Below are 72,089 nucleotides of genomic sequence, written 5' to 3'. Positions count from 1 at the left end.
TTTGTATAGTCATAGGTTCGACAAAGAACAAAACTCAAACAGGAAGGTATCAGGGTCTTTGTTAAAATTGGCAACCAGGGCAAAACTTCATGTGGGTCATCTTATTCATGGCTAATAATATTTTTATTAGATTCCTCTCGTCGAGAGGTGTAGGATTGATATAAATATCATCCAATTCCGATAAGTATTCATGAAGATATGAATTTATTTTGATTATGGAATTATTATCAAGCCGACCTACAACTCATGTAGGCTCAGAAGCCCAACAGTCGCATCTATTCACCCACCAACGTTGTGTATAAATATAAGAGGATTTTTCCTCATTTGCACTCACTCATCTCATCACATCTCTCTCTCTCTACTGCGCAGATATGAGTCTCTTCTCTACTGCGCTGAAATGGGTCTCTCTCTCTCACACATGTGAAGCCGAAAGCTGTTGAATTTGAAGCTGCAACTGCAGAAGTAAAGATTGACTTGCGTGGCCTAGAAGATCTCCTCTTTGGAACTGCGCTGTAGGTTCATCTGAACCTCCTTTGAAAGATGCAACTTTTGGTGGTGGAATGAAGTCAATCCGACGAACGGTTTGCAAGATATCGACTGCCCTAGTTTGAAGCCGGAAACTGCTGAAACTGAAGCTGCAACTATAGAAGTAAAGATTGACTTGCGTGGCCTAGAAGATCTCCTCATCTGAAGTGCGCTGTAGGTTCATCTGAACCTCCTCTGGAAGCTGAAACTTTTGGTGGTGGAATGAAGTCAATCCGACTGTCAGTTTGTGAGATATGGTCTACCCTAGTTTGATAATGAAGCCGCTAATGCTGATGCTACTGATCTAGGGTTTGCTACTGCTGATATGAATCAGATTTATTGTACTATTTCTCTCTGCTGAATTATTGAAGATAAAAGAAGATTTGATCAAAGGGTTTCCCCACACATTGTGGGGTTTGTCCCTAGCTAGCCGCCACATCTTGTGTCTCTTGTCTTGGCTTTTTTCTGTCGATCATTTAATGTTCTATCTGCACTTTACTTTATGTACATGTGATTGCTAATCGGTGGAACATAATAAGAAAAAGAAGTAAACTGTTATAAGCATATAACATACCATAACTTAACATGGTATCCGAGCTGAGGTGAAGACAAAGCCCGAGCAAGAGGAAGAGCAATCATTGAAAAGAAGATTGGCAAGGCTATCCTAAAAGAACTATGGGGTCCTCAACACTCTTTCCTGCCCAAGACAAGCTCCGTGAGAAAGCTGATTATCACGGATGGAAGATGTCTATCGATCTAACCCTTGAAGATCAAGGAGTGCTGGACCATGTAAGAGGCAATATTGTTGAGCCTTCATCAAATGCATCTGCTATTGCCTGGAACAAATGGAAAAATGGAGAAGTCAAAACAAAGAAGATCATCCAGGACTCTATCGACAAGCGCTTGGTGGCCTACATCTCGGATCTAGACACCTCCAAGGAAATCTACGACAGACTGGTGAGTTTATTTAAAGTTAATGATGCAAATCAAGTTTTGTTTCTTAGAAATAAGTTGAGGGAAATCAAGAAGGGTAAAGATGAAAGTATGCAAGCATACTTCTTAAGAATCACCGAGATCAAGAACGATCTCCTATCTATCGGGGAAACCATTACTGACAGAGAAATGGCACTCACAACTCCCGGAGGATTACCATCTGAATGGTATGTGTTCAGGACTACTCTTCTGAACAATAATGTAATTCCTAGTTTCGAGGAATTAATGGCTAGATGCATTCAAGAACAATCAAGGGTAGAAGAGCAGGAAATGCCCTTGCCTAAAGGTCCTCCTGCTGCTTTTTCTTCTCATGCTAAGAAAAGAAATAATTCTGGGTCTAAATCGAAAAGAAAGGTTGGATTTAAGGGTGGAAGAAAAGGACGATGTTTCATTTGCAATAAAGCAGGTCACTATGCAAGGGAATGCCCTGATAGAAAGGACTCTCACCGTGACGATGATCAAAATCCCTCTCATGGTAATCGAAGGAATGTAAAATTCAACAACAAAGGAAAAAGGAATGCGGGAAATCAAGGAAGAGGGCAACCATTCAAGAAGGCTAGAAATTCCAGGTATGAATCTAACACTGTTGACGATAAGCAGGCTGAATATTATCTACCAGCTGCTCTATCTACTTCCGCTCCTTCGGACTCAATGGGAATTTGGCTCATTGATAGTGGTGCCTCAAGACACTTCACTGGTTACAAAGAAGTACTCCATAATCTTGTAGAGAAAGAAACTAACTTGGAAATTGTCCTTGGAGATGACATGAAATACCCAGTGAAAGGTGTAGGCAATGTTTCTCTTAAACTGAATCAAGGTAATACGATTCACTTACAAGATGTATTATATGTACCTGATCTCAAAAAGAGCCTGGTATCCATCTCTGCAATGGAAGACAAAGGCTATAAGGTAACCTTCAGCGATGGTAAGGTACGCATATGGAAAAATAATGTTAAAGATGCTTTCACTCTTGGGTTTCGAGTTGATTCTTTATATCAAGTCGGTGGAAGTCCGCTAGGTGTCATGTCTTGTGACACAACGCTTCAGTCGAACTTTGGCATCGGAGGTTTGCCCACCTTCATTACAAAGCTCTACTCGATGTAAGACAGATGGTAACAGGGATGCCTGAATTCCAAGTAGAGAAAGAAGGTGTATGTCTGGGATGTGCCGAAGGAAAGCTCAAAAGGGGACCATTCCCTTCAAGTCAAAGCAAGACCTCCGATATATTACAACTAGTTCACTTAGACATATCAGGTATGATGCCTGTGAACTCCTTGGGAGGATACTCATGTTATCTCACTTTTACAGATGACCATTCTCGAAATACCTGGATATACTTCTTGAAAAAGAAGGATGAAGTGTTCCCTTGGTTCCGACACTTCAAAGCCCTAATCGAGAATCAAATCGAAAAGAAGATCAAGATCTTAAGAACTGACAATGGGACTGAATATGAATCTAATGAGTTCCATGATTTTTGTAAAGAGGCTGGCATCAAAAGGGAGACTACTACACCATATACTCCTGAACAAAATGGTGTGGCAGAAAGGAAGAACCACACAATTATGGAAGCTGTCCGGGCCATGCTACATGATCAAAGTCTTCCTAAGTTTCTATGGGCTGAAGCTGCAAACACTGCCGTATATGTACAAAATCGATGCCTTCATCAAGCATTGGGTTCCAAGACTCCTGAAGAAAAATTCACCGGTAAGAAACCTGATGTTTCTCATTTTAAAATTTTTGGAAGCCTTGTATACTTTCATGTGCCGAAAGAGAAAAGAAATAAATTGGGAGCATCTGGAAAGAAGGGAATTTTCGTGGGCTATGGTGAAAATTCTAAAGGCTATAGAATCTATGTAGCCAGTCAAAGGGAAGTCATAATTAGTCATGATGTCACCTTTGACGAAGATATGGCTCTCTGCAAGGTGATCAATCTTCCGACTTTGAGGAGCTCTCAAGAAGTCGACACCGGGGAACCGAAAGAAAAGGATGATGAATCAATGCCTGATGTAGAAGAACCCATGGATCCGATTGATCCTCCTCCATATGAGCCTTCCTCTTCGAGGAAGAGGCCTTCATGGCTTAAGGGGTTACTTGCTGATGCTGAAGGACATGCTGCACCCCGAGGAACCTTTCGTGAAAGTAAGAAACCTAATAGGTATCAAGGATACCTGACCATCATGAGCACGATCATACAAAATGAGCCTTCGTCATTCTCAGATGCCGTCAAGCATCAAGTATGGAAGGATGCTATGACCGAAGAATATGAGTCTATCATAAAGAATGATGTTTGGGAAGTAGTTCCCAGACCCCAGGACAAGACTGTTGTTACTTCCAAATGGCTTTACAAGATAAAGCATGCAGCAGATGGAAGCACAGAAAAGTATAAGGCTCGTTTTGTTGCTCGAGGTTTCTCCGAAAAGGAAGGTATAGACTATGATGAGATATTTTCACCTGTTGCCAGATATACGACCATCCGCTCGATCATAGCCCTTGCCGCTTCACAAGGATGGAACCTACATCAGATGGATGTCAAGATTGCGTTCTTGCATGGCTCGATCAAAGAAGAGGTCTACGTGGAGCAACCCGAAGGATTTGAGATTTATGATCGAAAATCTCATGTATGCAGGTTGAAGAAAGCTCTCTATGCGTTGAAGCAAGCACCCCGAGCATGGTATGAGAGGATCGATAGCTACTTGATGAAGCTGGGATTCACTAGAAGTGAAGCCGATCCTAACCTTTACTTTAAGGTTGAAGATGACAAGCCTCTCATACTAGTGTTGTATGTAGATGACCTCTTTCTAACAGGTGCAGATCCTCTCATTCACAAATGTAAGAGGGAGATGGCCTCTGAATTTGAAATGAAAGACCTAGGAATGATGCACTACTTCCTAGGACTTGAAGTGTGGCAAAAGCCAGGAGAAAATTTCCTATCTCAAGGAAAATATGTGGTGAAGATATTGGAAAGATTCGGAATGGTGGACTGCAAGCCTGTAATTACTCCGATGGAGCTTGACTTCAAGAAGTTAAGCGGTAGTGCTGCTGGACCTGTTTTATGAAATGCTACCGAGTATCGGCAACTCGTCGGAGCATTAATGTTCTGAGTGAACTCCCATCCAGATATATGCTTTGCAGTCAACACGTTGAGCCAGCATATGGTTGAACCCCACCACATACACTGGATTGGTGCCAAGAATCTGCTGAGATATCTTCGTGGCAGTGTCACTTATGGGTTAAGATACATTGCCAAAGATGTGAGACTATTTGGATACACAGATGCTGACTGGGCAGGCAATGTGGAGGACCGTAAGAGCACTTCCGGGTGTTGTTTCTCCTTGGGATCTGCTTCGATATCCTAGATGAGCAGGAAACAAAAGTCGGTGGCTTTGAGCACCGCCGAAGCAGAGTATATTGCTGCTAGCATGGCTTCTTGTGAGGTAGTTTGGTTGCGAAAGCTCTTCAGTGAGTTGTTTGGATTCACATTGGATACCACTGTGATCCTTTGTGACAACCAAAGTGGGATTCGTTTGTCAGAGAATCCCGTATTCCATGATCGCTCCAAGCATATTGATATCAGATACCATTATATTCGAGATATGGTGCAAGGGGGAGCTATAAGGCTCCATCATATCGGTACAGATGAATAGGTCGCCGACATTCTGACAAAACCCCTTGGGAAAGTAAAATTTCTGACTTTCCATGAACAACTTGGAGTTGTTCAAAGACCCTCCAATGAGGGTCATGTATGATGCATTGAGCTCTGAGAGCTCCAGGGGGGTGCGGGGTGCTTCTTGGAGCAGCATATGACCACAGGATTATTCACTATCCCCTGGTGGTATACATGTACACCCCGTGGCGACTTTGTAGCAGGATTGATGTGTTCTCCTGTGAGGCCTGGATTGATGTGTTCTCCATGGCAGCCTGGATTGATGTGTTCTCCATGGCAATTGTAGCAGGATTGATGTGTTCTCCTGTGAGGCCTGGATTGATGTGTTCTCCATGGCAATTGTAGTAGGATTGATGTGTTCTCCTGTGAGGACAGGATTGATTAGTTCTCCTGTCGAGGCATCCTACCCATGCAGGTTGGGACTCATGGGAAGTACCTCTCATCTGATCAATGAGCAGGGAAATGAAGTTAGGGACCATAGTAGTACCGATGGACGCATCGTTGTAACTACCGTACTCCCTACGCTAGGATGACCTCCATTGATCTGGGATCAATGATACTGGTCTGGGACCAGTGGTAGGAGTTGTACCATACTATGACACTGACTTCGGGTCGGTTGAGACTGGTTTGGGATCAGTGGTACATACTCTGAGACTGACTTTGAGTCAGTGGAGGATGATATTGGTCTGGGACCATTGGAGTTGTACTCATTATGACGCTGACTTTGGGTTGGTTGATACTGGTCTGGGACCAGTGGTACATACTCTGAGACTGACTTTGAGTCAGTATGATACATCCTCGATCATTTCTTCTTCACAATTCAGACAAAAGCAGAGTAGAACAGAACAATGCAAGAGCAGAGCAGAACAATACAGATCAGTGCAGGGCAGAACAAGACAAAGCAGAACAGGCAAAATAGAGCAGAGCAGGGCAAGGGTCATGCTGTACAAGGCAGTGCATTTGATGGATGAATAGTAATGACTGATAGACAGATTGCAGATGAATTTCTCCATGGTTGAGAGGGAGTGTTAAAATTGGCAACCAGGGCAAAACTTCATGTGGGTCGTCTTATTCATGGCTAATAATATTTTTATTAGATTCCTCTTGTCGAGAGGTGTAGGATTGATATAAAGATCATCCAATTCCGATAAGTATTCATGAAGATATGAATTTATTTTGATTATGGAATTATTATCAAGCCGACCTACAACTCATGTAGGCTCAGAAGCCCAACAGTCGCATCTATTCACCCACCAACGTTGTGTATAAATATAAGAGGATTTTTCCTCATTTGTACTCACTCATCTCATCACATCTCTCTCTCTCTATTGCGCAGATATGAGTCTCTTCTCTACTGCGCTGAAATGGGTCTCTCTCTCTCACACATGTGAAGCCGGAAGCTGTTGAATTTGAAGCTGCAACTGCAGAAGTAAAGATTGACTTGCGTGGCCTAGAAGATCTCCTCTTTGGAACTGCGCTGTAGGTTCATCTGAACCTCCTTTGAAAGCCGCAACTTTTGGTGGTGGAATGAAGTCAATCCGACGAACGGTTTGCAAGATATCGACTGCCCTAGTTTGAAGCCGGAAACTGCTGAAACTGAAGCTGCAACTGCAGAAGTAAAGATTGACTTGCGTGGCCTAGAAGATCTCCTCATCTGAACTGCGCTGTAGGTTCATCTGAACCTCCTCTGGAAGCCAAAACTTTTGGTGGTGGAATGAAGTCAATCTGACTGTCGGTTTGTGAGATATGGTCTGCCCTAGTTTGATAATTAAGCCGCTAATGCTGATGCTACTGATCTAGGGTTTGCTACTACTGATATGAATAAGATTTATTGTACTATTTCTCTCTGCTGAATTATTGAAGATAAAAGAAGATTTGATCAAAGGATTTCCCCACACATTGTGGGGTTTGTCCCTGGCTAGCCGCCACATCTTGTGTCTCTTGTCTTGGCTTTTTTCTGTCGATTGTTTAATGTTCTATCTGCACTTTACTTTATGTACATGTGATTGCTAATCGGTGGAACATAATAAGAAAAAGAAGTAAACTGTTATAAGCATAGAACATACCATAACTTAACAGTCTTAAGTAGTCAATCCATGGAAGTGAGGTAAAGTGGAGGGGCTTATGTTTTTCATTTTCATGTCTCCATTGGTCTCTTGGATTGGAAAGGCACCTTCTATTCTCTCATTTTCTCTTCTACCGTTTCGGTTTTCAGCCATGGCTTCAGATGGAGTGTTCTCTACCTCTTCTTCTGTTATAGGATCATCATATATCTCAGGAGGCTCACCTATAGGTTCTTCTGGATCACTGTCACCAAAGAAGAGAGAAGGGTGACTCAGTGAAGTGGGGTGTTGGGTAAGAATTTGCCGGTTTTATCTCTGTTCCTACGAGGCATGAAATGGAAAGGCTTTTGATTGCTTTTTTTTTTTTTTTTTCTCTGGAACCTACAAAACTAAAAATAGATTGAACTGCAACTAGCTATCTTGCTGAAATGAAAATGTGGAATTGAAATGAAAGCAGGAAAGGACTAAGCTATGTTGCTCAAATGAAATTGTAGGAATGAAATGCTAGTCTACGCTTGCAGAGTTGAAATGCTAATCTACGCTTGCAGAATTGAAATGCTAATATACGCTTGCAGAATTGAAATGCTAATCTACGTTTGCAGAATTGAAATTGCGGAATTGAAATGCTAATCTATGAAAGCAGGAATTATCTACTTTACTTTTGTGGAAATGAAATTGCAGAATGGAAATGAAATAAACTATTTAGCAGAAGGAAAGTGTAGGAAAATAGAAGAAAAACAACAATCACCAATACTCTGACGCTTCCCCGGCAACAGCGCCAAAAAGATGGTGGGCTCCAGTATTGCAGCAATAATGCTGCAACTCTTGGGACTCCCTTCTTTACTTTTATCAACTCGGTAGTTCGTAACAAACTTGGAAGTGACGGTGCTGTATGCACAAGTACTAGCTCTTGCCGCAGCTGTCACTTGGTCAGCTGGCACAAGTCCGCTAGGGGCTTAAGCCAACTTCTATGAGCTCTTAGAAGAAGCTTTTTAACTGATGGAGGGAAGCTAACTCAAAGGAAGATGATCTACTTGCAGAAAGAAACTGAGAGCCAAAAAGTAACATAAACCCTAGCAAACCTTAATTCTACCAACTAGTCCTACTGATGCAAAGGAGAGAATGCAAACTATTAAAAGATATGCCATTACTTCTATGAAGGTAAAATGCACATATCTAGGCTACCTCTATTTGAAGGAAACATCTTTTTGTATTTTTGAATAAGTTATCAGAATTATCATGCATGTGCTTTAACTGGCTTTTTACTGTGCAGGGGTGGATCAAGGAAGAGAAATGTTTGGAAAAGGTTGGGAAGGTTCAGAGAGGTTCTAAGGAGTCCCTAACACTCTTCCAGAGAGTTTCACAAAGTTGGGCTATCCAGCAACCTCATTTGTGAGCTTCTACAGGAAGTTTGCAGGGGTTCTACAGGATGTTTCAGGGATTTCTACAGGATGTTCAGAAATTTCTACAGGATGTTTTAAAATTGGATTTTGGAGGATGGGTGAGTGAGGTAGGGTGCATGCATGGATAGGGAGGTAGGGTAGGGGCCTGAAATGACCCAGGGACTGATGGATGGAGTGATGAGAGGGTGTGGAAAGCTGACTTGACTTAAAGAAGGCTAAGACAATGGAGGAGCCAGAAGGTAGGGTTACGTGAGCAGAAGAACAGTTGTGAGATGAGGAACCTAACTAGGAGATGGAGCAGCTGGCCTGGACGAAGCTTAGGTGGACGAGAGCGAGGTGGAGATGCCCTGCACGGTGTACACTTAACCGAATCAACTAAGTCCTGCACACAATCGAAATCTTAACTAATCTAATCTAACTGTCAATGAAACAAATGAACAACATCTTTATTTATAAAGAGAACCAGGTACAACACTTAAGCAAAGGAACATCTCAAAAGGTCTGAACACATGACTAACTTCTACAAATGAAAACATTACATCAAAGATTGCATGGTCAAGCAAACTAGTGTTTTTGTTGGGTAGCACTGTTTCTGCAATTCCAGCCCCTGATCCAATAAGGGAGAGGTGAAACTGAGAGTGTTGTCAACCCTTTTTCTTGGAGCTTTATCTGTTATTATCCTACCAATCTACTCTACACATCTGAAGCAATTCTATTTATCAACAGTGACCTATTTAACCAACACAACTAAATCTTGTTCAACAGAAACACGTTTCAAATGCATAAAAGGAAAATCACGATGCATAAAGAAAAGATAACAATACAAAGAAGGAGGCCCTAGGCTCTCAGGTTGGGCCCAACCCCGAGAGCTATGGCTCCTATAGAAAACTCAGAGCTGATATCAAATCTGTCTGCTTCTCATTATCAAAAAATAATAATAAGTCAAGAGTTATGCCAACAATGGCTACAAGAGAACAAAATAGAGCTAGCAGCATTGTAGTGCAAAGTATGCAAGAGTTTCCAAAAGTCCCTCACGAAGGCTGAGGCCTTAACATTTATACACCACGAGGCCCTAGCTGGCCTCCTAAATCTATGGGACTTGGCTGCCCAAACTGTGAGTGAACACCTCCTTCCCAAAAATTCGTTTGGCTGCCTTCTAGATCCGGTTTTGGTGGCCTTTGGAGCTCGGAGTTGGGGGTGGAGATCCTGAGGGAGGCTATTTAATGCCATAGACAACCCCCCTACGAATCCTCAACCCAAGCTTGGCTATCTCCTAGCCCATGACTGTTCGGTTTTGCTCCAACATATGTCAAAAAACCTGAAATGAGCACGTGTTAGCCACCTAGGAAGAGTGACTACCCTTATTCGTACAAATGACATAAACATACTAAAAAATAATTCATAAGTTATGAAAAATGAAGGATTGAACAAGGATAATTAGGCCAAATAAGCCCAAAATGTTACCAAATTTGGGGCTCATCAGTGCCTCAAGACAATTCACTGGTTACAAAGAAGTACTTTATAATCTGGTAGAGAAAGAAACTAACCTGGAAATTGTCCTTGGAGATGACATGAAATACCCAGTGAAAGGTGTAGGCAATGTTTCTCTTAAACTGAATCAAGGTAATACGATTCACTTACAAGATGTATTATATGTACCTGATCTCAAAAAGAACCTGGTATCCATCTCGGCAATGGAAGACAAAGGCTATAAGGTAACCTTCAGCGATGGTAAGGTACGCATATGGAAAAATAATGTTAAAGATGCTTTCACTCTTGCGTTTCGAGTTGATTCTTTATATCAAGTCGGTGGAAGTCCGCTATGTGTCATGTCTTGTGACACAACGCTTCAGTCCGAACTTTTGCATCGAAGGTTTGCCCACCGTCATTACAAAGCTCTACCCGATGTAAGACAGATGGTAACAGGGATGCCTGAATTCCAAGTAGAGAAAGAAGGTGTATGTCCGGGATGTGCCGAAGGAAAGCTCAAAAGGGGACCATTCCCTTCAAGTCAAAGCAAGACCTCCGATATATTACAACTAGTTCACTTAGACATATCAGGTATGATGCCTGTGAACTCCTTGGGAGAATACTCATATTATCTCACTTTTACAGATGACCATTCTCGAAAGACCTGGATATACTTCTTGAAAAAGAAGGATGAAGTGTTCCCTTGGTTCCGACACTTCAAAGCCCTAATCGAGAATCAAACCGAAAAGAAGATCAAGATCTTAAGAACTGACAATGGGACTGAATATGAATCTAATGAGTTCCATGATTTTTGTAAGGTGGTGGCATCAAGAGGGAGACTACTACACCATATACTCCTGAACAGAATGGTGTGGCAGAAAGGAAGAACCGCACAATTATGGAAGCTGTTCGAGCCATGCTACATGATCAAAGACTTCTGAAGTTTCTATGGGCTGAAGCTGCAAACGCTGTCGTATATGTAAAAAATCGATGCCCTCATCAAGCATTGGGTTCCAAGACTCCTGAAGAAAAATTCACCGGTAAGAAACCTGATGTTTTTCATTTTAAAATTTTTGGAAGCCCTGTATACTTTCATGTGCCGAAAGAGAAAAGAAATAAATTGGGTGCATCTGGAAAGAAGGGAATTTTTGTGGGCTATGGTGAAAATACTAAAGGCTATAGAATCTCTGTAGCCGGTCAAAGGGAAGTCGTAATTAGTCATGATGTCACCTTTGACGAAGATATGGCTCTCAGCAAGGTGAATGATCTTCCGACTTTGAGGAGCTCTCAAGAAGCCGACACCAGGGAACCGAAAGAAAAGGATGATGAATCATTGCCTGATGTAGAAGAACCCATGGATCCGATTGATCCTCCTCCATATGAGCCTTCCTCTGCTAGGAAGAGGCCTTCATGGCTTAAGGGGTTACTTGATGATGCTGAAGGACATGCTGCACCCTGAGGAACCTTTCGTGAAAGTAAGAAACCTAATAGGTATCAAGGATACCTGACCATCATGAGCACGATCATACAAAATGAGCCTTCGTCATTCTCAGATGCCGTCAAGCATCAAGTATGGAAGGATGCTATGACCGAAGAATATGAGTCTATCATGAAGAATGATGTTTGGGAAGTAGTTCCCAGACCCCAGGACAAGACAGTTGTTACTTCCAAATGGATTTACAAGATAAAGCATGTAGCAGATGGAAGTACGGAAAAGTATAAGGCTCGTTTTTTTGCTCGAGGTTTCTCCCAAAAGGAAGGTATAGACTATGATGAGATATTTGCACCTGTTGCCAGATATACGACCATCCGCTCGATCATAGCCCTTACCGCTTCATAAGGATGGAACCTACATCAGATGGATGTCAAGATTGCGTTCTTGCACGGCTCGATCAAATAAGAGGTCTACGTAGAGGAACCCGAAGGATTTGAGATTTATGATCGAAAATATCATGTATGCAGGTTGAAGAAAGCTCTCTATGGGCTGAAGCAAGCACCCCGAGCATGGTATGAGAGGATCGATAGCTACTTGATGAAGTTGGGATTCACTAGGAGTGAAGCCGATCCTAACCTTTACTTTAAGGTTGAAGATGACAAGCCTCTCATACTGGTGTTGTATGTGGATGACCTCTTTCTAACAGGTGCAGACCCTCTCATTCACAAATGTAAGAGGGAGCTGGCTTCTGAATTTGGAATGAAGGACCTAGGACTCATGCACTATTTCCTAGGACTTGAAGTGTGGCAAAAGCCAGGAGAAACTTTCCTATCTCAAGGAAAATATGTGGTGAAGATATTGGAAAGATTCGTAATGGTGGACTGCAAGCCTGTAACTACCCCGATGGAGCTTGACTTCAAGAAGTTAAGCGGTAGTGCTGCTGGACCTGTTTTACGAAATGCTACCGAGTATCGGCAACTCGTCAGAGCATTAATGTTCTTAGTGAACTCCCGTCTAGATATATGCTTTGCAGTCAACATGTTGAGTCAGCATATGGTTGAACCCCACCACATATATTGGATTGGTGCCAAGAATCTGCTGAGATATCTTCGTGGCACTATCACTTATGGGTTAAGATACATTGCCGGAGATGTGAGAATATTTGGATACACAGATGCTGACTGGGCAGGCAATGCGGAGGACCCTAAGAGCACTTTCGGGTGTTGTTTCTCGTTGGGATCTGCTTCGATATCCTGGATGAGCAGGAAAAAAAAGTCAGTGGCTTTGAGCACCGCCAAAGCAGAGTATATTGCTGCTAGCATGGCTTCTTGTGAGGCAGTTTGGTTGCGAAAGCTCTTCAGTGAGTTGTTTGGATTCACATTGGATACCACTGTGATCCTTTGTCACAACTAGAGTGGGATTCGTTTGTCAGAGAATCCCGTATTCCATGATTGCTCTAAGCATATTGATATCAGATACCATTATATTCGAGATATGGTGCAACGGGGAGCTATAAGGCTCCAACATATCAGTACAGATGAACAGGTCGCCGACATTCTGACAAAACCCCTTGGGAAAGTAAAATTTCTGACTTTCTGTGAACAACTTGGAGTTGTTCAAAGACCCTCCAATGAGGGTCATGTATGATGCATTGAGCTCTGGGAGCTCCAAGGGGGTGCGGGGTGCTTCTTGGAGCAGCATATGACCACAGGATGATTCACTATCCCCTGGTGGTATACATGTACACCCCGTGGCGACATTATAGCAGGATTGATGTGTTCTCCTGTGAGGCCTGGATTGATGTGTTCTCCATGACGATTATAGCAGGATTGATGTGTTCTCCTGTGAGGACAGGTTTGATTAGTTCTTTTGTCGAGTCATCCTACCCATGCAGTCTGAGACTCATGGGAAGTACCTCTCATCTGATCAATGAATAGGGAAATAAAGTTAGGGACCATAGTAGTACCGATGGACGCATCGTTGTATCTACCGTACTCCCTACGCTAGGATGACCTCCATTGATCTGGGATCAATGATACTGGTCTGGGACTAGTGGTAGGAGTTGTACCATACTATGACATTGACTTCGGGTCGGTTAAGACTGGTCTGGGACCAGTGGTACATACTCCGAGACTGACTTCGTGTCAGTGCAGTATTGGTCTGGGACCAGTGAGAGTGGTACATACTATGACTTTGACTTCGCGTTGGTTGAGACTGGTCTGGGACTAGTGGTACACTCTCTGAGACTGCGATACTGGTCTGGGACCAGTGGTAGGAGTGGTACTTACTATGAAGCTGACTTCGGGTCGGCTGAGACTGGTCTGGGACCAGTAGTACGCACTCTGAGACTGACTTTGAGTCAGTGGAGGATGATATTGGTCTGGGACCATTGGAGTTGTACTCATTATGACGCTGACTTTGGGTTGGTTGAGACTGGTCTGGGACCAGTGGTACATACTCTGAGACTGACTTTTGAGTTAGTACGATACATCCTCGATCATTTCTTCTTCTTCATAATTTGGACAAAAGCAGAGTAGAACAGAACAATGCAAGAGCAGAGCAAAACAGTACAGATCAGTGTAGGGCAGAACAAGACAAAGCAGAATAGGCAGAATTGAGTAGAGCAGGGCAAGGGTTAGACTATATAGGGCAGTGCATTTGATGGATGAATAGTAACAACCGATAGACAGATTGCAGATGGAGTTCTCCATGGTTGAGAGGGAGTGTTAAAATTGGCAACCAGGGAAAAACTTCATTTGGGTCATCTTATTCTTGGTTGATAATATTTTTATTAGATTCCTCTCGTCGAGAGGTGTAGGATTGATATAAAGATCATCCGATTCTGATAAGTATTCATGGAGATATGAATTTATTTTTATTATGGAATTATTATCAAGCCGACCTTCAACTCATGTAGCCTCTGAAGCACAACAGTCGCATCTATTCACCCACCAACGTTGTGTATAAATACAAGAGGACTTTTCCTCATTTGAACTCACTCATCTCATCACATCTCTCTCTCTCTCTACTGTGCAGAAATGAGTCTCTTCTCTACTGCGTTGAAATGGGTCTCTCTCACACATGTGAAGCCGGAAGCTGTTGAATTTGAAGCTGTAACTGCAGAAGTAAAGATTGACTTGCGTGGCCTAGAAGATCTCCTCTTTGGAACTGCGCTGTAGGTTCATCTGAACCTCCTCTAAAAGCCGCAACTTTTGGTGGTGGAATGAAGTCAATTCGACGAACGGTTTGCAAGATATCGACTGCCCTAGTTTGTAGCCGAAAACTGCTGAAACTGAAGCTGCAACTGCAGAAGTAAAGATTGACTTGCATGGCCTAGAAGATCTCCTCATCTAAACTGTGCTGGAGGTTCATCTGAACCTCCTCTTGAAGCCGAAACTTTTGGTGGTGGAATGAAGTCAATCCGACGGTTGGTTTGTGAGATATGGTCTGCCCTAGTTTGATAATGAAGCTGCTAATGCTGATGCTGATGATCTAGGGTTTGCTACTGTTGATATGAATCAGATTTATTGTACTATTTCTCTCTGCTGAACTATTGAATATAAAAGAAGATTTAATTAAAGGGTTTCCCCACACATTGTGGGGTTTGTCCCTGGTTAGTCGCCACATCTTGTGTCTCTTGTCTTGGCTTGTTTTCTGTCGATTGTTTAATGTTATATCTGCACTTTACTTTATGTACATGTGATTGCTAAACGGTGGAATATAATAAGAAAAAGAAGTAAACTGTTATAAGCATAGAACATACCATAACTTAACAAATTTGCTTCTCTCTCCATGCGAGGATACCACCTTCACATTATAGGTATGTTGAGAATGGATAGGCCTTAGTTCTGTTGCTCCTTAAACCCATCCGAGGAAACAACTGAACCCTTAGACCTAATCCACCTTACTGCGGATTTGATTGCAACTTCTTGTTCCTTAACTGTGTCTTCCTTACTCCTTGACTGCGGCTCCATTATGCCTTGAAAACGACTCCTTGACTGCGGCTCCCTCATGTGAAGATTTCAGAGGTATATGGATCTTTCTTAATGTAACTACGCTGACCTTTTATGGGTATTTGTAGTGGTCATCCCATATATGCAAGATGATATTACCTTATGAATCGGCATGACATGTATTTATGCATTTAATTCATTTATTTGGAGCCGACATGAACATCTCCTTATCGTTTTGCATGCATACTTTGATAGGCTTGTTTTGAGGCATTGATCTTGGTCTTGGAGGGTTGTTAGACAACTTTGAAGACTTGTACATATTTACATAAACTCATGAAGAGTTTCTATACACATGACATGACTCTTTGACATATAAATAAATCTTAAAGACATCAAGAAGAAGTCTTTCACCTAGTGATACTTCTTACTTATGAAACTCATGTAGCAAGATTACAAAAATAATTTATTTCCTTTTATTACATCAAATACAAAGATCATGTCATTATGAAGATCGAACCTAGTTACTCTTTCTTCAACATTTGCAAGGCATAGCACCACAATAAGGTGTTTGTAGGGTGGTTTAAGGGCTGATATATGCCCAAGGAAACAACATGATAGAGGAGGGGTCTCATAAGTGTGTGCCACAATTTTCTAGAGGGTTGTTCAAGGACTATTGGAGGAGTTTAGGATTGCAGCAGTGTGCCCTAATTCCCTAACTAGAATAATCAAGAACAACAATGTAACAAGTAGATTTGGAGTAGAGTTGGGTCAAGGAAGTTGACTAGAATTGGATCAGAATTGGAGCATCCTATGGGAGCTGTGTATTGGGATTTTCTTGAGTGATAAGTAACCCCAATTAAGAGAAAACGCTGAAGTGGAGGATTGGGAATCATTGGTCTGATGGAGGGCCACGTGTTGATATCCCAAAGTAGCACTAGACGGGCTATCTTGAAGTGACGAAGAGGAGCTAAAGGTTTGTTAAGTTATGGTATGTTCTATGCTTATAAAAGTTACTTATTTTTCTTATTATATTCCACCGATTAGCAATCACATGTACATAAAGTAAAGTGCAGATAGAACATTAAATGATCGACAGAAAACAAGCCAAGACAAGAGACACAAGATGTGGCGGCTAGCCAGGGACAAACCCCACAATGTGTGGGGAAACCCTTTGATCAAATCTTCTTTTATCTTCAATAATTCAGCAGAGAGAAATAGTACAATAAATTTGATTCATGTCAGTAGTAGCAAACCCTAGATCAGTAGCATCAGCATTAGCAGCTTCATTATCAAACTAGGGCAGACCATATCTCACAAACCGACAGTCGGATTGACTTCATTCCACCACCAAGAGTTGCGGCTTTCAAAGGAGGTTCAGATGAACCTACAGCGCAGTTCAGATGAGGAGATCTTCTAAGCCACGCAAGTCATTCTTTACTTCTGCAGTTGCAGCTTCAGTTTCAGCAGTTTCCGGCTTCAAACTAGGGCAGTCGATATCTTGCAAACCGTTCGTCGGATTGACTTCATTCCACCACCAAAAGTTGCGGCTTTCAAAGGAGGTTCAGGTGAACCTACAACATAGTTCAGATGAGGAGATCTTCTAGGCCACGCAAGTCAATCTTTACTTCTGCAGTTGCAACTTCAAATTCAACAGCTTCCAGCTTCACATGTGTGAGAGAGAGAGACCCATTTCAGCGCAGTAGAGAAGAGACTCATATCTGCGTAGTAGAGAGAGAGAGATGTGATGAGACGAGTGAGTCCAAATGAGGAAAAGTCCTCTTATATTTATACACAACGTTGGTGGGTGGATAGATGCGACTGTTGGGCTTCTGAGCCTACATGAGTTGTAGGTCGGCTTGATAATAATTCCATAATCAAAATAAATTCATATCTCCATGAATACTTATCGGAATTGGATGATCTTTATATCAATCCTACACCTCTCGACGAGAGGAATCTAATAAAAATATTATTAGCCATGAATAAGATGACCCACATGAAGTTTTGCCTTGGTTGCCAATTTTAACACTCCCTCTCAACCATGGAGAACTTCATCTGCAATCTGTCTATCGGTCGTTACTATTCATCCATCAAATGCACTGCCTTGTAGAACCTGACCCTTGCCCTGCTCTGCTCTATTTTGCCTTTTCTGCTTTGTCTTGTTCTGCCCTGCACTGATCTGTACTGTTCTGCTCTGCTCTTGCATTGTTCTGTTCTACTCTGCTTTTGTCCGAATTATGAAGAAGAAGAAATGATCGAGGATGTATCATACTGACTCAAAGTCAGTCTCAGAGTATGTACCACTGGTCCCAGACCAGTCTCAACCAACCTAAAGTCAGCGTCATAGTGAGTACAACTCCAATGGTCCCAGACCAATATCATCCTCCACTGACTCAAAGTCAGTCTCAGAGTATGTACCACTGATCCCAGACCAGTCTCAACCGACCCGAAGTCAGCGTCATAGTATAGTACAACTCCTACCACTAGTCCCAGACCAGTATCATTGATCCCAGATCAATGGAGGTCATCCTAGCGTAGGGAGTACGGTAGTTACAATGATGCGTCCATCGGTACTACTATGGTCCCTAACTTCATTTCCCTACTCATTGATCAGATGAGAGGTAGTTCCCATGAGTCCAGACTACATGGGTAGGATGCCTCGACAGGAGAACTAATCAATCCTTTCCTCACAGGAGAACACATCAATCCTGCTACAATCGCTGTGGAGAACACATCAATCCAGGCTGCCATGGAGAACACATCAATCCAGGCCTCACAGGAGAACTAATCATCCTGCTACACAGGAGAGTGAATCATCCTGTTCCACAAGAGAGCGAATCATCTTGTCCCACAAGAGAGCGAATCATCTTGTTCCAGTGTGCACCACCAGGGGAGGGTGAGTCACCCTGTGGTCATATGTTGCTCCAGTAGGAACCGCAAGCCCTCAGAGCTCCCAGTGCTCAATGTATGCAACATGCAGGACCCTTGTACAAAGGTTTCTTGCCGACTCCAAGTCGTTTGGGAAAATCACAGATTAGATCTTTCCTCGGGGCTTTGACAAGGTGTATCAACCTCTACATCATCTTAATGTGATGGAGCTTCCTTGCTCATCGACTTACCATATCCCAGATGATGTCTATCTACTGGAGCAACTGACGAATATGGGATTCCTCAATAATCGAATCCCACCTCTGGTTGTTACAGAGGATCACAGTGGTATCCAATGTAAATCCAAACAGCTCATTGAAGAGCTTTCGCAACCAGACTTCCTCACACGAGGTTATGCTAGTAACAATATATCCTGCTTCGGTAGTGCTCAAAGCCACCAATTTCTGCTTCCTGCTCATCCAGGATATCGAAGCAGATCCCAAGGTGAAACAGTACCTGGAAGTGCTCTTACGGTCCACCACACTGCCTACCCAATCAACATCAGTATATCCAAGTAGTCTCACAACTCCGACAGTGTATCTTAATCCATGAGAGATTGTGTCCTGAAGACATCTCAGAAGATTCCTGGCATCAATCCAGTGAGGCTCAACCAAATATGATCTCAAACAATGCTAACTGCAAAACATATGTTCGGACGGAGGTTCACCAAGAACATCAATGCGAATGAGTTTTTGAAACTCAGAGGCATTTCCCAAGTCTAGTCCGACATCACTACCATATAACTTCTAAAAGTTAAGATCCTCGAGGTAGTCACAGGCTTGCAGTCCATCATACTGAATCTTTCCAATATATTTACCACATATTTTCCTTGAGATAGGAAAATTTCCCTTGGCTTCTGCCACACTTCAAGTCCTTGGTCCTTCATTTCAAATTCAGAAGCCATCTCCCTCTTACATTTGTGAATGAGAGGGTTTGCACCTGTTAGAAAGAGGTCATCCACATACAACACCAGTATGAGAGGCTTGTGATCTTCAACCTTAAAGTAAAGGTTAGGATCAGCTTCACTCCTAGTGAATCCCAACTTCATCAAGTAGCTATCGATCCTCTCATACCATGCTCGGGATGCTTGCTTCAGCCCATAGAGAGCCTTCTTCAACCTGCATACATGAGATTTTCAATCATAAATCTCAAATCCTTCAGGTTGCTCCACATAGACCTCTTCTTTGATAGAACCATGCAAGAACGCAGTCTTAACATCCATTTGATGTAGGTTCCATCCTTGTGAAGCCACAAGGGCTATGATCAAGCGGATGGTCGTATATCTGGCAACAGGTGCAAATATCATAGTCTATACCTCCCTTCTGGGATAAGCCACGAGCAACAAAATGAACCTTATACTTTTCCATACTTCCATTTGCTGCATGCTTTATCTTGTAAAGCCATTTTGAAGTAACAATTGTCTTGTCCAGGGTCTGGGAACTACTTCCCAGACATCATTCTCCATAATAGACTCATATTCTATGGTCATAGCATCCTTCCATAGTTAATGCTTGATGACATCTGAGAATGATGAAGGTTCATTTTGTATGATCGTGCTCATGATGGTCAGGTATCCCTGATACCTGTTAAGTTTCTTACTTTGATGGAAGGTTCCTCAGGGTGCAACATGTCCTTCAACATCATCAAGTATCCCCCTAAGCCATGAAGGCCTCTTCCTAGAAGAGGAAGGTCCATGTGGATGAGGATCAATCAGATCCATGGGTTCTTCTACATCAGGCATTGATTCATCATCCTTTTCTTTCGGTTCCCTGGTGTCGACTTCTTGAGAGCTACTCAAAGTCAGCAGATTGTCCACCTTGCTGAGAGCCATATCTTTGTCAAAGGTGACATCATGACTAATCACGACTTCCCTTTGACCGGTGGTGAACATTTCTTCAGGAGTTTAGGAACCCAATGCTTGATGAGGGCATCGATTTTGTACATATACGGCGGTGATTGTAGTTTCAACCCATAGAAACTTTGGAAGTCTTTGATCATGTAGCATGTCCCGGACATCTTCCATCATCGTGTGGTTCTTCCTTCCCACCACACCATTCTGCTCAGGAGTATGTGGTGTAGTAGTCTCCCTCTTAATGCCAACCTCAGGTATGCCTGAGTAAACCAATTGTAATATATCGGAGGTCTTGCTTTGGCTTGAGGGGAATGGTCCCCTTTTGAGCTTTCCTTTGGCACATCCCGGACATACACCTTCTTTCTCTACTTGGAATTCGGACATCCCTGTTACCATCTGTTTTACATCGGGCAGAGCTTTGTAATGAAGGTGGGTAAACCTCCGATGCCAAAGTTCGGACTGAAGAGATGTGTCATAAGACATGACACCTAGTAGACTTCCATCGACCTGATATAATGAATCAAAACTAAACCCAAGTGTAAAGGCATATTTAACATTATTTTTCCATATACGTACCTTGCCATTGTTGAAGGTTACCTTGTAGCCTTTGTCTTCCGTTGCCGAGATGGACACTAGGTTCTTTTTGAGGTTAGGTGCATTTCATACATCCTGGAATTTCTAGCCTTCTTGAATGCTTGTCCTCTTCCTTGATTCCCAGCTCTCCTCTTACCTTTGCTGTTGAATTTGTCATTCCTTTGATTGCCATCAGAGGGATTTCAAGTTGCACCACTGCATACTGTACCCTGCTTCTCTAATCATGATTATCATCATGCTGCCCATGTCCATGATTTTATCCATCATAATGCTGCTCAAACTAGTGTGCATCATCATCATGCTATCCTATATGTCCATGATCTCATGTTGCCCTTTATGTCCATGATCTCATTTACCATGATGCTCATGACCTCATACATAGTGACTTGCTTTATCGCAAATGTAACATCGTCATTTTCTTCTAGCCTTAGGTCCAGCCTTTCCTTTTGATTTAGTCCGGGAATTATTTCTTTTCTTTGCATGAGAAGAAAAAACAGCAGGAGGACCTTCAGGCAAGGGCATTTCCTGCTCTTCTGCCCTTGTTTGTTCTTGAATGCATCTAGCCATTAATTCCTCGAAACTAGGAATTACATTATTGTTCAGAAGAGTAGTCCTGAACACATACCATTCAGATGGTAATCCTTCGAGAGTTGTGAGTGCCATTTCTCTGTCAGCAATGGTTTCCCCAATAGATAGGAGATCGTTCTTGATCTCGGTGATTATTAAGAAGTATGCTTGCATAATTTCATCTTTACCCTTCTTGATTTCCTTCAACTTATTTCTAAGAAACAAAACTTGATTTGCATCATTAACTTTAAATAAACTCACCAGTCTGTCGTAGATTTCCTTGGAGGTGTCTAGATCAGAGATGTAGGCCACCAAGCGCTTGTCGATAGAGTCCTGGATGATCTTCTTTGTTTTGACTTCTCCATTTTTCCATTTGTTCTAGGCAGCAGCAGATGCATTTGATGAAGGCTCAACAATATTGCCTCTTACATGGTCCAACACTCCTTGATCTTCAAGGGTTAGATCAATAGACATCTTCCATCCGTGATAGTCAGCTTTCTCACGGAGTTTGTCTTCGGCAGGAAAGAGTGTCGAGGACCCCATAGTTCTTTTAGGATAGCCTTGCCAATCTTCTCTTCAATGATTGCTCTTGCTCTTGCTCGGGCTTTGTCTTCACCTCGGCTCCGATACCATGTTAAGTTATGGTATGTTCTATGCTTATAACAGTTTACTTCTTTTTCTTATTATATTCCACCGATTAGCAATCACATGTACATAAAGTAAAGTGCAGATAGAACATTAAACGATCGACAGAAAACAAGCCAAGACAAGAGACACAAGATGTGGCGGCTAGCCAGGGACAAACCCCACAATGTGTGGGGAAACCCTTTGATCAAATCTTCTTTTATCTTCAATAATTCAGCAGAGAGAAATAGTACAATAAATCTGATTCATATCAGTAGTAGCAAACCCTAGATCAGTAGCATCAGCATTAGCGGCTTCATTATCAAACTAGGGCAGACCATATCTCACAAACCGACAGTCGGATTGAATTCATTCCACCACCAAAAGTTGCGGCTTTCAAAGGAGGTTCAGATGAACCTACAACGCAGTTCAAATGAGGAGATCTTCTATGCCACGCAAGTCAATCTTTACTTCTGCAGTTGCAGCTTCAGTTTCAGCAGTTTCCGGCTTCAAACTAGGGCAGTCGATATCTTGCAAACCGTTCGTCGGATTGACTTCATTCCACGACCAAAAGTTGCGGCTTTCAAAGGAGGTTTAGATGAACCTACAACGCAGTTCAGATGAGGAGATATTCTAGGCCACGCAAGTCAATCTTTACTTCTGCAGTTGCAGCTTCAAATTCAACAGCTTCCGGCTTCACATGTGTGAGAGAGAGAGACCCATTTCAACGCAGTAGAGAAGAGACTCATATCTGCGCAGTAGAGAGAGAGAGATGTGATGAGATGAGTGAGTCCAAATGAGGAAAAGTCCTCTTATATTTATACACAACGTTCGTGGGTGGATAGATGCGACTGTTGGGCTTCTGAGCCTACATGAGTTGTAGGTCGGCTTGATAATAATTCCATAATAAAAATAAATTCATATCTCCATGAATACTTATCAGAATTGGATGATCTTTATATCAATCCTACACCTCTCGACGAGAGGATTCTAATAAAAATATTATTAGCCATGAATAAGATGACCCACATGAAGTTTTGCCTTGGTTTCCAATTTTAACAAGGTTGGGTGAAGATTGGTGCCAAAGTGTAGCACCTTGATGGACCAAAGTGACTACTATCCTAGTAGTTTGGAGCTTGGGAATTGACCAACCAAGAGAGTAGGTTGGATTAGCCCGTGTACATGCTACATAAGTGACTTGCAGCAGTGTTAGGTGGCAACCCTTCTGGAGTTTTGATGTGTTGTCCTTTGAAGGAGTAAGGGGTAGCTAGTGAGCAGTACGGGAGCAAAGGACCAATAGGACAAGATATGACATCGAAGCTGCATCGAAGTTTTTCATTGTATCTTATATACCATAAATTGTTGTATTATTCGGATTTGGTTTAATATAATGAAGGTTGGGGTTGTACATATTTTTGATCCACAAGATGACTAGTTGATCTCATTAAATAAGTGCAAGATTGTCATGGAAACTCTCGTCTCCCTAGCTCCCCTTAGAGTTGGCACCATGGCCAAATTATCTATATGCAGGATGGGAACCATTAACTCCTAACCCAAAATATGCTCGTATTCATCCAATGGCACAATGGTAAAACTCACACTTCCACTTTAATCTTAAGGTGTCATCAAAGCATTCATGTTTATGACAACAACCTTCTTCTAATCGAAGTTGAATACCTTGGAAATGAAGTCATGGATTACATATGCAACCTAAGTTCCTTGTTGTATCTTCCTTCATGAATTTATGCATCGAACCATTATCCAACATCACAAGAATTGGCCTGTTGTTGATTTTTTCCTGCAGACAACTCAATTTCATCATATACTCATTTGGTATTCTTCACTTGCTCAATGGAACCCACCCTCTGTATGAACAAACATTTCTTTGCATAATGCTTTTTTACACATCCAAATTGATACCAACTTCTTCTCTTTTGTTGCATCTACAGTCTCACCTGCTCATCACTACCCTTCAATATCTTCATCTTTCCATTACCTTTCCTCTTCTTACTTTGTTGTTGATCACCTTTTCTCTTTTCACTTCCTCTGCTTCCATGCTCGTTATTGTGAGTCTTAAATCCTTGTGTCGACAATTTATCATGTGCCCATGACTCCGGTAATCATAAAGTGGAGGAGTTGGTTCTTATATGATATTCCTTTGGTTTTCAATTTGATTTTTGTCAAATCCTTGATGTATGTTTGGATCTTTCTATTATGGTTTAATGCTAACAATTGATTCCTTCCAATCCATGCTTGGTTTTAAGCCCAAATTTTTCTTTCAAACTTCTGTCATTCGTGCCCAATCGCTAATCCTTTTTGTAATGTTTTGCGTGGCTAAATCCTTAACCTAATCATTACACCAAAGCTTTTCTATCCCTGTTGCTGAAGAGATGCTCACAATTGTGGCCATGTGACAACTCACATTAGTATTTTTCATTTTTTGCAAGAGAGATAAGGCCTCACAATAGTACCACTTATGTGCATATTTGAGATCCTTGCATTCTGAAAAGGCAGAGTTCTCATATGCATTATTCTACATGTGATGTACTTGGTTAACATTCCCCATAGAAACGTCAGATTCAAATATGTTTTTGGAAATGTACTCATGAGTGTCTGCACCAAGTTGTAGAGCTTCCAAATATGTGCATTCAAGGAGCAACAGTGACAGGGTATACTGTGATTTTGGAGGGCATAGTCAATTCAATACATGTGCACAAGCTGTTAGGTTTGACCTGTAAAGTTTATGTAGTTACATATGTATGTCATCAATTCCTTTGCGCTTTCCCTTATCAAATTTGAGGGTGTTGGTCTTCCTTTGTATAGAGTGGTTGGAATGTAATTTCGACCCGTGAATTACTATCCACCATTGAGTAATGGGATGCATCTTTAATGTGAGAAAATATTCCACTGTTCTAGCCAATATCTAATGATTATCAATACATTATATCAATGGTGAATTGCAGTGTCCAAAATCAGAACAATATGCTTTTGAATGTCAAATGCTATTACACTAGTTGCAGATCTAGATTATAGTACAGTCGTAGGTCCAAGTTTTAACAAAAGTTGCATTTTCAAGTGCGAATTGCATCCTTAGGCTTTAGCACAGGTCGCATTTTCAAGTGCAAGTCACATCCTCAGGCTTTAGCACATGTTTCATTTTCAAGTGGCAGTCACATCTTTAGGCTTTAGCGCATGTTCCATTTTCAAGTGGAAACCACATCTTTAGGGTTTAGTGCGGAACACATTTTCAAGTGCAAGTCACATCGTTAGGCTTTAGTGCATGTCACATTTTCAATTGTGAGTCACATTTTTAGGTTTTAGTGCATATCACATTTTAGAATTATAGTGCCATTGATAACTGGAATTGCGATTTGTGATGGGATTACGACGAAGGATAATCACAATTTTAGGCTCCAGTATAAATCAAATTTACCACACAAACTACCAAGCATCTCATAACACCTTTACTAGAAGTGACATCCAAGCCAAGGAAATATCTTCATCGATCCTGATAGTGGATGTCCTATATTTATCGTGCCCTTGAAATTCCAAGTCATGACCAATTTTCCATTGCTTCCCTACCATTAAGTATATCAAATGCGAAAATGATCTTGGGGAATAAAGGGAATAATTGGGCACTCTTAAAAGCTACACCACGATGGTTTTTCCAATTCTCATATAATCTCTAACAAGTTAATATTGCTAGAGGAATTTGCAGCCACCATTATTTTTTATTTCCCTCTCCAACATACACTTGAAACAAAGTGACCACTATCATCTTCCATCTCGACTACAGATAGGGTCGGCAAAACCAAATCTATGTGATCCCATAGGCATAAGTAGAGATTTGTAGTAGGCAAAAATATAATTTGTCTTTGAACGACATGTAGTATATCCATCTATGACAGAAAATCCCACAAAATCTTCTCATTGGTATGACTAGTAAAGGCCAAAGTACAAGCATTATTAGATACACGATTGGCTTTTGTAAGATCCCACAACTTGACTGTGTAATTTGTACATGCAAAAACAATTGGGTTGGAATCTGTGAACTTCACATAACTAAAAAACTTCCCATAGCCTGGCAAAGTGTACCATAGCATTTTTGTATTGCACAAATCATAACAAGGGATCTTGTAATCAACATCACCAAATGTTATCATATTTGCAGAATCAGGTGGAAACTGCACACAACAAACATTGGCCACCATCTTGATTGTACCAATGCTTCTTTGATGATTAATGCTCCAAAGTCTCATAGTGCAATCATTGCTTGCAATTACTAGATTTTTTGGGCCCACTTGTGAAACATCTACAGACCATGCATGTTTCTGATGTTCACTACATTGTGTGAACCTTTGACCTATTCTAGGATCCCTAAAGTTGTACTATACCATCATAATCAATTGATGCAATATAACTTTTAATGTAATTGTTCCAACATACACTATTAAGCTTCACGTTACTGGCCATCTTAACAATAAGATAATGAATGTCTACATTTTCATTCAAAGCTACATCACATCCAAAGACTTTGATATTCTTGGACACTCTCGCTGTTGCAAAGAATTCCTGGTCCCAGTTAAAGCTCACAGAGCATATCATATTTGAATTATTAAGCAAGTATCCATGTTGTAAACTAGCCCATAGTTCAAGCCAACTTTAATGAACATACTTACATATATTAGTAAATAAACAATCAAGACAATCCATACTAACGGTTTCCCTGTCTCAAATTTTATTAGCATCCCTATTCAAAAGATTGATACTAAAGTTTTTATGTGGGATTTTTTAAGCACTCCAAGAATTACTACAATCCTTTTTAGATGGCTCAATATTTCCTCACATAAAAAGTATACTTGTTCTAGATGCTTGAAATTCTTCCTCAACCTTGTCCCTTTCGAGGTAAAAGTGTTTGACTTGTTAGGAATCTCCTCCTGATGGAAGCCACCTTTTCCTGTTTCAGCTATAGATGATTCTCTATTTATTGAATTATTGCTAGACTTCAGGCTTTCCTTGTCTTCATAAATAAACTTTTGGGGCTTGTTTCTTGTATCTCTAGCTCCCTGATTTTTACTAGAAAAGATTTAGTCCCTCTGCTCTATAGTCACGAACCAACACACATCCAGAATAAACATCTTGAGCTAATCTATAGGATCTTTCCTACTTTTGTTTTGCAAACACAACAAAAGATCTAACAACAATTATGTTCTTGCACCTTCTTCATCAACATTCAGTGCAACTTGTCTTTTTTCCAATACATCTCGAACCTCATTAATGAATTAAGATTGATTAATTTCTTGAGCCTTATGTCACGAATTGGGGTCTGGATGTAACAACCAAAGGAAAAAATTCAAATCCTTCTGATGTTTTAAAAGAAACCGAGGAAGAATGTAATGGCGTAGATTTGACATAGCCTTAATTTGTTCCTCCCATGATGTAAATGTACAAACGAGCTTTGAGAATGTGACCTCGTGTAACATCACTAGGTGTGACTCCAAAATGATATTGTAACCAAACGAGATGCCACATAGCACCTACAACTCTGCATAAAATGAAACAAAATCCTTTCCACCATGAAGCAGAACTCTTATGATAATTGATATAGAATGTATTTGTTCACACCATAGTTAAAATAAGCTCAAATATGAATTAAGCCAAGTAGATTCCCGCTGCTAATATGGAGAATATAATGTCTTCCAAATGTAACACTAAGAACAATGGGTAGGCCAATGCTAGTAGTATCATTAAGAGATGCTTCTAATAACAATCAACCTTCTGGTCCAATTGTGGACTTGTCTCAACCTTGGGAATACAACATCACACATAAGCATAGTTTCTAAAGATTCTTAGAAAGCTATTTCCTATATCCTACATAAACATAAATGAAGGGGCAACATTGAAAGATCCTTTGCAAGATGAATGAATGTAAAATTCCGTATAAACCCTAATGTCAAGGATGAAGCAAGACAGGTGAGCATATGTAATGTGCATCATGGGCATACTAGCACTTGTAGCCTCAATGAAAACAATTTTGACCATTACAATTAATAGGGATGTCTGTTAAGACCTTGAAAAGTAGAAGGGGACCCAAAATTTAGATATATAGTCTAAAAATTTTGGTTGGTGTTGTAGCAACTACAGAAAATGGCAAACACTGGTAGAATCCAACAGCTCTGCCTACGCCCCTTCAATAAATTGAGTTTGGCTAATAATACGAGTATTGAACTAGATATTGTGGGTATCACTTGGGTTACTTGACCTTTTACCAATATGTCCTTTCGTTATCTCCTTAGCTAGGTTTTGTTAGTATTTACACTCTAAAATAAGAGCTCACACATGTCAGCCTTCAACAATAATGCAAAGAACATGACAAAGGATTTATTTTATTTAGAAATTTAAAGTGAGTTTTTGGTGTTGCTCCACTGCCAATAGACTCATTCAATACCACGACAGAGTCACTTAAGAAATCACAAGCATTGCTTCATTGCCAACAAGGCTATTCATTACCCTTGTGCAGTTGCTTGCATCACCACTATGCGTAGGAAGCCTTTCTTAATCCTTTCCCCTCTATTTAATTAATTTTCTTTTGCATGCACATTGACATCATTTATTGGGTGTTTATGCACTAGGGCAGTGTTGATCTAGGTTGTCATTGATGTCAATATGGCAATATTCTGGATAGTAAATAATGATGTGAAGCCAAGCAGAGCAGATCCATGAAGAAACAGGAGTAGGAAGAGTTCATCGGAAGCCATCAAAGAAGAGCTAATCGGAAGAAGAGCTATCAGAGCATGTATCAGAAGTCATAATACTAAAGAGAAACCACAAGAGTGAAGAGCCAAGACAATGCAAATCTATCGCACATGCCTAGAGGAAGAGCCATATCGGAGAAAGTAATAAACCATAGGAACCCTTTATCGGCGGTTCTATTATATTAAGTTATTGTTGAGGGCCCTAAAATCGGGTCAACAACAAGGGGGATACCCACCCGGTCCAGAACCTGGTTGGCGGCTCCTTGCCCGTTTGGTGTAGCGGGTCTGACTGGGGATAATGGGACCAGCTTCCCAATCTAAAGGATGTGTGTGTGTAGAGTTTGATTATGCTGATTCTAGAAGTATCTTAGAGCTAACTTAAATCTAACTTGTAAACTGACTCTATGCTATTGTAATCTAATGAAAACAACACATCTAATCTACGCTAACCCAGGATATATATCTTCTATTATGCGTTCTAAAAATATTTCGAACAATAACTGGTAATAAAGATCATTAAGCTATCATAAGAATATAAACCAATTAATATGAACCATTCTGCATAAAAATTTAGGCAAAACAGTTGTGAACAGCATATCGCATAATAAGTTATTCATATGTCAAGCACAAACAAATGATTCCACCGTACAGAAGTGCCAAATGGTAACCCAGACATTCATACATCGACATATAAACAACTAAAACTCCATATCATTCTAAGAATATAAGCAGAAATTCGTCAAGAGATAAAAGTACCATTTATGACTAATTTTCACTCACAAACCTCAAGCAATAATGATTTATCTCTACTTACTTCTAACGCCTACTAAGAGTACAGAAGTGCAACATCAGTAGCAGACATTAAAATGCAAACATAAATAAATCTCGATCCTTCCATTTATCAAAATCTCCTCTGAGGGTGCAGAAGTGCATGTTCTGAGGACAAGTTTTTGACAAATTTCTGGACCCTTCTCCAATGCAATGAGAAGGGTTAAAATACTACTTCCTAATTCTAATAATAATATCATTACAAAATTTTAGGATACGGTTTTCAAATGACCGTCCTTTTTCTAATCTAGTAAAAAGAGAAAAAACAACATTCTAATTGAAATCACTTATGAGCTTGGCCTTTAAAGTTGCAAGTGTCCAACATAGGCTTGAGAAGAGTCGGCTGACTGATTTCTGCACTGAGCTGGGCTGCGAAAACGACATCTACGAGAGCTGGCGCTAACTTCTCGGCTGAGTTTGTAATGCATTTCACCGTCATCCATTGGCTGTGTGGTTTAACCAAATACGTCCAGTAACATTCCCAATTCAGCCTGACCAATGCTTGGATTGCCTTCCCTTTTGCCTGTTCTTTTTGCCTCCATTCTGTTTCCAGTTGCAACTTGTTTGGTAGGTACCCCGGGGTGGTCTCTCCAATTAAATTTGCCCTGTGTAAATTTTCATTTACACAGTCGATAAGAATGCTTGCCTGTGTCGCTGTTGTCTCTGCTGCTTGCTCCGTCCGCGTGATTTGATCGTCCCATTTATTAAAGAGCAAATCTTTATGATTTTCATTAATCCTGGGTGCACCTGCTCTTTTCCCTTCCTCATCATCTTGCCAAGTCAAATATTCTGTCACCCTCTTATCGTTCTGATCATAGTCACTCCGCAAATCCACCACTTGACTGGTGATTTTGTCGCTCAGCGCACAATAGTGATTCCACTGTGATATTTTGCGTCCCAACTCTTCCTGTTGCTGCAGTAGTTGCTCGTTCAAGCCGATAGATTCTGAGATAAACTCTGCCAGCTTAGGCTCATCTTTATGCGTTTCTTGCAAAGTCTGCAATTGTTTTTCTTTTTCTTCGAGACTCCTTTGATAGCCTATCTGCATCCGTTGAAAGTCTTCCTGTAGCTTTTCAAGCTGTCTGGAAGCTTTAGCGTTCGCGTTGGCTTGTTGCAACTGTTGTTGTAGCAGTTGTATATGATTTTCTTGTTCCTTTAATAGTTGCTGAACTTCAAAGGCCTTATCAATAGTTGCAGAAGCATACGCTCCTGCAATCTGAGACAGCTTCGTAAGATTTTCAGTCGGATTATTATTGGGGTCTTTCCATAAGACGTCCAAATGTTCAGCCTCTTGAGACAGTGTATTTTCAAGCTTTCTTTTCTTTCTCTGTCTCCTTACAACTGCTTTGTGTTGGGGACTATAGAATACATCCAGTGGGGGAATTTCTTCTACGTTAAGTAGAAGTTCTGAGGTTGGAGCGATAGGAAGGTGTTCAGCTTCTGTGGCACTACTGACCATGGTCGAAACGACTTCTTGCACCACCTGTGTATTATTCACAGGTGTTTTCGGGACTTGCCCTTCAAGATTGATCAATTCATTGAAGGTTTCCCACTCTTTATCTAGCTTTGTCGTGACAAGTGGTGCTTCGATGACAGGAGGGGGGACATCTCTTGGTGGTGAGGCGATAACTTGCTGCTGAGACATTGCACTTGACTGAGCTGTGTCTTTGGTTGTTTCTTCGTTTTTTCCTTGGTCGTGAACAGACTCTTCAGGATGCTCAGATACTTCTTGCGCGGCGTTGGACTTAGATCTAGAAGTGCTGGAGTTTTCACTGAGGCTGATGCTTGGAGTTGGTTCTCTAGTAGTTAGTCGCAGCCTCTCTAGTGGAATACTGGCTAGCCTTCTTTCTCTGTATAACGTGAATTTTTGGAGGTCATCTGGAGACAACCTCGACTGAGCTTCCCGCAAAATTTCTTTGAGCGAACTTTTACTCTGAAACAGATCATCAAACGGATCTTTCTTTCCAGAGAACACTCTTATCTTGAAGTTCGCTGTGAATTCTTGGGCCACATCATTTGGGTCGAATGGCCTCACTGGGAACTTAAATAATTGAAGACACGTCACATTCTCCACTTCGCCAAAAGCGTGTCCTACATCGAACAAAGAGAAGGCCCCACAAGTTATGGGAAATTGAGGCCATATGGCCTTCTTCTTGTCCTTTAGGTCTTTGGTCAGGCCGCCTTCAGAACAGGTTTGATAAGCGATTTCCCGGGCCAAAAGTTTATCAGGGACATATAGGGGTAGGACATGTGGAGGTACAGTGCTTCCAAAAACTCTAATGTAAGTAAACCATTCTTCCCCAAACCATCTCGCGATGGGGATGATGTCAATTTGGGCCTCGGGAGAGCACCTTGGGGGGTCCTTATCATATATCATTCTATATAGGGGCAAAATAAGCCCATGGAAAATCTGGTAAAAGTGAGGGGTAAACTGGGAATCCCATAAGACCTTATGATAAACATGGATGGGCAATGGGTCTTGGGTAGTCCATTTCCAACCCATAATAGGGAATTCAGATACAAGACAAACAAAATCCATAATATAGGCAAACAGATAAAAAGGAGGATAGACCCTTTGAGACAAGGATCTCTTAGACCGGTAATTGAGAATAGCCGTGTATAGAGTATCAGAAAGGATTTTGGCCCAATCTAGGATGTCGGCGTTAGTGGCAGCATCAATTAATGGCAGCCATTCAGATGAAAACTTGTTGATATCCGGCATCCCAAATAACCTACAGAGCATGGCCGCAGCAAAACAATATGGAGAGGTGAGGGAACCAGTGCTGTACATACCGTTTTTATCCTTTTTTAGCGGTTCGTCTCTTCTAGACCATTCTTTAGTGGTGATAGATCTAGATTCTCCGCTGCGAACTTCTTAACAAATTGTGCATTATAGGTCGCTTGCGGTTCAGGAAGATGATACATAAGCTTCAAATTTTGTGCAGCAAACGATCCCACGAGCCCATGTCCATGAACTTTGAATTGTCTGTTTTTTAATTCTGCATCATCCAGTATCCACTTGATCATATCTGTGTATGGTAGAATTTTGGGTCTTGCCGCTATTCTGTGAAGGAATGAACATGCTAGGTCCTCCAAGGACGCCTCAGAAGAGCGTGGTGCACCCGCGACAACAGTCACCTTCATTATTCTAGGCTTTTCTTCCTCTAACAGCCTGTACATGCCTTCCCATGTTGATATCCCTGCGTCTTTGTTATAGGCTGTGTCTGTGTATAGGGGCGCCATCTCCTTGGTCTTCTCCCTCACTTCAGAGCTTTGAGCTTTATTTTTCTTTCCCATTTCTCTTTGAGTTTCTGTCTGAGTCGTCTTAGCACTTTGTTCCTACAGATTACGAGTGAAATGGAAATGACTGATCCAGAAAGGTGATGGGAGAGTTTTAAATGCAACAGATAAATCAAATATGCCACCTTACGTGAAGCAAATCTCTACCAAGGCACGCGTCTTTAATCCATTTAATAACTGACAACTAATTCATTTACTATCATTAAAAACGCATGATTTCGGGTTAGATTATAGTAAGTGGTTTTTCTTTGAATGGCGCGCCCGAAGGATTCGTACCGAAGTGATTTATGATTTGCTGATGTAACCTCGCATGTCGCGCGATCGCTAATCGCATCATCGCAAGTCGCATGGATGTGGCATCGCAGCGATCGCAATATCGCAGATCGCAGAAATTTGATGTTTACAAAATCTTGCCTGGCTCATTTTTGCGATATGCGATCTAGCGATCGGCGTTATCGCAAATCGGCGAATCTTTAAGTTTTTCTTTATGAGCATTACTATTTTGCGATGCGATGTCATTATTAACACGAGGGTGGTGCGCATAAAAAGGGAGATGAAGGTGTTTCCTATCCTTTTGCAATGCGACCTTAAGGGTTTTCTCTTTATCATAGTCTTAGGCTTAAAAATATCTAAGAGGATTTTTCTAAGCGTATGTTTGTAACTTCAAAAAGAAACTCTTGCTTTTCCTAAAAATTAACTAAGGGTCCCCATTCATTCAGTATCATGGTTGATAATTAATTGAATAAGGGGGGGGTGTTGCTGGCCACAACAATTGGCGATTCACTTGGGAGAACCAGTTATCTCTGCTTTTATATTGACGCTTTCAAACTCCTGAAAAAATTTCTTAAAGAAAAACTTGAACTTTATTATAAAAAGATAAAGCAAATGATACTTTAAACTGTCAATGATGTTTCGTTTCAACCTATTTCTATTTCAATTACTTGCGTCTTCAGCTTGTCTTTGCATTTAAATCAGTCATTACTTGGTCTTGTAAAACATAAAATAAAGTCTTCCCTATGTATCAACTCTTTTTAAATATGCTCCTTTGTCGCAGGTAGAGCCTCTGCTGCCAGTAGGCGTCCATAGCCTCGACAGGGTTACCTATTACCCAATAATGATCCTTTATCCTGCTTAAGGTTATTTACAACTTTTTCAGAGAAAATCCCTTTTTGACACTTTTTCCTTTTTTTATTCTCTAAAGAACAATGTCTTGGTTTGGTGGCCAAATTATGACACAGTCATTCACTTGATTTACACTTTTGCTGAACAAGCTGGCTCGTGATGAGACCCCTTGTCTTTTGATTGCAACAATCTTGAATCAGTGCCCTGTTTTGGTAGACAGTTTTGGCAAAGTCAGCAAGTTATAATATCTGTGATCATGATAAGCCGGCTCGCGATGAGACCTCTTATTCTTTGAGATTTAGTGTCTTTTTGGATTATTCCTCTGAATGCTGCGTTTTCCTTTAGTAGGGAGGAAGTCAAATTTTCTTTCCTTAAGAAAGTTCTGGACGACAATGATAGGGCTGTTTTGGTAATGGCTATTTCTACAGAGAATCTTTATTTTAATATTGATACCTTTCATTGTGCTGACCTAAAACAAATTCTCCACTGAGATAGCTTTCTTTAAACTTTTTGCAGTTGAAACTATCATCATATCTGGGTTAAAGTTCTATTGATAATAAAGATCAAATTCCTAAAAGATTTGTTGTTCATAGAAGCAGAAGTTTCAAAAAAATTTTAACAGAGAAAAGGTGTCTTTAGTAAATGCCAAATGCCGTTAACCAAAGCAAACATTATTATGGAGAAAAATATTTCACGCAATGAGAGGCAAGCATTCCCTAGGGTTATGTACAGAATAACTTTGCCTATCAATTATTAAAAGCAAACCTAACAACCTAGCTAAATTGCTCCTACTCCTATTCTAACTATATACAGAAAATCAACTATGTGAAATGATATTTCCAATGGAACCATCTATTCATTTTTATTCCTAGCCGTATGAAACTTTCAAACATCAGTGTAAAGAACCAAACTTTCCTTGGATCATAAATATTGGCTGTGGAATAAGAACATACAACCTCAATTGGAATTTTGTCTGATTTTCCTTTCTCATGAGAACTTTTTTCCAACTAGATACCTATTGGATCATAAAAATTAGGATGAATTTCTGTTATGAATTGATGATCTAGCAATAGGAAGGATAACAAGTCAGATTGTGAAAATGATTTTTTAGTTTCAATGGCTTGTAACCTGTTTTTTGTTAATGCTGGGCTTTTAGCGATTTCGTTTGAAACGAAAGTTCTCATATATAAATCGCTAAAACATAATCTATCAAAAGCTTGAAAATTTAAAAAGAAATCTGATTTTGTACAAAATGAGTTCAAGTGATAAAGAAATGAATGATTATTTGTACAAATATTGTTACAGCACAACTGGGATTTACTTGTAACATCTTGCTCCTCACAAGTACTGGCCAGGTCTTGTGAATCAGGAAATAAGTTATGATTGCGAACAGGAGTGGAGTTTTCCTCATGATATGAATCATAGATCGGGGTATTGTCTTGGATAGTAAAATCATCCAATTTGAAATGAGGGTCGTTTGATATGATTTCTGATTCAAGATGTTTCTCATTATCTGAACCTAGTTGAGTTACTTGGGATAACTCAACAACATCATCATTGTCAAAGTAACTATCACTAAAGACTCTACAGATTTCCCTAGGTTCCTTTTTTTCATTATATATTTTCAGACAAGGGAGGTCAAGCAGCTCTTGTTTGACATTAATCAAAGGATGTGCTAAAGCTGTCTCTTTATCTTGAAGACCTAATGATGAGTCGTTTGAATAACCCTCTGTGTTCTTTGAGATATCTTTAATGTTGAGAGGGGAAAAATTGTCATCACTAAAAACATCGGGATAAAGAGAAAAATGTGAATCTGGAATAATACATTTGAAAACATCATAAAAAAAACTTTGTTCATCAGATCCATCATAAACATCAGGCTTTAGATCATACCTTTGTGCGCTGATACTTTTTGAAAGAGAAATAGTTCGCTGTTCTAACCTTGGCATCTGCATTCGTTGATTCGTAATGATATTGTCTGACTTTGTATCAGAGTCATCTTCTGGTTCTAAGGTAGTTTCTCTTTCAGTATTTTCGTTTTTGTTCTCCGGCATTAGAGCATGCATGACTCCTAAGCTTTGCAGATTTTCTTCTTTACGGATGATTTGTGTATTTGACTTGAAATGCTCATTCATATTAGACGAAAATGAAACAAAGGTTGAACTAATTTCTGCTTGATCAGGCATAGGAGGTAGGGAATACTCATCATAATCTGAAGATTCTTCATCCGTGAGCTCACTCTCAAGATCATACTTTAGGCATTTAAGATGAAATCGCATATTAAAATCCCTTACTGGTTCATCTTGCTTCCGTAGATAGTCAATTTCATCATATACCTGGTCGTAGTCATAACAATCAAATTCCAAAATGAAAGTCTTGACGAATTGGTCCCAGCTGTGGATTGATGCAACTGGGAGGGTTCTGCACCATCTTCTAGCTTCTGCTGTGAATGTAAGAGTAAAAGTTCTGCACAAAACGCCTTCATCAATTCTCTGAATATCAGAACTTGAAACTTTTTGAATGAACTGAAGGGCATGATTAAATGCAGAAGAATTATTCTTACCCTTGAATTTTACCTGAGACAAGAGCCTTACCACATCTGGTGGAGTGTTGGAAGAGGTAGGAACATGGATGCAACTCCAAATAGGAATTCTATGAGCGGCCATCCTGTTTCAAGCTTTATAATTTGGAAAACATTCCAACAGACACTATTTTCAGGCCCTCCTTCTAGCGCCAAATATGTTGAGGGCCCTAAAATCGGGTCAACAACAAGGGGGATACCCACCCGGTCCGGAACCTAGTTGGCGGCTCCTTGCCCGTTTGGTGTAGCGGGTCCGACTGGGGATAATGGGACCAGCTTCCCAATCTAAAGGATGTGTGTGTGTAGAGTTTGATTATGCTGATTCTAGAAGTATTTTAGAGCTAACTTAAATCTAACTTGTAAACTGACTCTATGCTATTGTAATCTAATGAAAAAAACACATCTAATCTACGCTAACTCGGGATATATCTCTTCTATTATGCGATCTAAAAATATTTCGAACAATAACTGGTAATAAAGATCATTCAGCTATCATAAGAATATAAACCAATTAAGATGAACCATTCTGCATAAAAAGTTAGGCAAAACAGTTGTGAACAGCATATCGCATAATAAGTTATTCATATGTCAAGCACAAACAAATGATTCCACCGTACAGAAGTGCCAAATGGTAACCCAGACATTCATACATCGACATATAAACAACTAAAACTGCATATCACTCTAAGAATATAAGCAGAAATTCGTCAAGAGATAAAAGTACCCTTTATGACTAATTTTCACTCACAAAACTCAAGCAATAATGATTTATCTCTACTTACTTCTAACGCCTACTAAGAGTACAGAAGTGCAACATCAGTAGCAGACATTAAAATGCAAACATAAATAAATCTCGATCCTTCCATTCATCAAAACCTCCTCTGAGGGTGCAGAAGTGCATGTTCCGAGGACAAGTTTTTGACAAATTTCTGGACCCTTCTCCAATGCAATGAGAAGGGTTAAAATACTACTTCCTAATTCTAATAATAGTATCATTACAAAATTTTAGGATACGGTTTTCAAATGACCGTCCTTTTTCTAATCTAGTAAAAAGAGAAAAAACAACATTCTAAATGAAATCACTTATGAGCTTGGTCTTTAAAGTTGCAAGTGTCCAGCATAGGCTTGAGAAGAGTCGGCTGACTGATTTCTGCGCTGAGCTGGGCTGCGAAAACGACATCTACGAGAGCTGGCGCTAACTTCTCGGCTGAGTTTGTAATGCATTTCACCGTCATCCATTGGCTGTGCGGTTTAACCAAATACGTCCAGTAACATTCCCAATTCAGCCTGACCAATGCTTGGATTGCCTTCCCTTTTGCCTGTGCTTTCTGCCTCCATTCTGTTTCCAGTTGCAACTTGTTTGGTAGGTACCCCGGGGTGGTCTCTGCAATTAAATTTTCCCTGTGTAAATTTTCATTTACACAGTCGATAAGAATGCTTGCCTGTGTCGCTGCTGTCTCTGCTGCTTGCTCCGCCCGCGTGATTTGATCGTCCCATTTATTAAAGAGCAACTCTTTATGATTTTCATTAATCCTGGGTGCACCTGCTCTTTTCCCTTCCTCATCATCTTGCCAAGTCAAATATTCTGTCACCCTCTTGTCGTTCTGATCATAGTCACTCTGCAAATCCACCACTTGACTGGTGATTTTGTCGCTCAGCGCACAATAGTGACTCCACTGTGATATTTTGCGTCCCAACTCTTTCTGTTGCTGCAGTAGTTGCTCGTTCAAGCCGATAGATTCTGAGATAAACTCTGCCAGCTTAGGCTCATCTTTATGCGTTTCTTGCAAAGTCTGCAATTGTTTTTCTTTTTCTTCGAGACTCCTTTGATAACCTATCTGCATCCATTGAAAGTCTTCCTGTAGCTTTTCAAGCTGTCTAGAAGCTTCAGTGTTCGCGTTGGCTTGTTGCAACTATTGTTGTAGCAGTTGTATATGATTTTCTTGTTCCTTTAATAGTTGCTGAACTTCAGAGGCCTTATCAATAGTTGCAGAAGCATACGCTCATGCAATCTGAGACAGCTTCGTAAGATTTTCAGTCAGATTATTATTGGGGTCTTTCCATAAGACGTCCAAATGTTCAGCCTCTTGAGACAGTGTATTTTCAAGCTTTCTTTTCTTTCTCTGTCTCCTTACAACTGCTTTGTGTTGGGGATTATAGAATACATCTAGTGGGGGAATTTCTTCTACGTTAAGTAGAAGTTCTGAGGTTGGAGCGATAGGAAGGTGTTCAGCTTCTGTGTCACTACTGACCATGGTCGAAACGACTTCTTGCACCACCTGTGTATTATTCACAGGTGTTTTCGGGACTTGCCCTTCAAGATTGATCAATTCATTGAAGGTTTCCCACTCTTTATCTAGCTCTGTCGTGACAAGTGGTGCTTCGATGACAAGAGGGGGGACATCTCTTGGTGGTGAGGCGATAACTTGCTGCTGAGACATTACACTTGATTGAGCTGTGCCTTTGGTTGTTTCTTCGTTTTTTCCTTGGTCGTGAACAGACTCTTCAGGATGCTCAGATACTTCTTGCGCGACGTTGGACTTAGATCTGGAAGTGTTGGAGTTTTCACTGAGGCTGATGCTTGGAGTTGGTTCTCTAGTAGTTAGTCGCAGCCTCTCTAGTGGAATACTGGCCAGCCTTCTTTCTCTGTATAACGTGAATTTTTGGAGGTCATCTGGAGACAACTTCGACTGAGCTTCCCGCAAAATTTCTTTGAGCGAACTTTTATTCTGAAACAGATCATCAAATGGATCTTTCTTTCCAGAGAACACTCTTATCTTGACGTTCGTTGTGAATTCTTGGGCCACATCATTTGGGTCGAATGGCCTCGCTGGGAACTTAAATAATTGAAGACACGTCACATTCTCCACTTCGCCAAAAGCGTGTCCTACATCGAACAAAGAGAAGGCCCCACAAGTTACGGGAAATTGAGGCCATATGGCCTTCTTCTTGTCCTTTAGGTCTTTGGTCAGGCCGCCTTCAGAACAGGTTTGATAAGCGATTTCCCGGGCCAAAAGTTTATCAGGGACATATAGGGGTAGGACATGTGGAGGTACAGTGCTTCCAAAAACTCGAATGTAAGTAAACCATTCTTCCCCAAACCATCTCGCGATGGGGATGATGTCAATTTGGGCCTCGGGAGAGCACCTTGGGGGGTCCTTATCATATATCATTCTATATAGGGGCAAAATAAGCCCATGGAAAATCTGGTAAAAGTGAGGGGTAAGCTGGGAATCCCATAAGACCTTATGATAAACATGGATGGGCAATGGGTCTTGGGTAGTCCATTTCCAACCCATAATAGGGAATTCAGATACAAGACAAACAGAATCCATAATATAGGCAGACATATAAAAAGGAGGATAGACCCTTTGAGACAAGGATCTCTTAGACCGGTAATTGAGAACAACCGTGTATAGAGTATCAGAAAGGATTTTGGCCCAATCTAGGATGTCGGCTTTAGTGGCAGCATCAATTAATGGCAGCCATTCAGATGAAAACTTGTTGATATCCGGCATCCCAAATAACCTACAGAGCATGGCCGCAGCAAAACAATATGGAGAGGTGAGGGAACCAGTGCTGTACATACCGTTTTTATCCTTTTTTAGCGGCTCGTCTCTTCTAGACCATTCTTTAGTGGTGTCTGATAGATTTGGATTCTCCGTTGTGAACTTCTTAACAAATTCTGCATTATAGGTCGCTTGCGGTTCAGGAAGATGATACATAAGCTTCAAATCTTGCACAGCAAACGATCCCACGAGCCCATGTCCATGAACTTTGAATTGTCTGTTTTTTAATTCTGCATCATCCAGTATCCACTTGATCATATCTGTGTATGGTAGAATTTTGGGTCTTGCCGCTATTCTGTGAAGGAATGTACATGCTAGGTCCTCCAAGGACGCCTCAGAAGAGCGTGGTGCACCCGCGACAGCAGTCACCTTCATTATTCTAGGCTTTTCTTCCTCTAACAGCCTGTACATGCCTTCCCATGTTGATATCCCTGTGTCTTTGTTACAGGCTGTGTCTGTGTACAGGGGCGCCATCTCCTTGGTCTTCTCCCTCGCTTCAGAGCTTTGAGCTTTATTTTTCTTTCCCATTTCTCTTTGAGTTTCTGTCTGAGTCGTCTTAGCACTTTGTTCCTGCAGATTACGAGTGAAATGGAAATGACTGATCCAGAAGGGTGATGGGAGAGTTTTAAATGCAACATATAAATCAAATATGCCACCTTTCGTGAAGCAAATCTCTACCAAGGCACACGTATTTAATCCATTTAATAACTGACAACTAATTCATTTACTATCATTAAAAACGCATGCTTTCGGGTCAGATTATAGTAAGTGGTTTTTCTTTGAATGGCGCGCCCGAAGGATTCGTACCGAAGTGATTTATGATTTGCTGACATAACCTCACATGTCGCGCGATCGCTAATCGCATCATCACAAGTCGCATGGATGTGGCATCGCAGCGATCGCAATATCGCAGATCGCAGAAATTTGATGTTTACCAAATCTTGCCTGGCTCATTTCTGCGATATGCAATCTAGCGATCGGCGTTATCGTAGATCGGCGAATCTTTAAGTTTTTCTTTATGAGAATTACTATTTTGCGATGCGATGTCATTATTAACACGAGGGTGGTGCGCATAAAAAGGGAGATGAAGGTGTTTCCTATCCTTTTGCAATGCGACCTTAAGGGTTTTCTCTTTATCATAGTCTTAGGCTTAAAAATATCTAAGAGGCTTTTTCTAAGCGTATGTTTGTAACTTCAAAAAGAAACTCTTGCTTTTCCTAAAAATTAACTAAGGGTCCCCATTCATTCAGTATCATGGTTGATAATTAATTGAATAAGGGGGGGTGTTGCTGGCCAGAACAGTTATGTAAAAACTGTTCAACCCCTGATTGCGATATGAGTTATAGACTCGATGGTCCCATTACAACATGCCCTAAAGAATATCACATCCGCATTGGAAGTTATGTATCACAAATGAATGGCACTTAAATCCTCCGATTGCGATAATATTACAGACACAATGGTCCCATTACAACACACCTTAAATAATATCGTATTCGCAGTAATCACAAGTTTCAAAGGAATGTCAAAACACTGATTGCGATATAATACGCAGACCTGATAGCTCCATAGAATATACCTTTATGTAATATCGTGTCCAAGTATCGGGGAAGTTATGCAAATCATAAGGGTTGTCACCGCTGGACCGCCGATTGTGATAAGACTTGTGAACTTGATCGCTGATTGCGATAAGTCTTGTGAACCCGACCGCCGATTGCGATAAGTCTTGTGAACCCGACCGCCGATTACGACATTAGTTGTGGACCCGACATATCTATTGACAATGGTTTAATATTATATTGCGTCTGTTTCATAGGCATTATGAATATCAACCATGTTACATCGGTGATGTTAAGAGTTGTGATTGCAGGACCTCCGAAAGTTGCAATTGTGACTGAGGTAGTGACATGGCATGTGGGACCTCCTTGTGGGTATAGCCTCTGTTATATGGTTTCCATGAATAATCAAGTCTATGGATGAAAGACTCTTCAATATGTTTTAATATACAAGTCAGCCTCCTTCCAATAAACGTGTCTTTCTGGTCATTGGTGAAACCCATATAAATATAAGTTAAGACATATCATTTCTAACTATTGATTGTGTGCATCAATCATAGAAAAAAATGACGATTCAAAACTCGTGAACATGAAGGAACAATAGAAATAAATACGAAGGTCAAGTGAGCACAGAGGAAGCCGAAGTTCTAGCGGGAGACGAAGGTAAAAGCATTCTGTTGACTAGGTTAATCATTGAAAGTTCGAACTTATAATGAATACGTAGAAGCACAACCAGCGATCTGTCAAAGAGACTACAAAAGACAGGGTTGTTTTATAATTGTATGCACAACTTGAAGCCATGACAGTGACTCTTCTAAAGAAATTACTCCTGAAGAAATTATCGCGACAATTAGAACAAAGGGCTGAAACAGAGAGTTATGTGTGTGCAAATCATTGAAGATACATTGATGATTGTGTAAAGACTATTGAAGACCATGGTGTGTTAGTCATCATGATGTAACTTGTTGATTTTTTTTGGGAAATATGAAGAGTTGTGAAGACTCCTTCATATGAAGACAGATTGTCATTGATGTAGCAGTGAAGTTGTAGGTTGACATAATTCAGTGAAGAAGATTTTGGGAGAATAGAATTACTATCAAACATATCTAGAAAGTATAGCAGTGGGTTGGAGCCCATAGGGTTGGTGCCTTGAAGGTTGGAGCCTCGAACAAAAAAGGTTGGTGCCTTGAAAAGATAGGGTCAGAGCCCTTGGGGTTGGTGCCTCAGAATTGGAAGGATTTGTGTCCTTGTAGTTGGTGCTCCTAAATCCAAGGTTGATGCCTTGACAAGACAGGGTTGGTGCCCTAGAGGTTGGAGCCTCACAAAATACCAAGTTCGTGCTTGGCAACGGGTTGGAGCCCTATATATATTGTACTTGATTTATCATAAAGATTATATTAATAAAAGTATTTATTCCTATTGTTCATTTTTTGTTCTAAATATAATTGATTTAACTGGTAAAAGTAACAATTGAAAAGAAATATTGATTCACCCTCCTCTCAGTATTTCCAATAGGCAGATGAGGGATCTCAACTTATTTATGGGCAATAGAGGTTGTTTCTTGTTTTCATAAACTAAAAGATTTTTCTGACTTGGGTTTTCCGTCATGCCACATTTCTACACCATATCTTCAACCAACAGGTGGACAATGAAAACATACCACTGAAATATTCAAGAACATGCTTGCCACAGGGTTAAGGTTACAAATATAGGTCATATGAAATGATTAGGGTTACCCATGGGCACCTATTTGTATTTTCCTTAATGATGGGTTAGACTCATAGGAAGTATGTTCAGGATGCAATTTTAATAACATGATTTGAGGGGCTACCTCTTGGAGAAACCATCACAGCCACATGAAACTATTTAATCAAGGTTTTAACATTAGGGTAAAGTGACCAAATAAGCTCTTCTAGGGTTTCACCATGTGCAAAGAAGCATAAAAGATGCTCATCATAACATCAAAGGTTTGTAAGCTGCATGCAGAGAACAATTCTTAAATGAAAGTGCGAAACTAATGTAGTGCCTTGAGGAATAGAGAACAAAGGCAATGTTAGGTAAACATGAAGTGAATGCAATGTAAGGAGAAGATCCAATGAATGCATGATGCAATGTAGTGCGCAAAACTAGGTGTAATATTGGAAAAACAATGTGGTGTAATGTTATGTAATGCAATTTTTTTTAGCTAATTGCAGCTAAAAGAGCCATGCAATGCTTATGTAGACAATTCATAGGTGTGATACATTCAAGAGTAATGCGGGAAAATGAGTACCAAATAAGTGCATAATGTTATGAAATTAACAAAACTACTTGTAGTAAGTAAAATGAAAAAAAACATGTCTAAACTCTAACTAGTCTAAACCTAAAACCATAACAACAAAACCCTAACTAGTCTAAACATAAAACGCTAATTTAACCAGAAAGGAGATTGGTTCATGTCAATTCAATCTTCTAATGCAACCACCGCAACTGTTCCCAACCTACAAAAACAAAGAGGTCAACGATTAAAACCAATATGTAGTACCGTGCCTAAACAAAGATACTTACCTCTAGACATGCAGAAGAGTGAGAAGGTCATGTTCGTTGGCAGGAAAGCGTGCCAAAAAATATTGTTCTAACTAGGTTGCAACTCTATCGTGATAAATTGGATGCTAAACTAGAAAAACCTAAACATTTCTCCATGGTATGCATTCATTTATTCGTAACCTTAAATCAATCATAAGAGAGATGAGATGTCACCTGCTTGTAAAGGAATTCGTCAGATATGACTCTTCTATCCAGTCAACAATCCTATCATGATACTCAAAAAGATCAACTTGAAAACCCTGAAAATCTCTCAAAAATAAGCATTCATCTGGTGAAACTATAATATGAGAAGAATCTAGTGCGGAAACCCTAATCTGAGCATGTTCATGGATCTTGTCCAGGTAATGAGGACTTGACATATTTGTTAGTGAGAGCTAAAGTGCCTCACCTTCCTCAGAAACCTCTGAACTTTTAAATGGTAGATCATCAAATATCAGTGTCTTTGTATGATCAACAGATGAATGCATACAATCACCATCCATTTTGGATTGCAAACCAAAAGAAAGATGGGAAAATTTCTTATTATTTTTCTCTTCTGAAAGTAGGATAGCACTAACTTGTAAATGAGTGCAATTGACACTAGCAAGGCGAGAACCTAAATGATTTAAAACAATTTCTGGTATAATTGATTCAACAAACAAATCATAGTACAAGGAGTAGTGCATAGCATATGATAAGAGATGAAAAGATTCTCCCAAAGAAACATCACTCCAATTATAATCTTTCAAAAACGCTAAAAGGAGAATCTTGTGAGGAAACCCTAATCTCACCTAGTTCATGGATTTCATCAAGATCGTAAGAACTTGACATAATGATCAACATAAGTTGAAGTGCCTCAACTTTATGAAAAGTCCATAAACTTTCAAAAGGTGGATCATCGAATTTCAGTGGCTTAGTGTGGTTAACAAGTGAATATGAACAACTATCAGTAGTTGTATTAGTGAATACCTTGTCAATAGGATGACAACTATTAAAGCCACTAATTTGATCAGATTCAACATATAAGACATGAGACTCTTCAAGGATTAAGAATGAGGATGAATTGATTGGAGGACTTGCTTAAACTATTAGAGATGTAAAATCTTCCCCTTCACCTATTAAGGGTTGCAAATGGAAAACATCATGAACAAGGAATTCAATCTTTTCAACTTCTGATTGTGATACATCACCATCATGTTAGAAATACTGAGACAGGGGGGTGAATCATTATTCCTTAGAAATTAACACTTTTAAATCTTTTCAGAGCATTAGTTAATCTTAAATTATTATTAATGTTTATGCAGTAATAACAGTAAATAAAGGAACACAGTAGACACAAGAATTTTAGGTGGAAAACCCCCTCTGGGTCAAAAACCACCGAACACTTTTCTAATAAATTCTTTAATCTTTAGCCCCAACTGAAATGAAAGCAACAACTTCCTAGAATTCTAGAAAAGCATTCTTCTCCAGCCCCCACTAGAAGGACGCCCCAAGGCCTTGGCCTTGGTTTCTTTAGTAGCCAACTGAATGGATGCCCCAAGATCCTAGACCAACCTACCACCCTAAAGTGTTCACAGGCTCCAACCTGTAGGCGACTTCATGCACCAACCTAGCACCTCCCTGCACCCTATAATGGCTGAAATGAGACAAGAGTGTGGATTCCTGTATCAGGGACAACGATCCACGATACAATATGATTTACAATGATTTTGACCGAACACCCAATCACACTATGACCTACAACCCAACCATGACATCATCTCAACAGAGACTCCTATACCTCCCAATGATGCCTTTTTGACTCTAGGCAGATTGACTCTTTTACAATAATGACTCTTTCAATGATGACACTTTTACAAATGACTCTTTTACAACTTTACAATGATGACTCTTGGCCTTGACACTTCTTCACAATATATGGATGGTTGTCATGTCTTCAAAGGATGTCCCTCTACAATGCTTCGTTTGATTTGATACTTCTACTCTTGAATTCTTGCTTGATGTTGTACTTGAATATTCTTCTACCTGCATGAAAAAATTTCCTCGTGAAACCAATCCTAAGACGAAACAAAATGCCCTTCAACTTATCTCTGCCTACAAAACACATGTAAGTGCATAATAATGAATAAATACAAATTTAAAATTACAATGCGTACTTGAAGTGTGCTTGTCACTTTTGTTGTTCACTTGTTGCAACAGTAGACAAAGACTCCCACTCTTGATATAGGCCTGGACTCTATGCAAGACTATATCCAAAACTGATCTAAAGATTTATACAATAAAAACTGATAACAAACCCTAGACTTGTGATGGACCAAGTTCTAAGTACAACAACATAGACCGTTCAATCAACTATGACAAGACAAGTAACATGAACTTACAACATCATGTAGATTTAGTAGACTTGGTGTAGCATCAAATGTGTTATCAAGAATAGGACATCCAAAATGTGGTATCAAAACTAGCTGTGATATACAGAGACATAGAGATATAACTGAGACCTTGTATGTACATACGTTTTCCTGCAAAAACATATGTCAGAGATGATACTCATATTTCAAATGTAAACATTAATCATACATACCTTGATGTATGAGACTTACCCTTGACGTCGATGTGTGGTCCTTATTGTAGTGATCCTTGAATGCATGATTTTTCTTTCCTTCTAGGAGCTCGATGTTGAATATGTTGTATCTATGTAATTTCATATCTTGAGGGTTTGAAATTTCATCCTGTGGTATCCCTTTAAGTCCTTTTTCCAACCCCACAATTCTGATCAATATTGGATTCTTCAAGAAAGAGTTATGCCCAATCTCCCACGATGACCTGATTACAGACTAGTTCAGTAGAGCGAACTTGTAAGAAGTGACACATGTCACTGTTGCGACCTTCGACCCTCAAAATGGTACTCAACAAGCTACAATCCGTCCTCTTTCTATGACTATTTACGAAATTTTAATCCAATCCGTAGAGAGAAAGTTATGGCGATTTTTGCAATGTCACCTATTTGACATGGAATTTTGGAGCCTACAAAAGCCCTAACTTTCTCAGATCATATCTCTGAAAATATAGTGAACCAAGATCTGAAATTTGGTCACGAGGTTCACCAAGAGTTTGACTCAAATGGGTTTTAATTTCAGCTTATGAAGCTTCACAAAAACAAAGTTATAGAGAAAATGCCACGATGATCTGTTTGAAGCCACAAAATCCCTACTAGAAGAGGATATGAGGGTCATTATTTATATGAATGTCTTGAGTTGAGAGGGTCCTCAACAAGTGAACGTTGGAGGGATTTTAGGAGCAATTTTTATTATTATTTATTATTGACTATTCAATGGCCACAACCAATTATGAGTGCCATGGGACAACCCCATAGGGTTTTAGCCCACTAACTGAGTTTACTAACTTCAGACATGAATATCTCTCAAACCGTGAAGAATTACTTGGCGTGCCATATATCAACGGAAACATCTCAATGAGTAGAATCCATCGAGAATATCCTTGAATTAGAATAGAGTAAGTTGGAAAGTCAAAATTCTCATGAAAGATCGGGGTAGCCCCTGGTGCTGCTTGGGTTGACATCAATGACAACCACTGATCAACAGAAGTGCCTCAACTTTATGAAAAGTTCATAAACTTTCAAAAGGTGGAATTTCGGTGGCTTAGTGTGGTTAAAAAGTGAATATGAAAAGCTATCAGTAGATGTATTAGTGAATACCTTTACAATAGGATGACAACTATTAAAGCCATTATTCAATCAGATTCAACATCTAACACATGAAACTCTTCAAGGATTAAGAATAAGGATGAATTGACTGGAGGATTAAGAAAGTCCAACTAGAAGAGGAAACTCTCTCATTAGATGATACTAATCCCTATCTTTCCTAGGATTTTTATAATAGATATTGAGAAATCACTTGGAAAAATCGTCCATAGATTCATCCAGTCTCATTCTAGGTTCATTTTCTTTAAATAAATCTTCAAAATTAGACTCCTGAGAAGTAGACATAAGCTCTTTAATGAATTGTTGAAAAGGATGAATAGAATCATATGGAAATGTTTTACACCATAACTTGACACGACCTTGAAAGGTGGAAAAAAAAGTTTGCATAGGACACTATCATGTTGAACATTATTAGCAACACAAAATAAAAAAATAAAAAATAAAATTGAAGGATATGCTCAGATGCAAATATTTTTCATTTGTGATGAGACATTGAATAACTTCCTAGGGACTAAAATATTTACCTTATTAGAAAAGCGGCTTAGAATAAGTATATGGGAAGGAGTCATTTCAAGATTAAAGACTTAAAACTCGACTCCACAAGGTCAGCTGGTCATCTGACCCTCCTTCTAGCGCCAAAATGTTTTGACAGGGAGAAATTTCCCACCAACAATTTAAGTGGTCTCCCTGGTCTGAAGTCCCAATTAGACCTCACATTGTTTGGGATAGGAGCCCCATCCGGTATGTGGGCTTGACTGCCATTATGTAGGTTTCACTCTTCGTTGTTAGAAGTGGGGATGTTAGAGTGAGAGAAAGAATGAAATTCCTAGAAAATGGAATGTGATCAACTCATGATTGATAACCTACAGAATGGAATACAAGAATGTAACAAAAAAACAATAAAAAGAGGCATGCCTAAAGAAGGGTTAGTAAGCTAAAACCATCTCAGTCATACATGAATAGGAAGGTGCCATAAGTTAATTACAAATCAGTTCACAATAAATTACTAGCATTAGCATGGAATACAAGAGAATAGATTCGAAAGCGAACACATGTGAAATATCAATGAATTATTCATTTTCATATCCCCCACGTGCAAGCACAAATACACACATAATGGAAATACCGGAGAGCCATTATAGCCATCATGGAAGTGGATGAGACTCAATGTCAAAAGTGGAGAAATTCTCATTGTCCATGTTGCAAATTGAAGTACATATTCAACAATTCCCTCAAAGCCTAATAGTCAAACATGGGTTGCTCATACCATCTTTCAAAGAAAAACCCTTGCCTCACCACAACTCACCCTACTAGCTTCCAAGAACTAAGTGCCTCTATCTCCTTACACACAAAACAACCACCTAAAGCTAGCCTAGCTCAAGTGTTAAAGTCCCTTCAAATGAGGCACAAGGGTATATTTATAGACGTGAGTTGAAATTTCACCTACCGTGACCTCTCATCTACGTTATTGACTCTTCAACTTCCTGCTAATTCTTTAAATTCATATTGATTTTACATGATGTATTGTCATTTTTATAATAATGTTTACATTATTATAAAAGAAATACAAGTGATTTTATTGTTTCAACTCATATCAAGGGTGTTGCATTTGGGAAGAGACCTTTTGGTATCTTTTCTCCCCTAAGAAGGATACCAAGCATCTAGCCACTTCAGGTTGAATTGTTCATATACAACTTTAATTCTATGCCTTGGGACATCAAAACTCTTACATATATTTGTTGCTTTGTAATGTTCTGGACATATCATCTCTCCAACTAATTTTAGGAAACTTCCTTTTCCTTGGCTATTCAAGCCATATTTGGTCCATCACCACTTTTTCTAGTACCTTCATGAATGTCATGGTGTTTCTCAAGAGTTTTTCCAACTTATCCATACATTGCTCTAATGCTATAAAGGTTTCAACGCAAGTAATCTAACTTTATTTTCTCCAAGTCCACTTGTGTATCCACAAGATGGTCTGTTGATCTCGTTAAATAAGTACAATATTTTCATGAAAACTCTTATCTCCCTAGCTCCTATTAACGTTGGCACCATGGAAAAACTATCTATATGTAGGATGGGGACCATCAACTCCTAACCTGAAATCAACTCATATTCATCTAGTGACACAATGGTAAAACTCACTCTACCACTTTAATATTAAAGTGTCATCAAAGCATTCCTATCTATACGAATGACCTTCTTCTTATCGAAGTTGAATACCTTGGAAATGAAAGCATTGATTGCATATGCAACTTGTGTTTTGTTGTTGCATCTTCCTTCGTGAATTTATGCATAGAATCGTTGTCCAATGTCACAAGAATTGTTTTTTTTTTTTTTATATTTTTCAACATAAAGTTTAGTTTCATCATATTCTCATTTGGTATTGTTCACTTTCTCAATGGACCCCACCCTTTGTGTGAACGAACAATTCTTTGCATACTGTTTTTTTACACATATCCAACATGATACAAACTTCTTCTATGTTGTTGCATCTACAGTCTTGGCTTTCTCATCACTACCATTGGATATATTCATCTTTCCATTGGCTTTCCTCTTCTTACTTTGTTGTTTGTCACACTGGCACTTTTCACTTCCTTCGCTTCCATTCTGGTTATTGTGAGTCTTAACTATTTGCCTCGACAATTCATCATGTGTCCATGACTCCAATAATCACTAAGTGGAGGAGTTGGTTCTTATCTAATATTCCTTTGATTTGAAATTTGATTTTTTACAAATCCTTGATGAATGTTTGGATCTTGCTGTTATGCTTCACTGCAAAAAATTGATTCCTTCCAATCCATGCTTGGTTTTAAGTCCTAATTGTGTTTTCAAACTTCTGTCATCCCTGCTCAATTGCTAATATTTTTTTGTGATGTTAGTGGTGGCTAAATCCTCAACTTAGTCCTTAAACCAAAGCTTTGTTATCCCTGTTTTTGGAGGGATGCTCACAATCATGGCCATGTGAGAATTCAAATTAATGCTTTTCATTTGTTGCAAGAGATCTAAGGCCTCACAATAATACCCCTCCTATGCATATATGAGATCCTTACATTCCAGAAAGCTAGAGTTCTCATATGCACTATTCCACACACAATGTACTTGGTTTGAATTCCCCATAGAAACATCAGATTCAAATTTATTTTTGGAAATGTACTCATGAATGGATGCACCAAGTTGTAGAGCTTCCAAATATGTGCATGCCAAGAGTACTGGTGACAGGTAAATGATTATTGTGGAAGGCATAGTTAGTTCAATACATGTGCACAAATTGTTAGGTTTGACCTGTAACATTTGTGTGGTTTAATTATTTATTAGTGTCACCAATTCCTTTGCACTTTCCCTTATCAAATTCAGGGTTGTTTTTCCTTTGTGTTGAAGAATGTAACTAGTTTCGGTCTTTATAATTATTGTTGTATTCATTTCAATATGTATCCTATGGAACAAACAAAATAAGAAAAAGAAAAAGTTATTTTAAAACCATGGGTTTGATGCTCATTATTGATGGTATTCTAAGTAAAAGCATGTTCTTCATGCTTCTATGGTTTTTTATGTATGAGATTCATTGTCATGAGTCAAAAGAGCCAACATCATGTTTAAAATATCCTTCCGGGCAAAATGTAATTGGAAAAAATAATTATTTTTGAGTCTAGAAAGTCCTGGAAACTCCAAAATTACAAGTCGGTCATGGTAGCTATAATTCGACCTTAAGGAGGGATTTCGACCCTTGAGAAGGCTATATAATGGAGAAATTCAACCTCATTTGGCACTCGCTCACTAAGAAGTTTTATCTCTCAAGAAATAATTCGATATGTAGTTGGAAAGCTAGAAGAAGGAAGAGTGAAGGTCTAGAAGGAAAGAGAAATTCAAGGAGGAAGAAAAATTTCTATTTTTTGGGCTCTATCTCTCTCACACGTGTGGAGGATTAGGGTTTCTGCAACTTTCTGGGAGGTCCAAACTTGTAGGTTCGATTTGTAGGGGGACAAAGTACAATATCTTGTATCTGGAAGGAAGAATATTCCATTTTGAGCTCATTGACCTTAGGAAGAATTGTCTTTCTCTATGAAGGTCTCAAGAGGAAGTTGGATTAGGGTTTCTATAGTCGCTGCAAGGCCGAAATTATAGGGTCGAAGTTGCATGATGAGTTGTAGTATTGAAGTTGGTAGGTCAAAGTCACAGTGTGAAGCTAGTTGCTTCAGAATTAGGAGGACTTGTTCAAGGGATGACTTGGTACATGGAGGAGGACTTGGTCTAGGGTTTGGGTCCTTGTATCTCATTTGAAGTAGATTCTATAAGAAGAGAAGAGTTTTTTGGGTTCTCCCCTTGGAGGGTTTTTCCCTGGATGAGAGCCTAATATCCATGTCCTATGTTGCTTCTATTTCTATTCTTGATATTTGTTTGATAAAAAGATCTAAATAAATAACACAAGGCTAATTAAGATCACAAGAAAGTATTAAGGTTAAAGGAAAAAATGAATTAACACGCTGCCACTTTTCATTTTCCAACATGGTATCAGAGCTAAGGTGAGCAAGGAAGGCAACTAGAAGAAATTACTTGTTTAGGGGGAGGAAGAAGGAAACTATCAAGGAAGGCCTAAAGAATAAGACTTCAAGAAGGATTGTCTCTTGAAGGGATGTAGTTAAAAACTCATTGATAAGCATCTTTAAAGGAAGCATCAAAGGATCTTATCATTCATCACTCTTTGAAGTTGTTGTTGGAGGAATCCTAGGAACATCTTTCAAGGAAGTCTCTTCAAATATCTTGAAAGATTAAGAAAGTGTTGTGAAGGTAAATCCCCTCTGCAGATAGAGGCGATCCCTCTTGCCCAATGAGTGGGTCTAACAACAACATAAAAAAATTAACATACACTTTCCTAGCTTATGTTTAGCAAATGCAGAGAGAGTGGCCTACCTCGCTCTAATGTTAATCGCTCAATCCTTTTGGAGATGACTTTGATTCTTTCGCTCTAGGCCTCACTCCTTACTTGTCCTTCACATCCGAGTACATGCAAGGAAGATCAAAGAGCTATGCAAGATACAAAATCATATATGGCATACATCAAACATAAACTACTTAATATATCAAAGAGTATTAAGCTAAAAGCATAAACATTTACACAATTATGGAAAGTGAACATCAGATGTATATATTAATAAGCTAAAAAAGGAAGCATACAACCTATGCCTTGATGTTAGAGACCTCCTTTTGGTGGATGTCTAAGTCCAAGAAAGGACTCTTCAAGCAGTCCTTCTCCAAGTTAGAATGGGTAGCATGTAAGCATAATCTCAGCATAGGGATGCAACAATAATCAATGACCAACCATTTGGGTATGGAAGGAAGTGACTTTATAGGAAGGAAGAGGGAGTTAGGGATCCACAAAAGAAGGAGGAAGGTCCACATATCAAGGGGAAATCCCATGATGATAATATCAAGAGGTCCAAATAGGAGAGCTCGACCATATCAACAACAACCAACATCCAGCTCATTGTTCTCGAAGGTTCTCGTGCACGAAGCTTCTCCTCTAGTTTGGGAAAATCTGCCGGAAGAGGTTCAATGCATGTTTTCATATCAAACTCTGCGTTGGCAGAGCTAGGGTAGAACTGTACAACTTGCCATCAACATGAGCAGACAGTGTAGAAAAACATGTTGATTCTAAAATTTAGGTTTTTCGTTAACCTTCTTCGGAATGGATTCAGGGTAGTTTTCCTTTGATTCGTCAGGGAGGTTTTGGTCTGTATATCATGATGGATATGCTGCACAGTTGTTAATGTTTTGGAACTTCGAGATATGGAACAGGAAGTGAACAGGAGGTATGACAAAATATTGTGTAACAGATGCCCCCTAAAGCATGAAGGCATAATAGGGAGTGATGGCTGAGATGCTTTACAAGTCAATGCAAGGACGAGAACAACACCGTCAAGAGACCTACAAATCAAGCATATACATATACATATACATATCTAACATCTCTAATGATCATGCCTAATGATACATGAATAGGCATCTAATAATACATGAATCCGCGGTATGGACATAACCATCCGAATAAAAGGGATCATGTGTATGGATCCTCGATATGGTCACAACCATCTGAATAGAGAGGATCATGAATATGGACCCACGGTATGGTCGCAACCATCCATCCAGAGGAAACATGTGTACAATCATGAATAATTCATAACTCCACGCAACTTAGATTTTATTAAACATAATCTAGGGTCTTGCGCTCCATCTCGACCTGATCAATGTATGAATTCTAACATGTGAATAGATGTGTCGAAGTCAAACATGATAGAAAACCACCTGATTATCGATCAATGATGTAAATCGTTAACATGCACGAGAGAAACCACCAATAATGACAATGGCTCTCAAGGTACAATCAACACAATCCACAAATGTGAATAATGAAACTGAAGTCGAACACCGTGGAATCATCTGATCGAAGGTCAATGATGTAAACCTGTCATCAAATGTGAAGAACTTGTCATTGAGGCATGCAAGCTCTAAGGTATTAGAAGGGAGTTTCTAGATCATCTTCCCGGATAATGAGTTGAAGTCGACAAGAAATGATCCATCAAAGGAGGGCCATAATGAATACCACATCATTGACATGAAACAAAGGGATGTAATAGAGTAGATAAGCGTGATCCAAGACTGTGGCATAAAGTCAGACAATATATAAGCAGTAAAGAACTGTAGATATGACTTCTCTTGAACACATTGGTGATGCGACTCCAGAATTTGGTAGCATTTGACTCAACATAGGATGAGAGGTCATGATGACAAAATGGTATAATCATATGAGAGGCAAAATCGATTTCCCAAACCCAGGAAGGAAAGTGACCAATTTAGGATGTCCCAAACCTGACATGAGCAATAGATGAGTGTCATGTTCAAGAGCGACATGCTACCTTTATAGAATACAAGAGATGATCACTTTCAATTTTTCCCCCACAACTTTTGGCGAGTACCCCGTATATTTTTTATCGCAAGCTTGAAGGGGATAACATATGTTTTCCATATAAGTTCATCCTTTGGATGAATCCATCCCAGTAAGTTTTACGAGCCATAGGAAGGAGAAACTCGGTCTTGTCATGGTGACAAGTCCTTCGTCGTTTATGTTTTACGAGTCTGACGAAGGTGAAACTCGACATCTTTTTCATGTTTGGAGAGTTTGAAAATGGAGCGAAAAAGAAAAACTCCAGAGGTCCCTTTTCGTAAATCATCTCTTGAACCAAAAAAGGTAGAAAACAATATCCAAGAGAACCTCTTAGCCATGTTCGACTAAGGTACTCCTTTGGGGTACAATAGTTTATCTTAGTCCAGAAAAGGGTTAAGCTTATATTGAGTAGACGTCATTTCATTTACTTTAACGAGTTTGAAATGACAGGTACTCAACAATATTTTCATTTTTCGAGAGTCAGAAAAGAGCTTAAAGATGACTCCAGGGGATTGCTTTTTTGTTTATTTTTTATGATTCCAAAAAAGTGATAAAATAAAACTCGTTGAATCAGTCAAGATAAATCACCATCACCAAGAATATATGACCTATCGCTGCATAGGGAAACACACATTACCAATTTCGAGGGATAATATTAAAAAATGAGTGAAATATGCCCTAATTTGGTAAAAATATTATTTAAAACTTATAAATAGGGAAAAAAGTAAATCATTTTTACCATTTTAACAATTTGCAATTGTGAGGGCATTTTTACCTCATTTTACCAATTTGCAATTGTAAGAGCATTTTTAACTCATTTTACCTCATTTTTAGGCAAGGAGCATGATCAATCCCGGACACCATTCGCCGAACCGCTTGTTGCAGGTAAGGGATATGTCCCTTCCCTTCATTTTGATACTCATTTCATGCATTTTCATCCATAGATTAGGCTACAAGGAGACTTGCAAAAAATTTATATCGTGGGTGACCGGCGCGGATTTTACCCATCGAACTCACACTGCTCACCCTATGGTCAATGATACCCTTGCGTTGGTAGTGTGAGAAAAGTCATAAACAATTGCGTTGGCACTGAGCTACAATTTTTTGTGTGAAATCCTCCATGTTAAATAGTTTATCTTAGATTTTGTCTCCATGGAAGCTCATGAAATGTTGTTTTATGTATTTTCCACAGGATAATCATGCCAAAATGGTGGTTGAATGGAAAGAAAAAGGAGATAAAGTTGAAGACCATCAAGCTACTCAGGATCAAGATTGTGTTGATGCCTTATGAGCATGTGGGTTGCTCAAGTTCTTCAGGATTCCTGGGATTAGATCCCAACTCGAGTTATTACAACATTTGATAAGTTGGTGGGATGTGGATTGCCAACTATTCATGATCAAGGATCAAGAACTCGAAATAGATGTTGCAGACATTTATTTCATTACCAAGTTGTCTAGAAAGGGACAATGGGTTCAGTTGTTAGGATCATGTACTGGAGGAGACAACACAAATATGCTCATTGAGAGGCATTGTCTAGGGACCAAAAAGACCAAAGTGGGAAAATCAATATAACAACCATCACGAATCTCCCACTATGAACAATCTTGCATACTATGGCCTGAATAGCTAGGGCTTAAGTGTTTCATGAGGCAACAAAATCTCATTTCCAGTATGTAATCGAGTGTTTGAATCCCACAGTTTTCATTTGGAATGAGGGTTTGTTGGTGTGCATGAAGCGCCAACTTACCAAGTGTAAGGGAATCTGAAACAATTTGGTTTCAGATCCATTTTGGTGACATTGTTCCTGGAACGTGCACCATTGTTTCACTATCAGTGATTAGAAGTGGATGCACCAACGTCTAGAGATCCACGATTACTTAGATGGGGTGAGTTGAGGCCTCGTCATGAAGATGACCAGTAGATGTGATTCCCTTTGGCATTTTTTGGATGACTATGTCAACAACTAATTGTGATTGACGATTGGGCATATGCAGGCACAAATTTCTGAGGAGATCCAGATATTCCACTTCCATCAGGGGCACAATGGATTGATTCCAATAAAAACTACTTTTGAAGTTCTTAAAGTTTTTATTATTTTTTTGTATGTGTATTGAGATTTGACTTATGATGATTTGTAGATGTGGTACCAGAGAGACCTCCAGGGGTTTCTCTAGTAGCCAAGCGAGTGGCACGCCAGATTGAGGAGACTCCTTATGAGGAGGGAGCAGATCCTATCGTTGAGGTAGAGCATAACTTGGAAGATTTAACCAAGGGAATTCCAGAGTATGCCTCGATAGATGAGGTGTCATTACGCTACCAGAGGCACACTACAGGGGTTTCTACCAGACTGTGTCAGTTGTTGGGCCAAGTCATTAGGGCTATTTCGTGTTATCATGAGCACCATGTGGGAGAATAGCCAACTCTAGTTTACTTTCTGCACTATTGTAGGCTTATAAAGCCATGTGTCTCAGAACACAGATTTTGTCATTTTGATGTAGCAAACTCTTTTGCAAAAACTCTATATATATACATGTTTTTATGTTTACCATGTCTGTTATATGTTGTTTTATGATTTACATGTTTCACAAATTTCTATCTAACACGTAGTTAGCCAATGCATATGTTAATGTGTTCATGCGTCTTAGAATGTGATGATAAGTAATAAAATCAAAGTCTCATTCCAATAAATGAACTTGCAAATACATTCTCAAAATTGGAGGGTTTCTAACTGAATATTGTCCATTAAGTTGTAGTACAATGAGTTATGAATAAAGTTTTACAATTAACTCTCTAATGCCAAGAGTGATAGCTTCTAACAAAAGCTTGATGACCACACTATATTCGACAATGTTATTAGTCATACGAGCTACCATTAGGGTCATATACTCCCCATGCAGCGGAAGATAAATTTTGTGCTACGACAAGCATCATTAGAAAAACAGACGTAACGATTGGATGACATCTACAAACCAAGTAGAGCACGAGGTAAGCAGAGAAAAACGTTTGCGAAAGCAAACTAAAAAACCAGAACCACATTGCACACTAATGAAAACACATTAATGCACATAAGTATTTACATGGAAAATCACACATAATACTTCTTTAGGTAAAGCCCGTTTCGGGGCTTAGCCAAAGAATTTCCTTCATAATCTACTAACTCATAGGCACCTTTTTGTAAAACTCGTTTGACAATTTAAGGCCCATACTGCACATTGGTTCAAATTTCCCAGCTCCCAACTTATCATTGTCTTGGTCATATAGGAAGACCAAGTCACCCTCAGCAAAAACGTGGGGAGAAACAGTTCTATCATATTGAGCCTTAACTTGTTTCTTCTAGGCTTCAATTACTAACACTACAATATGATGAGTTTCATCGAGCCTTTCAAGGTAAAGTAAACGTTACTCCTCAGGTGAGGTATCAGGGAGTAATTCGACAACTAGTTTTAGTGAAGGAATTTCACACTCAATTGGAAGAGTTGCCTCTAGATCACACACCAGCTGAAAGGGTGTTAATCCTGTGGCGGTCTTAGCTATGGTTCGGTAAACCCAAAGAGCTGAAAATAGCATGAGATAGCAATTTGATTTATGCATCCAAATGGTGCACTGAAACATGGTAACGAAGACTTTGTTGACTGCCTCAACTTGGCCATTAGTATGTGGATAATAAGGGGTTGAGTTGTTGTGACGCAAACCCAACCGAGCAGTGAGATTTGCCGTCGTATAATTTCGTAAATGAGATCCATGATCAGTAACGATGGCTTGAGGGACACCAAATTGAGCTATGACATGGTTGAAAACAAATTGAGTGGCAATTTTACCTTCGTCCTCACGTTTGGGCATCACCTCAGTCCATTTAGTGAAATAATCAACGACGATGATGATATAACCATGCCCCCTGGCCGATCGAGGGTTACATGTCATGAAATCAATACCCCATTTAGAAAAGGGGTTGACAATAACAATTGAGTGTAGGGGTGCATGTGGGGCGCGCCATTTACGATTGTAAATATGGCAGGCATGACATTTTTGGACTCCTAAAATGTAATATTTAAAGATAGAAGGCCATAAATAACCAACACAAAGGATTTTCTAAGAAGTAGCATATCCTAACATGTGACCACCACAAGCCCCAAACTGGAATTCATTTAGGACTCTCTCAACTTAATCAAGTGTTAAACATCTACGAAGGATAGAATCGACACCAACACTGTACAAAGTATCGCCAATGATTCAATAGGGTTGGGAATGATGTCGATTGCGATGACATTCAGAATTGGATAACTCAGATCGAAAATTTTGGGTTTGGAGATAGACAATAATATCCTCGTACCATGGGTCAAGAGCACTAATAAGAAAGAGAGTTTCGTCAGGAATGAGCTCATAAAAAATTGTAGATGTGGTTGTGGAGGGAAGGTGACAAATTAATTTGGAAAAAACCAATGATTTCTTTGATTTGGTTGTAGCAAATTCCAAATCAAACTCCTAAAAGATAAAAATCCACTTAGAACACTTTCCCTCAGCAACTAATGAGTCAAAATGTAGGTCATGGGGTTGTAGTCAGAAATCACGGTGGTTTTTTGTAAGAGAATATAGTTTCGAAAGCGTTGAACAACTGCTAAAGCTAGTTTCTTGACATGGGCTTATCGAGTCTCAATATCAATAAGATTTCAACTTAAATAGTAAATCGCATCTTTGTTTCCATCATCATCGTCTTGCACTAGTACCAAGGCAATAATACTATTCACTGCAACCACATACAAGAATTAATCATGGTGATAATTGGCGGGATGTAGTAAAAGATCACTAATGAGGGTGTTATTTAAAGCATCGAAATATATTTGAGTGATTTCATCCCAATGAATGGGATCCCCTTTTTTAGCAGACGAGCAAATCCCTTGGAAAGTTAAGCATAATTAGGTACAAAATGACAAAGGAAACTGGCTTTCCCTTGCAAGCTCTACAACTGGTGTAAAGATGATGGAGGGGGTAAATTCACAATGGCCTCAACTTTGAGGGGGTCAATCTGGATGCCTTCTTTAGATACCACAAACCCTAGGAGATGACCAAATTTGACGCAGAAGACACACTTATGTGGATTTAAACAAATATTGTAGTGTCTAAAGCGAAGAAAAATTGCTCGAAGGTGGTTAGGATGGTCATGACGCTTAGCAGAATGTGTTGGTAAGTCGTCAAGATATGGTTAAACGATGTGTTTAATGTCATGGAAAGCATAAGACATCGCTCGTTGGAAGGTAGCACCAAAATTTTTCAGACCAAAAGGGAGCTTTTTGTAGGCAAAGGTTCCCCATGGATAGATAAAAATAGTTTTATGTTGATCGACGGGAAGAATGTTAATCTAGTTGTAGCTAGAACAACCGTCCATAAAATAAAAATTCTCGCTCCTGGTGCATTCATCAATGATTTGGTCTATAAAAGGAGTTGGATAATTATCTTTTGGACATGATCGATTGATATCATGGTAATCAACACAAATGCGAATAGTGCCTTGTTTTTTAGTCACAGGGACAATGTTCAAAACCCAATCTATCAATGGAATAGGGTAAATGAAACCAACCTTTAGAATTTTTTCAACCTCTACCTTTATAGCGGCTTCCTTTCTAGGGTGGACTAGGCGAAGGCGCTGATGAACATGCTTTGCATTCAGATAAGTAGGAATTTCGTGCACAACTATTCTTGAATCTATGCCGGGCATTTCTTCATATGACTAGGAAAAGACATCACATAATTCCTTAAAGAGGGCAGTGTAAATCTTGATCTCCTCTGGAGAACAAGAGACCTCGACATGGATGTTTTTGACAATTCCTAGATTAACAAAAATGTTGACGGGCATGGTAGCGGTAATGTTCCCCATGTTTCCCTCAAACAAAACTTCATGCACTAGAATAGGCATTTGAAGTGGAAGGCTCAGTGTACAGGAAACAAAGGTATCTAAACACGATGAAATATCTCCAAGGCTCAGGAGAAACTAGGAACGATGACGGGCATCATTCCAAGGAGTTTCCTCAAGATATATAACCTCGGTGATACTCTCGTCAATGGGAAATGTCTCGTTCAAGGGATCTGGAGAATCCCAAGAACCAAGCCAAGGGGATTGTGAATATGCATCTAGATGCATACTAAGAGTAGCATGACTTTCAAAAGTGACTGTTGAAGCCAAAACGAAAGTTTGATAGGCTTGTTTTGTTGGGATGAGCAGCATGACATCGCCAAAAGAATCAACTTGATCAAGATGAGGAATGATCCAAGGATCGTGAGAAGTGGAGATCATGTTGACGGAAGCGATGTTTGGAGGTGGGAGGGAAAAAGTTCCCATAAGAGCAGAGTCTTTAAAAAGACCCACCCCAACACTCTCATAAGGGATGTCATTATTTCCCACATATGGCACATTTCCATTCGAAGATCTAGAAGAGAAAAAAGTTAACTGATCAATGGTGACTATTTTCCGTTCATGAGGAAGGAGCAGACAGAATAGTGAAGAAACCACACAAAACATAGCATGAGTCCAACTTTGACCAAGTAGAAGGTTATAATTTAAATTGGCATCAACGACTTCTACTTCTAAGTTAATGGTTTTTCCTTCCAACATTATGGGCAAGTTCGTGAGAATACCATAAGGATGAGATCCTCTGCCATCCAAGGCTTCTAAGGTGTTAGGATACTGGTTGAGAGGTGGAGATCCAATAGCTTTCCAACATGAGACAGACATGATGCAGGTGGAAGCACCCTCATCAATCACAATCTGTTGAATCGTCTTCCCTTTTATAATGACTTGGATTAAAAAGGCAAGTTGATGTGGAAGACGTGGAACATGATTTTTCAGGTCAAAGGTAATAAGACTCTAATTAGTAGCATTAATTGATCCTATAACGGATAGTAATGCTTTCTGCAGCGATGGAAAAATTTGGAGAACTTCCAAGGTAGACATCGTCGAAGGCACTTGAGCTAAATCTTCAACAATATTGTAATGTTGGGCAGATCACACATTCAGATTGTAAGCTAATTTCTGAAGGAAACATTTGGGAGGCAGTTGGATAACAAAGTCATTACTAGGTATCTCAATATGAAGAGGACCAGAACTGGGTGGAGTAGAAATGGAAGGTGTATCATTAACTTCTTTCTCCACGACGTGTTTGGGAGGAGTTGGGTAGTCTTTTGACCGAGTGGCAACAAAAATAGGTACTGTTCCACTCATATAAACCTGAGAACCCAAAGATGTAGAATATTGTGGTTGTTCTACCAATTGGGTTTGTTGCGATGGAAAAGGTTATTTTAGTACAACCAGTGTCCCTTGAGTTCCTTTTAATAAGCGACTAACTTCAACACGATAGGGACAATCCTTGGTATATTGATCTTCCTAAAAAATGAGGTAAGGATATTTGGGCTTACGTTTAGATGCATCATCATCGGATGATTTCAGAGGATACTGTTTTTGGGTATCAGATTTGGATTTTCCTTTACCATTCTTTTTACCTTTTGAGGTTTTGTTTGTTGTGGTAGACTGAACGACATTAACCTTGAAGGTTTTACCAAGATTTGGAGAGGGATTTGAAGGAGAATCCCCATGCAGTAGTTGAAATGGATTTCTGCTTCAAAGAATCTTTACTTGAATTTTGAGTCATTGACCCAATAATACTGTCGACATGTGGTACATCTGGATGTTTAGAATATGTTGGATCTGTAGATGGTCTTGGAGCATCATGCAAGAGATCAATAACATGCGAGACTGGGAATATACCAAATCTAAATATTGGGCAAGGGAAATGGCTTGATCTTCGGTTACACAACCACCCATAGCTATGTCCTTGGCAATTTTATTAAAGAATGATTTGGTAAACCATCCAGTTAACAACTCATCAAGTATATCAAACTTGATAAGGCGACACCGACGTCTCCACTCATGGATATGATCAGAGATGTGGGTAGTAGTATTCTGTTTCAAAGATGTAAGAAGATGGGCACTAGTTTCATATTGAACTGGTAATTGGAAGTGAGTAAGGAAGGCCATTTCTAAAGAGTTGGAGGCTTGATAGGCACCTCGAGGTAACTTGATGTACCATTTCGCAACAACACCCATGAAGGTTCGCTGGAAAAGACATAGACGAACAGAGTCCTCAACCCAGGAATTGAATGAAAACCATAAATGGTAAGTCATAACATGGGTTTGGGGGTCCTCTCCAAACTTTTCTTCAAATTCTAGACAATTGCTAGGAATCTTAGTGGGAATCGGAGGCCAATACAACAAATGGAGTATTGGATCATTTGTGAGCCTTGACACATTCTTTAGTTCCAATGTTGCCAGAAATGGAAATTATGGATTGAAAGGCATGGGAGGCCTTTTATAAGGCCCAACTTGTGGATTCCAACCTTGTTGGTATGGGTTCTACCCCCAAAGTGGTGGATTTTGACCATAAGGAGCTTGATATTTCCCCCACTGAGAGGTATTTTGACCATACAAAGGTGGATTCCCACCCACAAAGGTGGGTTTTGACCAGGGTAAGGTTGATATTGACCCATCATGGGTCGTTGAGAACCATAAGGTGGATAAAAAACTTGCGAAGAGTATGGAGTATAAGGTTGTTGTTGTAACTGTTGACCCTGGTGGTAAAATTGTTGACCCTGTTGTTGTAGGGGTTGACCTTGTTGCTGTAAGGGTTGGCCTTGTTGATACAAGGGTTGGTTTTGTTGTTGCAAGGGTTGTCCTTGTTATTGCAATGGTTGTTGATAAAGCCCTTGTTGCACATAAGGTCCTTGTTGTACATAAGGTCGTTGTTGTTGGAAAGTTCCTTGTGGAATTTGTTGAGTTTGAGTTTGGTACTAATAGGTTCCAGCTTGAAATTGACCAGATGCCCCGAATGAGGGATTTGAACCAAGCTGCATTTGGGGGCATGCTTGTTGAGTAAAGGGTGGATTTTGAGGCTATTGTGAGCCATACATAGGGTACGGTTGTTGGTAGGGTATCTGGGCCGAAAGAGGCTGTTGATATGAGATTTGGCCTTATCCAAATGAAATATATGATCCACTAGGATAAGGTACACTACCAACATTTTGACTAACTCCGGTAGCATGAGTTTGAGATCCACTCACATAAGTTCCACTGGAAACAAGAGGTACATATGGAGGAGGTGGACGTTGCCCCCCATGAGTTGGGATAGGTGGTGGCACATATTGTCCATTTAATGGAGGACTTGTGGAACCTATAGGGACATTAAATGTCCCAACTGTAAGTGTTGGTTGTACAGGAATTGAAGAAACTGCAGCTAATACAGGAATTTGAGAGGCCATTCTTGAGACAAATGGACCAGAAGCAGGCATGGTGCCTGACGGCCAAATAGGATTGTGATAAAGTGAAGATGCACTCAGAGTACCTGAAACCAATTGAGCCAAAGAGGTATAACCAGGTAGAAACAAAGGCTCACTACTTTCAAGCGGTGGTGGAGGTGGCACACTTCCCACATACATAAAGCCTTCAGGTGGAAAGTCATATTCAGAATCATCGCCAACACCAGGAGTGTCAGTGGCTGAGAATTTTGGAGGACCTCGAGGAGAGGTTGGAAACTCACCTTCTGATGCCATGGGTGGAAACAGTTGGCAAGGGGGAATGCAGGATGATGGTGGAGAAAGCTCCAAAGGCACACTTGGATTATCGTATGGACTATACGACCGTTGAGAAGATATGACCAATGGATCAAAAAGCAGATTCAGAGGGAATAACACAAACCTTTGTGGACTATCAGGAGTTTCTGGGTTAGATTCCTGAGATGATGAGTCTCGAGGTGGAGGACGAGAAGTAAGGGGTTGAATACTCAGGATAATTCCAAGTTCAAGACCTTGGGCTTCAACTTTCAAGTGACTATGAAATCTCAGGATGGACTCCTTATGATGACCCTTCAATGTCAAATGATGAAGGGGATATGTAAGGTGAACCCGATGGTTCAGCCACGATGACCTTCTTTCAAAAACAATAAGGGGTGGTTGATTTGAGCCTATAATTAAATTTTACTATTGATCAAACAATATGAGGTCAAGGATAACTGCATAGGTAAGTCATGTTATTGTGGGTAGTTAAATTTTAGAACTTAAAAACAAGAAATAAATAAAAAATGGTGTACTAAGAAATAGGGTTTACCAAGTATCAGTGAACCATTATATACACCTTATATGAGACCAAGGACTTAACATGCGATGACGAATCTCCATGAATGTTGTGTTTGGTGTATCATGTCTACAAGGTGACTAACTTAGTTACTTATGGCTAAAGGATAGCAACCTAGTGGGGTCTCCCAATATATACTCGACGGTACGGGGAGCACGGGTCCGTATTAGCGTTGTCTAATGCATAACTGTTCAGTGAGAGCATTCCCATATACTTGCCATACTAGAGTGCCTTTGATATACCCAAGAGTACTAGAGAACCTCTGATATACTTCCGTATTGGAATGCGATTTCACCCCTGGGAGACAATGCAGGTAGTTAACGACAAGTACTACGTTTATAAACGCCGGAACACGTCTCTAGCCTAGACCTCTAAATGTCGGCATTAAGTTCTAAATTTTCCTTAGGTTAATTCAATAAATTTTAATGTTGTTATTGAATTATGTTTCAATTTTGGGCTAAAACGATGTCACCTGAATCCTAAAATGAAACTATATGAGAAAAGGAAAGTTTTCACTTCAATGAATGCTATACTAGCAAGGGAAGAGAATTCAATTAATTAATGAATCAAGTTAGAGAATGCACCAAAAACATGCCTCCACTAACTTTTCTTTTCCAAATGCAATATGTAAAAGTAAAACTTAAACTTCACTTTCACTATCCCACATGCAATCTATTGAAAGCAAAAAATGACTTTTACTTTACTAATATGCACTTTAGATAAATGATGTTATCTTTGATTTTCAAATTCCCTAATGCAATTAAGCTTCAACTAAAGAAAAAAATGAGATTTTTGATTCAAAAGCTCCTAATGCAAATGATGCACCAATCAAAGAAACACCAAATGAAATCCAAAAGCACTCAATGAAAATGTCTTTCACTTTCTCTTTTGAAAATGTAAAGAAATGAACTCTTTTCAATTTGTAAACCAAGTAATGTAATCTATGATTGATGAATAACAAAGATGAGTTTCAAATGAAAGATGACCTAATGCAAATGAAAAGAAAATTTGTGAAAGACAAACCGAAACTAATGCAAATCAATGTTTCAAATGATTTTAATAGATAATTAGACCTAAACAATCAACAAATCATAGACTCAGTGACACTCACAAGTGGCAAGTGACAATCAAATGACCTATAAACCCTAAAATCAATCTAGTTGCACTGAAACAATTGGAAGCTTAAAAGGATAAGAATTTGCCAATGAAATCAGGTAATCAGTCAAAACATCAATAAATCCAATCATACATGACAAGACAGGACCTCAAGGGCTTAGACACATTGGAGTTTAATACAGAAACACTAAGTTTTTTGCCAATCTCTGAGATCAACATGACAGTTATGGCCAAACTGGCGCTGAACATGGGATCAATGCAACTGTTTCAAAAGAAAAAGTGCTGGCGGCATGATTGCTAGAGAAAAAAGCGTGTTGGGCAAGGAATAAGGAAAAAAATAAAAATATTTCCACAAACACTTCTAGTCTTAGCACTCTAAGGTAGAAATCAATGATTGTACAGACCTATACAGACTCAAACTAACTGAGAACTCGATGGTTGGTCAAACTAATCAAGAGATCAGTTGAGAAAAGAGGATGAAGAGGCTATAGCTTTCCCATTGGAGTTTCCATTTTGTTGTGAAGATAAATCCCCTCTGTTGAGAGAGGTAATCCCTCTAGCCCAATGAGTGGGTCTAGAAACAAACTAAACAAACTAACATACACTTTCCTCTCTTACGTTTAACAAATGCAGAGAGATATAGTGGCCTACCTCGCTCTGATGCTAATTGCTCAATCCTTTGGGAGATGACTTCGATTCTTTCGCTCTTGGCCTTTCTCCTTACTTTTTCTTCACGTCCGAGTACCTGCAAGGAAGATCAAAGAGCTATGCAAGATACAAGAGCATATATGGCATACATCAAACGTAAATTACTTAATAGATCAAGGAGTATTAAGATAAAAGCATAAACATTTACACAATTATGGAAAGTGAACATCAGATGTATATATTAATAAGCTAAAAATGGAGCCATGCAACATATGCCTTGATGCTGGAGACCTCATTTTGGTGGATGTCCAAGTCCAAGCAAAGAATCTTCAATCATTCCTTCTCCAAGCTAGAATGGGTAGCATATAAGCATAATCTCAGCATAGGGATGCAACAATCAATGACCAACCATTTGGGGATGGAAGGGAGTGAATTTATAGGAAGGAAGAGTGAGTTAGGGATCCACAAAAGAGGGAGGAAGGTCCACATCTCAAGGGGAAAGCCCATGATGATAAGATCAAGAGGTCCAAATGGGGGAGATCAACCATATCAACAACAACCAATATCCATCTTGTTGTTCTCGAAGGTTCTAGCGCACGAAGCTTCTCCTCTAGTTTGGGAAAACCTGCCAAAAGAGTTTCAGAGCGGGTTTTCATATCAAAACTCGCGCTGATAGTGCTAGGGTAGAATTGTACAACCTGCCATCAACATGGGCAGGTAGTGTAGCAAAACACGATGATGCTAAAATTTAGGTTTTTAGTTAACCTTCTTCAGAATGGATTCAATGTAGTTTTTCTTTGATTCTTCAGGGAAGTTTTGGTCTATATATCATGATGGATATGATGCACAGTTGTAAATGTTTTGGCACTTTGGGATATGGAACAGGAATTGAACAAGAGGTATGACAAAATACTGTGTAACAGAAGGTTGGAGACATCTTGGTTATCGAGTGTGTATCCCGATGTATGAATCTATAGGTCATATGGGTTCTTTTTGCAAGGAAAACAATAATCTCGTTGGAGCATCAAATTATCTAGCATGGAAGAAAAGGATTGACTTTATACTCACAAAACAAGAACTAATGGAGTTACTAGGGAAATTACTGAACCTAAAAAAGGCAAGACGCAAGAACTAGCAAAGTACAAGAAAGAGGAAGTATGGGCACAAAGGATCATAGTTGAATCCATTAAATATTCTCTTGTTCCATTTGTTGCAAACTTACAAACTTCCAAAGTTATGTATGACAAGCTAGTGAAATTATACTTTGTAAGCACATCAAGACAAAATATGTCTATGCAAAATAAGTTATGTAAAATGAATAAATCAAAGGATGAGGACATGGCATCCTTTCTCATGAAAGTCTCTCAGCTAAGAGACTATCTACAAGGACTTGGGAAATTAGTTTCTGATTCAGAAATAACCATCTGTGTACTGAATGCATTGCCACTAGAATGGAGAAGCTTTGCAACAAGAATTTACTCTAAGAAAGATTCATCTCCCTTTGATGAGTTGTGGGATCAATTCATGTTGGAAGAATCAATGATCAAGGTAAAAGATCAAATTGGATCAGATGAGCAGTCTCAAGAATTTCTAGCTAGAGTCAAGAAGCTGAAGAAGGGAAAGTTGGAAAGTCCAAGAAGAAACATATGTCCAAGGTTCATTACTTTAAGTGAAATGAGTTTGGAAACTTTAAGAGGGACTTCCCAAGCCAATAGAAAATAAGAGGAAGGAAATAAGTGAAGCTCATGTAGTTGAGGCCATGGGAGAACCTGAAAAGAAGCCGAAAAAAGAAGATGTGAAGGATCTTTACTATTATAGAAGGAGCTTTATTTTTCAGCTTTCCTATAAAGACTAATCTTTCCTTTAGGACAGTATGTATTATTGTTTATATAGGAATCTTGATTTTTCATAACATCATAGAGTGCATCATGTGATAAAGGCATATATAGAGTCTACTTGGTTAAGTTGATTTATAGAAATCATCTAGTCTTTAAAGATAGATAGACCATTTTACATATTGTTCATCCGATTATTTTTTAACATTAAGTTAGAGGCAATCATCTTGCTAAGATGGATCATCATGATCTTTTAAGAACCAACATTTTAGAAGGTTCTTGGATGTAGCATTATGACTAAGGAAGTATACCTTCCATATAATATGGAAACAATATTGTTAAAGAGATGAAGGAATGCAATGTGATACATAGCTAGATGATGGAATAAGAAGCATATGAATGTATATTGAAAGTGACTCTTGATAAATTTCACATGTAACATGCTTAGTATATGTGATGTTTAACATGAAGAATTTGACCTAGTTAGAATGAATATATGATGAAGGCTTTCTCTAGAATATCTAACATAATGGGTAACATCTAGTATAATCTTTGGAAGAGAAGCTCTAAGTTGGTAATCAAGTTCAATCCTTGGGCACTTTGATGCATGAAGATTCATATGGATATGGCCATGATTATGTTAATGCTCGTTTGAGAATGTCATCATGATGAGATAAGTCTGTTTTTATTTATTATTGGTTATATGGTTAACATATTATTTTTCTACCTATAAGGATGTTGCAGGAACACATGATGAAAATTGAGGCAAGTTCAATTGTATGGAAGGAATGTATGAAGAATGTTGAGGGAAGCTCAATATCTGATACTTGACAATGATGAAGTCAAGATATGCTCATCTTGGGATTGGAAGGTAGAAGTATAAGAAGATAACATGAAGGTCAATAAGAGAGATCACTTTCACATAGAAGCTATGGAAATGCTCAATATGAGGCCTTCATCAACAATGACAAGATGAAAGTGATGAGAAAGAAAAGATGACCAAGATCCCATCACAAGATTGAGGAGTAAAGTGGGCTCCATGATACCTCGAAAGGAAGCAAGATCGATACAAGAGATGTGAAAGAAAGATGGAGCCATGTAGCTATAAAGATCAAGTAGCTGACACTCTTTTGAATACAAGCTATAAGGCTTGTGGTGGGGACTTCCCAATTTTAAAGGAAGTCAGGAATATCCTTTGGTTTTTGAGAGGGAGGAAAGGAGTCTCCCTAAAGAGGAGATGGGATTTATTCTTTAATCAAAAGGAGAATAGGGATGTCCTCTTTGGTTGAGAGGGAGTGATGATTGGTGTCACATGTGCATTCCCTTCTTTAGGTGACGAGGAAATAATGATAGAGGATTGGATAAGCATCTGTGGTTTCCTTTGTTGAAAAGCGTAACTAGGTTCAGTCTTCATAATGACATATAATTATGATTTTATGTAAGAGGTGTAAAGAAGAAAAATAAAATTATTGTAATGCTTGCATCATGGGTTTCATGAGAAATATATTCTATTTTAGTATAGGCTTCCATTGATATCCCTTAGGAATATTGTCATCTAGTCATAAAAGTATAAAGAGTCATTGTCATGTCATGAAGGGATGCTACACATTGTAAAGAGTCATATTTATCTAAGTAAAGTCACCCTCCAAGACCTTGTCATTGGCCCTCATCAAGTCAACCTACAATAAAGGGAGAATCCTAGAAGATGAAGTCAGCCCACTCCAGAGATCATGTTGGCCTAACTACCATGGACAAATGACTATATATACTAATGCTCATCCTCATTTGGAGACAAGAAATTTAGGAAAGAAAGTTGAAGCAAGAAGTGCAAGAAAGAGTCTCTATATCAGTGAATGAGGAAGAGAAAATAACTAAGGAGAGGGTCATCATCGAAGGAATTTCTTTGGGCTAGATTCCCCTCACACATGCGAAAAATTGAGGGTTTGAAAGTTGGAAAGTATAGACTGAAGTTTGTAGTAGAAAAGGGTGATCAAGTTTGGGAAAGGACTTCGCTCAAGAAATCTGAGTAAGTGTAAAAGTATTCCTATTGAGGAGACTATACAAGGAGCGAAAAACATCTAGGGTGTATGTGATAGGGTTGCATACCTACAAGAAGAGGTCGAGAATTTAAAGGAATTTGAGAAGAGAAAGAAGAAGAGAAACATTAAAGAGGAGGCTAGTGACTTGGTCTTGGGAGGAATATAGTGTTAAGGGTCTTTCTCATGGTCTTGTTATTCGTCAATTGAAGATCTATAATAAGAATTGCATTTGGGTTTTCCTCTCAAAGAGAAAGGTTTTGGCTCTAGCTGACAAAGCCTATATATTGTGTCTCTCGTCTCTTTATTGTTCATGATTTGGTAATTATCTTGATGAAAAGAATACAATAATAACTACAATAAAATAAGATCACAATCAATAAGCAAAAGTCTATCACAAGCAATTATTATAATGTGATAAATCACCTAACTATTGATGCCCTAGGCTTCTCAAAATCCTTGAAGATGTACATTCCATGAAAGGAAAGGTACTGCCATTCTTTGAGGATATGATGGGTATCCAAGATAAGAGTGGTCGAAGAGGATCAATATTCTTTGAGGACTCAAGAATGGAGATCCAAGATAAGAATAGTCTAAGAAGGGCATACCTTGTGAACATTTGGATGGGGTATGTGCCTTGTAGAGGTAGTTTGGTATCACACATAAATCCTTCTAGCATAATTCTCCTAAATGAAATGGAGCTTGTCTAATTAGGCCTTAAAGGAAGTTATGGTCATAATGATGATGCTTACCGTTGGCTTATCAATCCAACTCTTCTTATGACAACTCTTTAGTTTGAGAATGATGTTGTACTGGTTGTATAATTATGAATACCTCCCTAGTTAAGAGGGAGTGTTGAAGATTGTAACTAGTTTCGGTCTTTATAATTTTTGTTGTACTCATTTCAATATATATCCCGTGTAACAAACAAAACAAGAAAAATAAAATTTATTTTGAAAGCATGGGCTTCATGCTCATTATTGATGGTATTTTAGGTAAAATCATGTTCTCATGCTTTTAGGGTTTGTTAAGTCTTAGGATTCATTGCCATGAGTCAAAGGAGTCAACATCATTTCTATAAGATCATTATAGGCAAAAATGTAATTGGGAAAAAGAATTATTTTTGAGTATAGAAAGTTTTGGAAACTCTAAAAGTACAATTCATCCCTAGTAGCTAAAAGTCGGCCTTGATGTTATTCAACCCCTTGAGAAGGCTATATAAAGAAGCAATCCAATCTCATTTGGGACTCACTCACCATGACGTT

General features: G+C 39.4%; 1 pseudogene; it reads right to left on the bottom strand.

Annotated features, from left to right (window-relative positions):
- Window positions 1-25,745: 25,745 nt before the first annotated feature.
- LOC149191670 (protein SUPPRESSOR OF PHYA-105 1 pseudogene) lies at window positions 25,746-60,728 on the bottom strand (annotated as a pseudogene).
- Window positions 60,729-72,089: the final 11,361 nt, after the last annotated feature.

Source organism: Pinus tabuliformis, chromosome 2_2 (genome assembly GCF_031772625.1).
Source record: "Pinus tabuliformis cultivar Carrire ecotype Pingquan chromosome 2_2, CPIR1, whole genome shotgun sequence".
Lineage (NCBI taxonomy): Eukaryota > Viridiplantae > Streptophyta > Pinopsida > Pinales > Pinaceae > Pinus > Pinus tabuliformis.
Note: the sequence above shows the minus strand (reverse complement) of the source record. Positions and strands in the feature narration are given on the sequence as shown.